This window comes from Megalobrama amblycephala, linkage group LG6 (genome assembly GCF_018812025.1).
Source record: "Megalobrama amblycephala isolate DHTTF-2021 linkage group LG6, ASM1881202v1, whole genome shotgun sequence".
Classification (NCBI taxonomy): domain Eukaryota; kingdom Metazoa; phylum Chordata; class Actinopteri; order Cypriniformes; family Xenocyprididae; genus Megalobrama; species Megalobrama amblycephala.
The window spans coordinates 6,484,107-6,556,195 of record NC_063049.1 but is presented as its reverse complement, the minus strand read 5'-3'; the positions used below and the strand labels follow the sequence as shown (position 1 = coordinate 6,556,195).

The 72,089-nt window shown below is 39.0% G+C and overlaps 2 protein-coding genes and 3 long non-coding RNA genes across 7 annotated transcripts in view; 2 read left to right on the top strand and 3 right to left on the bottom strand.

The window, feature by feature from the left end:
* The first annotated feature begins 14,633 nt into the window (after positions 1 to 14,633).
* LOC125269478 (membrane-spanning 4-domains subfamily A member 15-like) lies at positions 14,634 to 16,818 on the top strand. The gene is made up of 5 exons (XM_048192378.1): positions 14,634 to 14,816; positions 15,057 to 15,167; positions 15,254 to 15,310; positions 15,467 to 15,577; positions 16,172 to 16,818. Exons 1-5 carry the CDS (start codon positions 14,658 to 14,660, stop codon positions 16,313 to 16,315), a joined length of 582 nt encoding a protein of 193 aa, XP_048048335.1. The 5' UTR covers positions 14,634 to 14,657; the 3' UTR covers positions 16,316 to 16,818.
* Positions 16,819 to 35,793: 18,975 nt separating this feature from the next.
* On the bottom strand, positions 35,794 to 36,618 carry LOC125269476. Its single transcript, XR_007185115.1, has 3 exons — positions 36,588 to 36,618; positions 36,399 to 36,481; positions 35,794 to 36,302 (listed from the first exon to the last, which is right to left on the bottom strand). It is a non-coding gene; the product is annotated as an uncharacterized LOC125269476 (long non-coding RNA).
* A 257-nt stretch (positions 36,619 to 36,875) lies between these two features.
* On the bottom strand, positions 36,876 to 37,795 carry LOC125269475. The gene is made up of 3 exons (XR_007185114.1): positions 37,317 to 37,795; positions 37,161 to 37,221; positions 36,876 to 36,952 (listed from the first exon to the last, which is right to left on the bottom strand). It is a non-coding gene; the product is annotated as an uncharacterized LOC125269475 (long non-coding RNA).
* Positions 37,796 to 41,826: 4,031 nt separating this feature from the next.
* On the top strand, positions 41,827 to 46,665 carry LOC125269773. 2 transcript variants are annotated; one of them, XR_007185193.1, is made up of 4 exons: positions 41,827 to 41,905; positions 42,476 to 42,558; positions 42,697 to 42,817; positions 43,883 to 46,665. It is a non-coding gene; the product is annotated as an uncharacterized LOC125269773 (long non-coding RNA). The 2 variants fall into 2 exon arrangements; XR_007185192.1 differs by having other exon boundaries at positions 42,476 to 42,817.
* A 21,622-nt stretch (positions 46,666 to 68,287) lies between these two features.
* The window catches only part of LOC125269474 (membrane-spanning 4-domains subfamily A member 4A-like), a 5,939-nt gene continuing 2,137 nt past the window's right edge, over positions 68,288 to 72,089 (bottom strand). The window contains exons 3-6 of one of the 2 annotated variants that reach the window (XM_048192377.1): positions 72,070 to 72,089; positions 70,868 to 71,023; positions 68,892 to 69,029; positions 68,288 to 68,457 (exon numbers count right to left, since the gene is read on the bottom strand). The exon at positions 72,070 to 72,089 is cut by the window's right edge and continues 37 nt beyond it. In XM_048192377.1, the coding sequence (XP_048048334.1) occupies positions 68,449 to 68,457; positions 68,892 to 69,029; positions 70,868 to 71,023; positions 72,070 to 72,089 (323 nt within the window). In that variant the 3' untranslated portion in view covers positions 68,288 to 68,448. Of the gene's footprint in view, positions 68,458 to 68,809; positions 69,030 to 70,867; positions 71,024 to 72,069 lie in introns of those variants that run through there. The other variant, XM_048192376.1, reaches the window with a different exon arrangement.

Genomic DNA, 72,089 nt, shown 5'->3' with positions numbered 1-72,089 from the left:
TACAAAAGCTGCACACCTGGTAAAGTATGTCTTGTGTAAATTAATGGTGAATAAACTAGTGTTTAGTCTAGTTGTGGTTTTTAAAAGGAATATTTATTTTTGAGCTTTCAGGAATTTACAGCGAAGCCATGCATCCAGGATTTTGCAGTGTCCACTGCATGCAGGATTATTGTTCATAATTTGTTTCAGAAATAAAATAATTTACCCACCCTGAGACTGATTTGTTATTTGAGAATACATTTATTTGTGTAATGTTCTGAAGAACATCAGTTGGTCATTTGCTGTAATTTGAGTAAAAACAAATATGAAAAATAAAAAATGTTCAGTACAGGTGAATAGTAAGTAACAGTATTCAACATTTTCTTTATGCATCACACATATGTTCTTTGGTAGGCTACTGTAGAAGAATTGTAAAATACAATATCCAGAAATATGCTTGAATTACATTACAGCTAAAAGGATTTAAAATAGCATCATCACAAAGTATGACAAACGGTGTAAAAACGTGATTCAGTGTTGACAATGAATGGTATTTGGATACAAACAATAATTACAAAAATGTAAGAATTTCAATTCAAACTATGAAAATGCGTTATATATACATTTTTTAAGATACTATGAACTCCAGCCTACTTGCGGTATAAGCTCCACCCACTTTCTGTTGTTGGCATAAGCTCCTCCCACTTGCAGGTCTCCGGGCTGCAGCGATATCTACTTGACCCAGTGCGCAACCGGGTTCGCATGAAAGCTTTCACATTAGCGATTTTCCATGCGAACCGTGCCCCGTTTTGAACTAAACTTCCAGTTTGAAAGCCCCCTAAGTGTTCTCATGCTATTTTCAGACATCATGAATATGAACTAAAATGTGCTTTTAACATACTATCTCTGTATTAAAAAAAACATAACATATTAAGATAGTATGTTAGAAACACATTTTAGTTGGTCCCCACAATGTAGGGTTTACCAGGAACACACACACACACACACACACACACACACACACACACCTGTCATTGGTAGGTGTTTGTGGTTTGTGCTAAGTTTCATCTTCTACACCTGTTCTCAGCATTTCTGACCAATGTTTCAGTAAACAGAGTAAGTGGTTTTGATACCTCAAATGTATAGATATTTATCAAAATATGATACAGTGTGGTGCTCACGTCTTATGTTTGTTTTCAATGGGAATCCAATTTGGTCAATGCTAAAAAAATGTTGATGTTGTAAAGTTAAAAGTCTGAAGTTAAAGTTTTATAGATAAATATCTCTCATTACCTAAAACATCAAAGGTACAGCTAGCAGGCTGATAAGGAATTATAAGGCAACCACAAATGTGTCATTATAAACCACCTTTAAACTGATTGGTTTGAATCTAGGGCAGTCTGCTGCAGTTGAGCAGAAGCAATGGTAGATTTCTGATCAGTTCAGCTCTAGCAACCTTTCCGTAGAGCTTTTGTCCCATTTTGTTTTCTGTAATATTTTCTATTAAATATTGTGTATTGCTGTTGTTGATAAAATAAAAGTGTGTAATGAGTCTAATGTGGACTAAGTAACTCTTAGGGCCTAAATTCTAAACAGAGTAACCAATGTGACAGAGCAAATAATGTCTTGTATTGTAACTATGGCTGTCAACCATTATATATATATATATATATATATATATATATATATATATATATATATATATATATATATATATATATATATATATATATATATATATATATATTATAAATAATGGATTAATTGCTATTTGTCATGTCTTTTGTGAGGACTTTTGAAATATTTCCTGTCTTGTGTAATGTTTTGTAGCCCTTTGTAGTTTTTCTTGTTGATTAGTTCCTGATTGTTCCCAGGTGTGTCTTGTTTGCCAATCACCCCTTGTGTATAATTACCTCAGTCTTTCTCATGTTCCTTGACTAGCGTTGCCATTATATGGTTGTATCGTGTGCGTTTGTTGCATCTACATGTTCATGAGCCTGGGATTATCTTGTTCCTTGTCTACAGTTATTTTAGTTGTTCTGTTTTAATAAATTTCTACTGCATTTGGATCCAATGTCTCTTGTCTGCAGCAACAGTGTTGCACTATTAAATATAATAATATATAAACAATAATAATAATAATAATAATGAGTGCCAGATTTACTAAACAGGGCAAATTAGAGTGAGAGCGCAACTCCAAGAAAGTGCAGATGGTAGTGGAAAGTTCAGAACGTCATCAGTAGATCATACGCAGAACTTTCCACTCACATTTGCACTCTCACACTATAACAGCCTCAACCACTTTAAGCACAAAACTGCTATAGGTCTGATTTTTAGGGAAGGGAACCACCAACTTACATACACCTAATCTAAACCAGGTATAAATCACATAGAACAGTCATGCAATGAAAATGTGTTTTTGCAATTTTATATAAGAAAACCAACCCATAAACAAACAAAAAACAATATATAGACAATAAACCCAGCAATGGATATTGAAAGAAAAAAAACAATGAGTATGTGAAAAAAACAGACTGTATGAATGTAGGCAGGCTCGGCTTTAAATAGGTTTCACAGTCCTTGAAACCAGTAAAGATGGCAATTGTAGTCTTGAAACATAGAATACTCCACTTCACAATGAATAAATCCAACGTGCAGTCAATCCCAAAAAGAACAGTCAAATTTTCATAATCCTTGTGCATGAGATCCAAAAGATCCACAAGGTGAAGTAAAGACATAGTTCATGAATGGACATCATCTTTTGAACTCCCAGCAATGAATGGTAGTCATAAAAACTGCCAGTAGCAATAAAGAGTCCTTCTACAATATAAGACATAAACTTAACATTAGCAAGGAGGCCACTTAGCAAATAATCTCAAATTGTACAGAAAACCTAGAATTAGCATGTACATTGATTACAAACCCATACAAAGCCACACCAAAAAATATATAGTATAAATAAAGAGAAAGAAAAGAAAAGATTTCTTACTTTGATTGAGCTCAAAACCTAAGTTTCCTAAGTTGGTTTGTGGTAACACAGAAGGTAGGCCATGCTTCCTCTGCCCAACAAATCTAACTTGCTCTACTACACACCTGGGTATAAACCATACACCCGGGTCTCCTGGCGCCTCCGGTGGTGTGTAGTAATATTACACTCAGTCAGAAAGGACATGTCAACAGGCCTTTGCCTGATTCCGGTTGACTCGTTCCGTCAGGTTCGTTTGGGGATTATAGGCCGTTGTCAATTTTTGTATATCACCCCACTGCTTGCATACTAGGTTGATGAGGTGTGAGGTAAATTGTGCTCCACGAACCAGAATCTTTGTTATCTGAGGTGCTCTTACTGCTCTTAGAGGAAATAACTCTACCCATTTCAGTGTTTCCCACAGGATTTTGTGAGACTGTGGTGGGTGGACACCGGTTCCTCTAGGGGGTCTGGGGGCATGCCCCCCCAGAGGGAAATTTTGTACATTTTAAATTTAAATGCAGAAATCTGGTGCATTCTGAGACCAAAATTTAAGTGATTAGATCAATGAAGAAATTTGTTATCTTGTAAACAATTTTGTGCTCCAATAGTAATTTATTTATTGGTGATGGTAGGGCACATTAGTCACGTACACAACATATAGTAGGCTAAATGATAGGTCATATATGGTCAAACATGTAGAGTATACATTTAAACCATTAAAAAAATAATAAAAAATAAAATGGCCACTCTTTGATTTGTTAAACACAATCCAGAATGCACTAAACACACTACTTCATTATAGAGAAAAATAACAAATGAATAAAAATATATAATCATAAGCTTACCAAAAAAAAATAAATAAATAAATAAATAAATAATCTAGGTGACTATATAATTCAGCAGCAAAAAGTATGCTAGCCTAATTCTTGAAAAAAAAAAACTTTGCACAGTAATTTTATACAATCTAAATATGTTAATAAAGTTTAAAATTACTATATGCATTCTTATGAAATGAAAAAAAAAACTATTTATATTTGATTTACATATTAATGTAAAGACATATGTATTTATAATAATCTAAGATTACAATACGTTTATTTTAAATGTATTGAGCAGCTGTTTAATGGGGCAACAAGATATAGATACGAAAGAACAAAATAGGCTATTAATAATTTTTCAGTGTTCAAACCCATTATAATATGAAACGCTTCAAAACAGCAGCAAAAAAAACGCTAATGCACATCCCGGGTGCAGAATGATGTGCTTGAAACAATATCGAGTCAGAGCGCGCAGTTGCGCAGCGCATTGAAAAGTTCACGGCACAAAGATAACCCCTGTGTATATCTGCAACTAACAGTTTATTGATCGTATGTTTCTTTTCAGTTTTAAATACCAGTTATTGTGCTTGTGACACCAATTCATAGTCCTTGTGTTGTGCGATCTAACTGTAGCCAGTATGACATTGTTCAGAAACGGCAATAAACTCCAGCAAGATAAAGTCATTTTATGCAAATCCACAGCCCTTTATCTGCATATCAAGTAACGTTATTATAATGGGAATATATTATATTGGAGAGTTTTACCCAGAGCCATATAGCACCTTCATATCTCTATGGCTCTGGTTTTACCGTGCTGACTGTCGTTACCGAACGTGATGCGCTGTTTGAGTGCTGAACAGAGAATGATTGACAAGCTGCAGCGGAGGGAAGACGAGTTTCCTTCCTAACAATGTACATATTCTTCTGTCCTCACATGAAGCTATGGAATGGCTTCAGATGAGTTTAAATATAGTGCACGAAAACTTAATTGGTGCAAGTCTATTTCTGTTGCCCTATGACTCAATTATCAATCGATTATTTAAATATTGCGACAGGCGTACTTTGAGACTGTGGCGGGACAAATTAGAATATGGCGGGCCGCCACAGTCTAGTCAACGTATGGGAAACACTGCATTTGGAGCAATAATCAACGATGACAAGAAGGTGTTCATTTTGCTTTGTACTCCTGGGAAATGGTCCCATCAAGTCAATCCCAAGCATATGTCCTGGTTCGACCACAGGAGTAGATTGCAAATGACCAGAGAGTTTTGAGAGAGAAGGCTTGTACTTTTGGCAGGTAGGACATTCTTTACTCTCCACACGTCCACTCTCAAGCTAGGCCAATACACTACCTCTAGGAGTCTGAGAAGTGTCTTTAACCTCCCCAGATGGCCGCTGAGTGGATGGTTGTGTGCGTAGCATAAGAATTCTTCACGATGCCTTGTTGGAATGACTAACTGCAACTTTTGCCCCTTCTGACCATCAGGTACACTGCGAAATAGAAATACATTTTGGAGAACATAGTGAACTCGTGATGTGTCTTGAACTGTCTGTGACTGTGCCTTACTAATTAACTCCTGAAGTTCTGTATCGGTCTGCTGAGAGGTGCCAATTTGCGTGAGATCTACCGGAATGTCAGTGGAAAGTGCTGTGATCTTAGTGGCCTTCACTACTGCGATTATATCAGGTGAAGTGGGGTTATCTTGGGTTCTAGATAATACATCCGGTACTACATTACACTGTCCTTTTCGATACTTGGCGGTAAAGTGAAACCCTTGCAAACGTATAGTCCAGCGTGTAAGTAGTGAAGATGGCTTTGGATGTTGGAAAACCCAGGTCAGGGCTGCATGATCTGTAACCACTTCAAAGGGATGACCCTCGAGATACGGCCTCCACTTCTCGACGGCCCAGACAACGGCCAAACACTCCTGTTCAGAAACTGAGTAAGCCTTCTCTGGTTTTCGTAACAGTCTGGAAGCATATGCTATCACATGCTCTTCTCCTTCTGATTCTTGCGTAAGTACTGCTCCCAAACCAAGCTCACTTGCGTCTGTTTGAACTTTGAAAGGTTTGTCAAAATCAGGTGGTATCAAGACTGGTGCTTGTGTCAGAGCCTGCTTGATGGTGTCAAATGAATGTTGGCATTGCTCAGTCCAAGACCAGGTGGAGTTTTTCTGTTTCAATGCATGTAAGGGGGCAGCCTTATCAGAGAAATGTGGTATAAAACGATGATACCATCCGGCTAACCCTAAGAAACGTTGCACATCTTTAAGTGACTGGGGTGTTGGAAATGAATTGACTGCAGCTACTTTAGCTGGATCCGTTTTTACTCCCTCACTTGAAACAATGTGTCCTAAAAAAGTGATCTTTGGATGAGATTACATTTTTTTAGGTTGAGGGTGAGGCCTGCTTCATGAAAGCAATGGAAAACTTGGCTGAGATGTTGAAGATGTTCCTTCTCATTCTGGGAAAACACCACCACATCGTCAATGTATATGAGACAGCACTTGCCTTTGAGCTCTCTTATTACATGCTCCATTAATCGCTGAAAGGATGCAGCAGCATTCTTCAGCCCAAAAGGAAGACGTAAAAATTCATATAGCCCTGCTGATGTGACAAATGCGGTTTTCTGGATACTGTCCTTCTCCATTTCCACCTGCCAATATCCACTTTTCAAATCAAGCGTGCTGAACACAGTTGTTCCATGTAGGGACTCTAAAATATCCTGGATCTGTGGCATGGGGTACGCATCCAGGTACGTCTTGGCATTAAGACCTCGATAGTCCACACAAAGTCTTGAACTTCCATCTTTTTTGGGGACTACCACCACTGGTGAAGCCCAAGGGGAAATAGAGGGTTGAATGATCTCTTTGGCTAACAAGTCCTTGACTTCTGAATCAATAAACCTTTGCTTGTCTGCTGAAACCTTGTAAGCACGTTTTCTTACAGGAACCTCATTAGTAGTGATGATGCAATGTTTTACTAGACTTGATTGTCCAATCTCGTGTGTGCAAACGGATGGCCATTCTAACATTAAATCCTCCAGCTGTCCCTTAAACTGTTCACTGGTGTCAACTTGTTGTGTGAGTTGGCGGATAGAATGAAGCGTTTCATCCAATATCGTCGTAGTGGGTAGCGCAAGATAAAAGTTCACTGTTGAATGGCATTTGTTAATTAGAAATGGATACGTGATCTCTTCAGTATTTTCTTTTGAAGGTAAACTATACTGTATTCTTTGAAAATCTAAACTTTATGCCAGAAGTGAGCAGAAAATCCATACCTAGGATGATCAGGAGAGTTAAATCCTCATCATTCAGGATAAACAGTGTCAGTTTCATCTGTTGTCCCTGAATCTCACAATTCCATTCCACCTTACCAATGGCTGTTTGTCGCTGTCCGTTAGCAAGCAGGAATGACTGTCTGTTACTCGACTGGGATTTTTCCTCTTTGCATAGCTGTTTCCAGAAGGATTTTTGGATAAGTGACAAAGTGCTACCAGTATCAACCATAGCTTTGAAGTATCTGTCTTGTAGGATGATGGGAATGGTGACTGTCTTTAAATCAGTTTGCACAGAGTTATTATGGGATTGGACTACTCTGGTATTAGCATGCGGAGGTTTGCATTGAAAATCTTGAAAAGATTGTGGTTTCTTCTTTTGTTCCTCAACGTTGACCTGGTTCCAGTATCTCTTGGACTCACCAAAATCTCTTTCTATCTGTGTCCCTATTCTAACCAACTCTCCAACCTCTTTAACTCCCTGAGGTCTGAAAACGCGCTGGCGCGTTTTGCAGGATTTTTTTCACATTGCAGCAAAACAGACTTAAAATACTCCGTCATTTCTTGTCATAGAGACATAAGTAATATATCAATTGAAACTATAGAATATCTTCTTTTATTTGTGTACACTCAGAGTAAAAACACAATGTTGTGCTTTTTGTAAAATAAAGAAAACTAACATGATGCGTGATCTCTCCTCTCCCTCTGAACGAAGTCCAATCTGATAGTTCTCAGAAAATGAATTGTAACTTATGAATACTAATGACAAAAAAATGACACTTATGTCTAAAGAAACGTTGAAATGTCAGGTTTTAAATCGTGCAAGTCAAATCGAAAACAAACATTGTGTTTATGTAATCTGTATGAAAAGAGAGCCATGTCAGAAGTCCGAGATTCAGCTCATTACCCGCTAATGCGGCCACGCCCACGGAGCCAGCGCTATTCAGACGCAAATTCAGAGGCAATACATGCATACATCGTCTCAATCGTGTATTTATTGTCTTGAAAAGTGTTTATTTGGATGTTAAAGCTATGGTTAGCGATCTCTAGAAGACATGCCGTTAGTTCCTAGTTCCTTTTCTTCTTTATATGAATTTGTGGCCTGAAGGTGTACAGAGAGCGCCCTCCGGCTGCAAGTATGAATTGAAAACACCATTCCTGAAATGTGGGGACCATGACGCCGTGTAATGCCTCACGGACCTTGGACTCCACTACCCAGGTAACCACCGCGACCACCCGGGTGGGAGGCACGATGGTCCCTGGCAAGATGGGTCTAGCCTCAGCCTCAAAAATCAGTGAGACCGCATGGGGTTTCCCGTTCTTACTACTCGGACGAGACAAGATGTGAAAGTTAAACCGACTGAAGAACAGTGCCCAGCGAGCCTGGGGTGGGTCAATCAGCAACCGCTTTTACCTTGGCAGGATCCATTCGGATGCCTTCGGGCGACAGAACCCAGGAACAGAACCGACCATGCGTGAAACTCACACTTCTCCACCTTAGTGAACAAATGATTCTCGAGTAGCCGCTGCAACACTCGCCTGACGTGCTGGACATGGTCACGCTCATTCTGGGAGAAGATCAGGATGTTGTCGAGGTAAACAAATACAAACCTGTTGACCATGTCTCTGAGCACGTCGTTGACGATTGCCTGGAAGTCCGGTGGGGAGTTAGAGAGTCCAAAGGGCAAAACCAAATATTCTAAGTGACCTGTGGGGGTTTTAAATGCGGTCTTCCATTCGTCCCCCTCCCTAATCCGAACCAGGTGATAAGCATTGTGTGAGTCCAACTTTGTAAAGATGGTCACTCCCTGCAGGAGTTCGAACGCTGAAGACATCAACGGCAAAGGGTGGCTATTATTTATCGTGATGTCATTCAGCCCCCGATAATCTATACAGGGACATAACGACCTATCCTTCTACCCCACAAAGAGAGGAAGACGCCAGCTGGAGAGGAAGACGGACCTTAGTAGAATTCATAGTAGAATGAGTAATCCTGGCGAGAGGAGTACCACAAAGGGGTTTTGCTGAAACGGGTTCTGCCAGGAGAGAGCATAAATTGTCCAAGTGTTCAACCAGCCCAATGTTCATAAAATCACTCTCCGCTCCAGAATGAACCAAAGCCTACACCCGATGAGTAGCCCCACCCGGTTGCAGAGGAGCCAGGAATACAGCACGGCCACCAGATGACAGCAGCATATTAGTAACGGTCACTGTGTTCTGTCCCCTGAAAGGTGAGCGCCGATTCTTTACATGACAAGCAGCTGGCATGTGCCCCGCCTCCCCACAGTAGAGGCACAAGTTATTGGCGAGACAATGACGACGCTTCATGATAGTCAGATGGGCTCTCCCGACCTGCATGGGTTCCTCCTCAGGCAAGTTGAAATGCTGTGACGTAGCGCCTCCCGCACCCAATGTATTGATGAACTCGGAAAAATGCCCGCCCATCCGATGCTGGGAACAGATAGAAATCTGATTGTCGACCCGAATAGCAAGGTCGACCAATCCGTTGAGAAAAGAGGGTAATTCCAAGGAGTAAATCTCATCCGTTATGTGTTCTGCGAGTCCATGGAGAAAGTGGTCCCATTGTGCTTTGGGATTCCACCCACAGGATGGTGTGAGTGTATGGAACTCGATAGAATATTCCGACATGGAACGAACTCCCTGATGTAAAAGCGACAATGCTCGTGCTGCCTCGGTGCCCAACGCTGAATGGTCAAAAACTTTACGAAGCTCCAGTGGGAAATCCTTGTATGATCTGATTGTCCCACATGGCCGTTCCCCACTCTCTCGCGATCCCTGCAAGGTGCATGATGACGAAAGCCACCCCGGACATCTCCGTCAAAAAACAGGAAGGCTGTAGTGAGAAAGTCAATGAGCACTGTGACAGAAATAAGCGACATGAATTAGGCTCACCGGAGTACGAAGCAGGTGGGTTTAGGTGAGGTTCAGAACGGTGGGGGACGGCCACTTCAGAATCAAGTTGATGGGAAACAGTAGGCATCACGGGAGGGTTGGTCTGAAGCTGTTCCAGTCGCTGAGTAATCACGGCTATTTGACGTGACATCTCCATCATGGCCTGAAGAGAAGCCATCAACAACTCCTGCTGCTGTCCTAAAAGAATGCCCTGCTGAACAATGGCTCGACACAACTCAACTTCATCCGCTATGAGTCTATCGTGGTCAGTTGATTCTGTCAGGCTTCTGATAAATGGATGACTCAATTGCAGTGAACAAGTGAAGAAAGTTTATTTAGAACACTGAATACACGTGAAACAGAGAACATGACAATGAGGTGAAGTCACTCTGTAAGGTGGTTCACGTGCTCACCGCACACACACACACCAGCGAACACACGGGCTGGTGAGACCACCCAGAGGATGCAATCCTAGGAAGACCACTGACGACGAGCTTGAGTCCAGTAAGGGAAAACAGTCTTACTGCAAACTCCTCGTCTTTGGGTCCTGAGCACAATGTCACAAGCAGGTAAGACAAAGAAGCACAACACATGAAACATAAAGCATCCACGCAACACAAATAGTGATCAACTGACAACATGAGGTAGACACAGCTAGGAATAAATAGGGTGAGGGGAAAAGAGTGACAGGTGTGGGAGATCAGTTTGTGATTGTGTGCACAGCGCTACCAGGCAACGATGGTTGCACAAATCACGAGCTGCAGGAAAATGAGAGGACAATAACAAACATCAGAGACAAACTGGTGACACACCCTGACCCGTGACAGCCGCTGCGCCTCGGGCGGCCCGAGTTCGAGTCCCAGCTCTCTGACCTTTCCCAATCCCATCCCCCTTTCTCTCTCTTACTTTGCTTCCTGTCTGCTTACTGTCCTGTCATAAGAAAGGCAAAAATGCTGTCTGGCTATCACCAGACCAAGCTCAATTTAAAATTGAACATTGGTCTGGGGAGTCTGCCATGTATTTTCTACTGCACAAGAGGCGTGATCAACGAGCATTATTCACGCAATTGGATAGGCAAGGCAAGGCAATTTTATTTGTATAGCACATTTCATACACAATGGTAATTCAAAGTGCTTTACATAAAGAGGAATAATAAAAATAGAACATAAATAGAACAAACTGCGCCACACAGCCCTAATCCCCCTTCTGGAGATATCTCATCTATGCAACGCAGTTCAAATTTCCCCTTTGGAAATTTCCCCCTTTGGAAAGTGTCCTGACTGTAATCCAGAGATATCTTAACCATGCACCACAGCTCAAATTTCCCCATGGTTTGTCCCCTTATCCAAATTTACCAAATTTTAACCTAATCACAAATGCTTTCTTCCTAATTCCTTCAACCAATCAGATCAATGATCCGGGTGACAAACTTTGCAGCGGGGCTAGCTGGTAAATTAAGCTTTTACCAAAGCCGGTCGTTAGTAAGGCAAACACATCCTTTTATGAATTGTTCCAGGGCAAGTCTCTGTTCCATTTTCAAAGAAAACTTGCCTTTGAAATCTTTTAAAACAGCATCGACAGCGGCATCAACTGGTTGCTGCGCTTCGGTGGCTGCCATGTTCAATGTAAACAAAAAGCTGCTTGCCATCACTTCTCTATCGTCATCGTGTTATACCCGCCAATAGCGAGCAAGGTGGATAAGCCAGTCTGTGATTGGTTCCTGCAAAAGTGTAACAGAAGCTGTAGAAATTAATGTACAGGTTTCCAGACTTAGTTGCCGGGCAAAATCAAATTGCCGGCAGATCAGGCTGGGTTTACCCAGTCTAGCAAAAATGCCAAAAATAAATGTAATTAAGTTAATTAAACTAGACTTGATAAGATTAAAAAGACTGGTGTCAGTACTGACACTAGTATCATTATTACTCACCAGTTGAAGCAACTAAACTATCATGACTATCATGTACGGTAGCTGTCCACAGCAAGCACAAGCTAGTGATGGGGAGTCGACTCCAAAAGGAATCGACTCTGTCGCTGTGTCCGAAATCACTCACTTGTCTACTGATTCTCTTAACTGCCATGCATTATGTTGGCTATGGATAAGTGCATAATATCTATGGTTAAGTGCACTAAGCAAGGAGTAAACGAAATGAAGCAAGGAATTCGGACAGTAACGAATTGCCTCAGAGAGCTGTCGCAAAAACTTTCACATACATTTATGTAGCTTACTTTAGAAATAGATAACAGCTATAGTGAGTTTGTAATTATACATACCTCCGTGTCAGCTTTAGTAGGCTTATTGGTGGTAGCTTATATTATTGCAATAAATAAAGATTTGATTTTCCATAGTTAACCGTGTTCATTAAACTAACCATACATAAAAAATAATAAACTCACATCAATAATTAATACATTAATAAGTGTACAATATTGTATGCATTTTATATGTATTGTATTATTTTAGTATCTTTCGTGTCCAAGCACTTTTAAGACAATGATCATGTGCGTTTAGCACCATCCCCTGACCATTATAATGAGATGAATTCATTAAAGAATCCCTGCTTTCTTGTTTATGTAATTCTGACATCATATTTGACCACAGAAGTTTTTTGTGACTTTTCTGTCTGTAAAATTAGGTATCGGCAATTAGCAACATTGATAGGCTACTCATCAAGTCATCTCTAAATTGGACTAATTTGGACAATCTCGCTAAACGTGTGTTGTATTAATGAGGGGATTTTAAGGCTTTGAATCGGAGAAAAATAAATTAAGTGTGTAAGGACTGCCATCTCGGCGTATTTATGACCGTTTTGATGTACAGTAAATGGAGGGAATCGAAATAAAAAACTGGAATCGAACACCCCTAGCACAAGCCACTCAAAGAAACCCACTCTTTAGCACTCTTAACAGCAAAATTCAAAAACATTACAGAAACTCTTCTAAATGTCCAACATACCTGAACAGTAAACTTGTCTTTCTATTTTTATTAAAAACAACACTCTTGTAGATTTGCTTCAGTCCAAATCCGAGTGTGAATTTTTTTTTCTTTTTTTTTTTTCCCAGTGCCCCCCACAGAGTTGGTCTGGTTCATTCATCTCCATTCATGGGGCATTCATTTGCAGTTTGGTTCAACAAATTTACTGTGTGTGTGTGTGTGTGTGTGTGTGTGTGTATGTATACAGATAGTAGGTTAATACTATCATTAAAGTGGAACTCAGTAAGATTTGCGAAGCTCCCCCTACAGGTTCCTTCAGTGAATCACACTGTCGTAAATACTCCAAGCGCAGCTCTGGACTACAACGACTACAACACTCACCAGCTCAGTAGTTTTGCAAATACAGTACAAGAAATCTCGATGGAGGTGGGTAATTTTCGAAATTGTCTTATAAAGTCATAATATATATATTGTTTTTGAATTACCGTAAAGCATTTTGTCACTCTCGTGTGAACGTGAACATAAGGCGAGATTGTGTCGGGTCGGTGAAGCTCAACTCGCAAGTGCTGTTTTCTGGCGTAGACGTGCCAGAGGGGGTTAGTGCACGCCTCAAACACACCATTACAAGTCAATTAACCATCATAAGGACTTAGAAAACTATTTATGAAGGTAAAAAAATTAACTTAGTTCTGCTTTAAACCTCTAGACTTATGGTTCTTGTAACTATTTATTATTATTACTATTATTTAGCCAAGAGAGATATAAATATTCTTGTCCTTTATCAATGACCATAAGTTATTCTGCCTTGTAGTTTATTTTCATCTATATTTAAAGCACTTTTTTTAAGAGGAAGGTGGCCATCAACAGAAACTTTTAGCCCCTCCTTAACTGTTCTTCAAAGAGACCAGACACACACAACGATGCATCGAAAGAGGTACTAGACATCAGAAAAAAAGAAAAAAAAAAAAATCTAATTTCAGGTAATATATATACATATACGTTAATAACCTAAAATATTTATATAAAATTATGACATTTAGCATCTATGTTCTTTCTTTAGATTGTGTCTGTGTTTATATACCATTTCTTATACATTAATTGAATTAATGTTTGGTTACACTATTTCGCTGATCCACTTTAGACACTCTGAAGTGTAACTTTGCAACTACATGTCAACTAACTCTCATTAGAGTATTAGTAGACTGTAGTAGACTAGTAGTCTTTTAGGTTAGAGTTAAGCGCAGTGTTCGCATTAGTAGAATAAGTTGACAGTAGTTGCAAAGTTACGCAGTTGAATGTCTATTGAAAAGCAATTCGTCTATTGAAATACAGTGTTACCCAATGTTTTGACTAATATATTCTTTTTATTTACTCCATTTAAATGTTTTGTAATTTGTTTGGATATTAGTCTACAAAAAACATAATAATATAGTCTATTTCAAAATCAAATCAAATTAAATACAGTGTAAATTTTGATCTCTGACCTTTAAGAAAAGTTCATTCCAAAGGCATCCTTGTCAAAAAGAATGCATACATGTATGAACTATTTATCTTTAACAATCAAATGATTATGATATGAATATGAATCTGAAAGCCAATGTTTTAATTTTTTCATATATCAGGAACAGAAAAAAATAATCTATGATAAGCACAGATCATTTTGTCCTCTTTAAATAGCCATAATTTCTTCTGTTCATATATTTCTTAATGAACATCAATAAGTTTATATGAACATGCTTATTACAGGTGGAATACAAAACTGTTCTTAGAATGGAAACTATCGAGGTCATCTCAACTGACACTACAGCTGTCATCCAAGTGAATCCACAGGCGCATCAAGACAGCACTATTTTTGTTGATGGACAGAAGGCCACAAGTCACAATGCAGCTCTTAAAGTATTTTTCAAAGCACAACCAAAGGCATTAGGGGTAATGCATTTAATGATAAATTACAATTATATTGTTTTAATAATATTCTTAATATTTAATTTCTTCTAGATAATTTAAAATGAAGGAAAACTCTTGTCATATGCCTCCAAGTGCAAAGATATGTTTTTAAAGTTTTGACTCTAGTACATTAAACATCAATAGCTTCTATTTTTGTGTATCCATTCCATATGCATATTATGCCATCATTAATAAAACTCCTGACCTTTATCTGCCATCTAGACTGTCCAGATATTGATTGGAGTGATGATCTTCTTTATTGGTTTTCTACTCACCATCATTTACCCTAATATTGTAATCATAAGTGGAATAACCTACTGGGGATCTTTCATTGTAAGTTTCAAATAATGGTTTTGCTTTACTTCCCTTTTAATTATAATTTCCAGAATGAACTTTATCATGTCCTGTGTTTCTTTCAGTACATCAGTGCTGGATCTCTGTCTGTTGCTGCACAGAATAAACTAAATCTGTGTCTGGTACATGCATTTCACCTAATGATTTTAGCACATTATAATTTTTCTTTTGTCACATAGTTTCTGATGTATTTCCACACTGTTATTAGTTATGAATGCACACTTTAAATCAGCTGTTTTCAAGTAATTTACTGAAACTAACATATTCTTTTATTGTAGGTGAAAGCCTCTCGTGTAATGAATGTGATCAGTGCTATAACTGCAGGACTCACCATTTTTCTGATGTCCGTAGAAATAACAGCATTAGTGGGGGATCCATTATATCCTGAGGTATTCCATGCACAATGTGCAAAATAAAAATTCTGTCATTTACACTCCTTCATATATTTTCAAACCTGCATGAATTTATTTCTTCCATATAACACAAATACAGAACAAAAACACTGAAGTTTGTACTGGTTACTCTTTTACATACAATTATAATGGCTTTAAAAGTATCATAAAAGCAGTACATATGATTTGTGTGAGAAAGACTGAAATTTAAGTCATTCACTGAAAATTATGACATCCGCTCTAGCTTTTCTTGCCATGTTCATGAGAGCTCATGACAGATGTAGCGATTTCCTATTTATGAAGCTCATGAATTGGATTGATCAGTTTCTTTAAGACTCAGTCCAAGGAAAACAGTCATTTAACTATTGTATCATTTCAAAAGAAATGTTTTGGTTTGTGTCTTTGATGTGTGAATACTCCAGTTCCATTCACTGCAATTGCATGGAAAACAAAAAGAAAAGCATACATGCTTAAATATATATCCTGATTATTGACATGCATAATTAGCTCAAAATGATCCTTGTATATTTAATATATTTTTAAGAAACTCACTCACTACTTTCATAAATGGGCATGTTGAATGTTTTGCAGGGTTTGCGGATCATTGTAATATTGCTGGTGTTCACCATTCCTCAGTTCATCATCTCCATCTGTATCTCAGGATTTGCCTGCAAAGCAACAGAAATGAATGATCTGTTAACCATTATATATGTAAAGAATGTAAAGGAAATATAAAGCAACCATAATATTTCATAGTAAGCTGACTTTAATCTTAGTGCACATCATAGTGTGTGAAATAGATATAGGAACTATAAGCCAATCACAACATGCTTCATTATAAACTACAGCCTTTATCTTAAATCTAGATTACTTTTTCATTTATAAATGACAGTACAGCCTATAAAATATGGTGTTTATTGTCTGTGGTTCTTGTAAGCACAAATAAAGCTGATAACGAATCTGAGACTTTTGTGTACTAACATGTCTTATCTGTTAATTTCATTTCAAGGGATTTTGTGAAGAATATTATTTGTGCATATTTTATAATTATTGGAAAAGTGAACTAATTGTGCTTCTGCATCAGTCAAGACCCAATGTTTTGTTCATTTCATGTTTGACCTGGACAAAGATTGTATTTGTTAACCAAGAGTCTGAATGATTATATCCTAGAGTCATCAGAGAGACCAGCACAGTGATTGACATACTGTGAGAATTGAAATAAAAATATTTTTATTGTTGTCACAAAAAACATGCACTTCTGTGTCTTTTTTGTATTTTACTGTCAGTTACTGGCTACTGCAGTCTGCTCGTGTCAGATAAAGCAATCCATCCTCAGTACGGCTGATGAGCAAAACCATAGCTAGCAGAATGGAAAGGAAATGAAGAAACCACAAACTGCCTTTCAGCTCATTGGTGTGAAACTAAGAAATTCAACTATAGTTGTCTGACACTGACATTATTCATCATTACATTACATCTAAATTATCATTCATTAAGCCTAGCTTATAATTTTTAAAGGAAAAGCTTAAACTAAAAACACTTTTTTTTTTTTTTTGTGCTCCATTGACCCTTTCATATTATTCTTATCGCTCATAAATGACATTTCATTTGAGTTGATAATAAATAAATTCAAATCCCCTCCAATCTGGATTAAATGTATAAATTTAAGATGTTTCTTCATCATTTATTGATAGCCCAAATAAAAGATTATTGTGTGTGTGACCATGTAGTATAACACAAGCTCCTCCTCAGTGGTTTTTCTCAGTCCACACACATAAAGATACACCATAAGAGCGATCAGACTTCCACATCAACAACTCATTTCATTTCAGGTAAAATATTGCATGTATCAATTAACATTTTGTCATGAATATGGCTCCCTCGACTCCCCCTTTGGACCGCCGGAGGGAGCCATCACTGGAATATTGATCAGTTACCATTCGGACTACATTACCCAAAGGCCCGCATTCCTGGGACTGATTGCACACTGATTACACACACACCTGCACTGCATTACATCCACACTATTTAAGACACACACACACACACACACACTCTCTATTACATCGCAAAGCCTTGATCTGCCACAGTAATCATTTCTGAGCGTTTTTCTGTGTACTGTTTCTCGTTATCGACTGGATTGTTTATACTCTTTGACCCTTTGCCGCCTACCCTGAACTCTGCCTGTTTACTGGACTGTGATTGTGTTGCCGCCTGTCTTGACCCTCGCCTGTATCCTGATTCTGTCTGTCTGCTGCCTGCCACGACCATTGCCTGTCCCTGTTTATGCCTCTGCCTTTGCCCTGTCTGCACTGTAAGTCATTTCTACAGTAAATAAAAGCTGCAAATGGATCCATATTCTGTCGACCCATCATTACAGAAGACTTCACCACACAGCGATCCAGCAGCTCTCCTGCAGATCTCCTCTGAATTATCGGCTCAGGCCAATCAGCTGGCGGTTCATCACCACCAACTTAACCGTTTAACTTCCCTTACCGAAGAACTGGTGAAAACACTACAAGGCCTCCAGCTCAGCCCCGCTGAGGCCGCCACATTGCCCGCTGCTTCTGCCAATCCAAGCTTCACAACCGCTCCTGCGGTCAACCCACGCCTAGCGCTCCCAGAGAAATTTGACGGTACACGCGCTAGATGTAAGGGGTTTCTTCTCCAATGCTCCCTGTTTATCACTCAGCAGCCGTCTCTATATCCTATTGAATCCAGTCGAATCTCGTTTGTGTGTTCCCTGCTCACTGGTAAAGCTCTGGATTGGGCCACCGCGGTGTGGAGAAATGACAGCTCCACGTTTCCCACCTTTCATGACTTCTTGCGAAACTTTAAAGAAGTCTTCGAACATCCCACGGGAGGCAAGAGTGCTGGCGATCAGTTACTGTCTTTCAGCCAAGGTAAACAAACAGCGGCCGAGTACGCACTACAATTTCGTACTCTGGCCGCCCAAACTAACTGGGTTGAAGACACACTCAAACTGTTATTCCAAAGGGGCCTAACACTGGAGTTACAAGCCGAGCTTGCATGCCGGGATGAGGGAAGTTCGCTTAGCACTTTCATTGAGCTTGCCATTCACATTGACAATTTTCTACGCTCCCGACGCCCTGTTCGGCTGTCAGCCACGCCAAGTCCCGTACGACCTCAATCTTCCTATGCCAAAGCAGTGAGGTCTCCACACCATTCTACCCATTCTGCCAACTGCTTCAAAATTCCTATTCAAATTACTGTTAATGGTCAAAGTTTATCCACCCACGCACTACTGGATTCTGGTGCGGCAGGGATTTCATGTCAGACACATTCATCAAAGCCCATAACATCTCGCTAACAGACTAATTCCCTGTTGAAAGTGGAGGCGCTAGATGGGAAGCCCATCGGTGGAGGCAGGGTGGTCCATATCACCGTTGAACTCGCCCTGCAAGTAGGAGCTCTTCACCATGAACAAATTCAATTCTACGTCATCCACTCACCCAACAATCCTGTGATCCTTGCCATACAAACTTCCTGAGACAAATCACTCCTTTGCTGGTCCAGACAGTTTCACTCCAAGATACTGATACTGAAAAGCTCATCATACCCGAGGAATATGCTGATCTGGTCGTGGCATTCAGTAAGAGCAAGTCCACCGAACTCCCTCCTCATCGTCCCGGGGACTGTGCCATCGAACTACCGCCAGGTACCACGCCTCCCAAAGGCAGGATCTTTCCCTTATCACAACCTGAGTCAGAAGCAATGAAAGCCTACATTGAGGAAGAGCTAGCTAAAGGAGTGGGACGAATGGAAGACCGCCTTTTCAACAGCCACTGGTCACTATGTGTGTTTTTGCTGTTTGTTTTACTTTTTGTCCGAGATGTCGACTCCTTGCTGGTGTATGATCGCCAAACACTGCTGAATCTGCGATTTACTGCTGAAAATATAGTAAAATTGGATGGTGGCGGATGGGAAACTTTGCCACCGCTCCTTGCGAGGCTCCCGGCTCATCTTTGGCGCGCCCCGGCTCTTTCATCCCGGCGTGGGCACCGACGAAGACGCACGTGCCGCCGGGGAAAACGTAGCGGCCGGTTGGTGAGGTTGAAGGCCTGTCTTGCATGCTGTTCTACGACTCTTCGGATTGAGCATGGAGTCGTGCCTGGTCTCGTTATTCCTCGACGCCTGCTGGACCCTGCCGACGCCTGGTTGACACCTGTTGTCGGCTTGGAACAGGTGTTCCAGCCCCGCGGCCTCTGTTCTCCTCGTCCCCGCTTCCGTGGAGTGAACCACAGCAACTTGCAGTCTCTGTGTCAGGTTTCACGAACATTCAGCGCTGCGGACTTGCCGGTTCCTGTCAGGTTTGGGCTGGTAAATGCTAGATCTCTAGCAAACAAGACATTTGTATTAAAGGACTTTTTTATGTCGCAAGGATTGGAGTTCCTCTGCGTAACTGAGACATGGCTGAGTGATGGTGAGTCTAGCGCTTTCACTGAATTTTTACACCATGATTGTTACTATTTTAACTCCCCGTGAAAAACGGGCCGAGGAGGAGGAATAGCGACTGTATATAAGAGTCATTATAAATGCAAGCAGTTATTGCTGTCATCTGCTTTCAGCAGCTTTGAACTGAGTTTATTTGAGATGGGTCGCTCTCACACAGTGTTGTGTGCTGTGGTTTATCGGCCTCCCAAGTACAATAAGGACTTTTTAAATGATTTTGCTGATTTTTTGGCAGAAATTATGCCTAAATATGATCGTGTTCTTATTGTTGGGGATTTTAATATTCATGTGTGTTGCCTTGATAAACCAATGGCAAAGGTTTTTTTTAAACCTTATAGATTCTTTTAATCTTGTGCAATCTGTGTCTGGACCCACACAAGAACATGGACATACGCTTGATCTTGTTTTATCATATGGTTTGCCTGTTCTTAACCTAGAGATTTGTGATGCCGTGTTTTCTGATCGTATGCCTGTATTATTTGAGACTGTTCTTGCCTGTCATACAGTTAAACCTTGTGCTCCTTCACGGCGCTGTCGTATGGTTAACCCCTCCACTGCTGTTCAGTTCTCGGCTGCTTTCCATCAGAGCTGTACTATTCCTGAGTCTGTACTGCATACAGATGAGCTTAGCTCATGGTTTCACTCCGCCTGCCGAACTGTTTTAGATACTGTAGCTCCATTGAAAACCAGGCAGCCTAAAACTAAATCTGAGCCCTGGTTAAATGAAATGACTCGTGCTACCAGACGTGAGTGCCGCAGAGCTGAGCGCAAGTGGAAGAAGGACAAACTGCAGGTGTCTCTTCAAATGTTAAGGGATTGCTGGCGTCATTGCCAGGAAACTGTGAAAGATGCAAAAAGAAAACATTTCTCAGATATTATTATGGCAAATTCTCACAAGCCTCGTGTTCTCTTTAATACTATTGGCTCACTTTTAAATGCTCCGCAGAATGCTTGTAGGGAGGCTTCTCCTGCTATGTGTGAAAAATTCCTTAGCTTTTTTATTGATAAGGTCACTTCTATTAGGTCTCAAATTGTACCTTCAGCTTCAGACCCTTCAATTTTTGTCCCCTGCTCAGCTGTCTTTGATCATTTTGAGCCGGTGACTTTTTCCTCTTTACAGGAGGTTGTTGGTCATTTGAAGCCTTTGGGTTCTCCAAATGATGTTGTCCCACCTCGACTATTTAAGGAGGTTTTTCCCACTATAGGACCATCTGTTGTTGCAGTTATTAATAGTAGTCTGACCTCGGGTGTGGTTCCTGAAATCTTAAAACATGCAGTAGTTCAACCTCTGCTTAAAAAACCTGCTCTAGATCCGTCAGTTCTTGCTAATTTCAGGCCTATTTATAAATTGCCTTTCCTTTCAAAAATCCTGGAGAAGATTGTGTACAGTCAATTATTGGCTTTTCTGGAAGAACATAAGATATTAGAGGTTTTTCAATCGGGCTTTAAAACCTTGCACAGCACCGAAACTGCTCTTTTAAGAGTTTTTAACGACATCTTTTTAGCTACTGACTCTGGTGACTGTGTTATCCTTGTGCTTTTAGATCTAACCGCTGCATTTGACACAGTTGATCATGAAATATTGATTTCACGTTTAAGGCAGTGGGTGGGCATCAGTGGTATAGCACTGGAGTGGTTTAGGTCATATTTAGCAGATAGAACTTTTTGTGTTAGTTTCGGTGACTCTGTTTCCTCCTCTGCTCCTCTTTTGTGTGGGGTCCCATAGGGCTCAGTCCTTGGCCCCCTGCTTTTTTCTTTGTATTTGCTTCCACTTGGTTCCATACTTAGAAAGTATGGTATTTCGTTCCACTGTTATGCTGACGACAGTCAGATTTATGTACCTCTGAGAAAGAAATCTGAAAACCCTGTTGGACAACTACTCAATTGTCTCGACGATATAAAGGCCTGGATGGCTCTGAACTTCTTAAATTTTAATGATAAAAAAACAGAAGTGATGGTTTTTGGAGGCACCTCTGGGACCCCGCCTGTAGAGTTGGGCACTTTGGATCCTTATATTAAATCTAGTGTCACAAATCTAGGAGTTAAAGTGGACCCTGAGCTTAAATTTAACAGTCAGATCACAGCTGTTGTCAAATCAAGCTTCTTTCATTTGAGGCAGCTTGCCAAAATAAAGCCAATCTTGTCAAGACAACACTTTGAAACTGTAGTCCATGCCTTTGTAACTACACGGCTGGACTACTGTAATTCTCTTTATGTGGGGGATTGTGGGTCCTCCATCACTCGTCTCCAGAGGATACAAAATGCAGCAGCACGTCTTTTAACAGGCACACGTAAACATGAGCACATTTCTCCTATTTTAGCTTCTCTGCATTGGTTGCCCATTCATTTTAGGATTCATTTTAAAATCCTGCTATTTGCTTTTAAATCACTACATGGTCTTGCACCGCCATACCTTGCTGAGCTTCTTCGCCCTTATAAACCTGCTCGCTCTCTCAGATCAGATGAACAGCTGTTTCTGACTGTGCCGAAAACGAAGCGTAAGCACAGAGGGGACCGTGCCTTTGCTGTGTGTGCCCCTAAATTATGGAATGCTCTGCCTTTGTATATTAGGCAGGCCACCTCTTTACCTGTTTTTAAAACCCTTCTCAAAACCCATCTGTTTTCTTTGGCTTTTGATACCTAGCAAGTTGTCGATTTTTATGTATTTATTTGACTTATTTTGTTATTTAAATGCTTTTATTATATGGTTATTACTTATGTTGTTTTTCTGTACAGCACTTTGGTCAACCTTGGTTGTTGTAAAGTGCTTAATAAATAAAGTTGGTATGGTATGGTATGGTACTATGAAACCTTTGTCATGCCCTTCGGGCTGTCCAACAGTCCCTCTGTCTTCCAATCCTTCATTAATGACCTGTTCCGTGACATGCTCAATCGCTGGGTCATTGTCTACATTGATGACATCCTCATTTATTCCAACTCCTTTGAAGAACACGTTCAACACGTACGGGCAGTATTACAGAGACTAATTCAACAAACTGTATGTAAAAGCTGAGAAGTGCGAATTTCATCAGACCTCGACCTCCATGGCGTCGCCATGGATGACAGTAAGGTAAAGGCAGTGCTGGACTGGCCACAACCTCACACACTGAAAGAGTTACAACGATTCCTGGGCTTTGCCAACTTCTACAGGCGATTTATACAGAACTTCAGTGGTGTCGAAGCTCCATTAATGTCCATGACCAAGCGGCAATCTTCATGTCTTACCTGGTCCCCTGAAGCAGAACGAGCCTTTCAAGATTTAAAGGAACGTTTCACCACTGCGCCCATTCTCCGCCACCCAGAGCCATTGTGGAGGTGGACGCCTCCAGCACAGGAATAGAGGCCGTCCTTTCTCAACGTCAAGGTAACCCAGAGAAAACGTATCCTTGTGCCTTCTACTCCAGAAAACTGTCGTCGGCAGAGGGATCTGGCTGGAGGGATCAAAACACCTGTTCACCATCCTTACTGACCATGAGAATCTGGAATATCTGCGCTCTGCTAAACGTCTAAATCCACGACAAGCCAGATGGGCCCTCTTCTTCACACGCTTGCAGTTCACAATAACTTACCGACCGGGCTCAAAAAACATCAAGGCGGACGTGCTGTCTCGGCAGAATGAGTAAGTGAGAACAGAGAACATAATTTCTGTTACTTACAGAAATTTCTGTTAATTCATGTTACTGCTCGCCCCAGTCCAATGGGACATCATCACAGAGATTACCCACGCAAACGAACAATCCACGCCTCCTCTGACATGCCACCCAGGACCCATCATTACACATTTATGATTTTTTATTTATTTATTTATTTTTACACACATTGATGTACATCAATTATCATTATTATTTTTCATTTATTGTTATTCTTTGGTGCATAAAATTCCATTTGAATGTTTTGAGATTTGTTTGGAAATTAGGCTACAGAACACTATTATTATAGACCATAACTTTTACAAAACATACATTTTGATCTTTCAGAAGAGAGGACAAACTCCAAAGGCATCAAAAAGACTGTACACATTCACAACTGTTTATCTCAGACAATTAAAATGGGAACAATTTGCATTAAGGTCCCAAACAATCATTAACAATGAGCAAAACATTTGTTACCATATTTATTAATATTAATGTGGCAGCAGCAGAGGCAGTCTCATATTTAAATATATGTAAAGTAGCGACTACGCCACCCCAAACTCAACCAACTGGGGAAAATATCAACTAGGGGCACACAAGTTCGATATTCTTCCCACAAATCACCAAACAATGAGACGTGGATATGTACAAAAAAAAAAAAACACTTTATTGAATCATAATAAATAGGTTTAAAAAGGAATCACAGGTCATACAGCAATGCAATGTTAGTGGCAGCCAACCACTCCAGATTGTTAATATTTTGAAAGAACAAATTACCACACCACAACAATTCTCGCCACTGAGCTGGGGTGCGCCCAGAGGAGGGCAGGCAAAGCAATGGGCTTCCCAACAGCCCCCCTTGAGTTTTCCCTCGGTGCACAAAAATCTCACACACACACACACACTTAGTGTAATACACTGCAAAGAAATCCACACCACACAGTTTTAGGAAAAGGAGGATTTCCACCCTCCAAAAATAGCCAGCCTGCCCACTTCGGGTCACCCCGGCTTCTACACAGAAAAAAAAAATAAAAAAAGGGAAAAGATAAAGCAAATTAGTAACAAGAAGAAAGAAAAAAAAAAGCAGAACAGTATTGATAATGAGTCTCGTCACAACAAACAAACAAAATCCAAAAAGCAATAGCCAAAAGATTCTACTGATCTTTACAAAAGGGGAAAAAAAATAAAAAATATAATAAAGGGCTCCACCATACATACATATACACAAATAAACATTCTTGGCTATCAAAACACAAAAGTAACGCTAAGCAAAGAACAGAGCCATACAAATACCATGTTATAAAAAAAGAGAATCACAAAAAAAAAACAGATTGAACTAAATCAACACAAACATACAATGACAACAAAGAACAAACTAAATTAAATATAGCAACCCCCCAAAAAAACAAATAAATGAAAAAAAACAAAATAAAGCAAAACAGCAGCGTTGAAACTAGGCCATGTAGAGATAGATCCCGCCCAATTTACCACCAGCCTAAAATACATTAAACAATTTCATTAAAATAACATACCTTCGGGACGATCATAGGGACATAAGTGGGTTTACATACCAACAAGCAGGACTTCCGGTTAAATATCTGGCAAACCAATTCCTTAATTCACTGAACGGAAAAATGACACATTACACATACACCCAATAAACTCATTTTTATAGCGTTTTCTTTTCATACAGGAACTATAGCTGTAACGCAGGGGAGCCAACCCTCTTAAGCAGTCTTAATAAAGTAACCACAAACAGACACCAGCTGCACAGAAAAGTCAGTCAACAAACAATATGGGTGCTTCGCAATTCTTATTTGTGCATCCTCGTTTCCTTTCCTTGCTTCCTTTCCTCGCGTCTTAGCTCCACCCCTCCAGAATGCGAGGGAAGTACACAAGGAAAAGACGAGAGGACGGAGGAATTGAATCAAGTGAAATGATAAATCCTCGCTCCCTTTAGCGTCACTTCAAAGCGTCATCAGCTGCGCTCGAGGGAGCTACCCACATGTTGTTAAAGTTTGGTTATTTAAAAAAATATAATAAATATTAATAAAGCAAGATGCCTAGTTGAAATATATGAGATATAAAGTTTATTTAATCTGTAAAAGTAAAGCATACATTTAAATTATTGTGACAGATAAGAAGGGGGAGGAGAATTTATGCGTGCGTCACGTTTCTCAATGAGAAAGACTTCCGCAAAGGATGCACCTGTGTATCCTCGCTCATAACTCCTCAGGAAGCCTCCTCACTCCTCGTTCCTCGCCTCCACGCAGTGCAATTAGAGAATTGAGATGTTCTTCAAGATGGCTGAGCTCGATTGTTTTCCGGGTCATAGGATGGAGGACGGAGGAGCGAGGAAACGAGGAGGGATATTGAGAAGCACCCTTTGAATACTAAACCATAGCCATACTTCTTCTTACTTTTTCTTCTTACACGTTTTTTATTGGCGGTTCGCATTCTTAAATAGAGCATTACCGCCATCTACTGTGGATGATGGATCAGAGACACGGAATAGCAATAATTAAATAAATAAATAAATAAATATATAAACCACATAATTGTATATTTATAAATAAATCAATAAATCAACAAATGACCTAAATAAATTAATTATCTCTAAATTCTCTGAAATAACTGAGTTCTCTTTAGAAATAATATTAACAAACTATCACGTCCTTCTAAATTTAAAAGTTTCTTTAATGTTAACTGCTGTTCTCCACTTTTCTGAAGTTCTTCACTTATTTTTCTTCTTTCCTCTTTATATCTATTACACTGAATGAGAACATGTTCTACTGTTTCTCTGACACCAATCACACAGACCTGTGGGATGTTTTCCTATTATGTGCATAGTTGAATTCAGACCTGTATGTCCCAACCTTAGTCTTCAAAGAACACAATCTTCCTTTCTTCTCCCTCTTGAATTCCTACCATTAATTGTATCAAGTGTAAATGCCTGCCCTTTTGCTCATTGTCCCAAAAGACCTGCCAGATTCTATTTATCTTCTTTTTAATTATTGTCTTAAGTTCAGCTTTACTATACAGAATTTGCATATCTATACCTTCCTTGGCCATACTTTGTTTTGCTAACTGATCTGCTTCTTCATTCCCTGCCACTCCTGAATGCGCCGGCACCCATAAAAACTGAACTGTCTTATTTATCTGTTGCAACATAAATAATATCTGAAGAATCTCCAAGACAATATCTTATCTGGTTTCAGATTGTTGAGTATCCAGGCATTGTAATGCTGAACTTGAATCTGAACATATTAGTACTTTGTCTAGTCCCATATCATATATTATATTTATTGCTATCATAATTGCTAGCAACTCTCCTGTAAAAACTGATACCTGATTTGATATTCTTTTCCCTCCTGACACATTTAATCTTGGGATGGTGTATGCTACTCCCACCTGACCATTCTGTGGATCCTTCGATGCATCAGTATAGACTTGTATAAATTGTTCATACTTAGTCCCCATATACTCTTTTGTCATTTCAGCCTCTAGTAGCTCATGATCTTTCATTTGTCTTTTTTCCAACAAGAAAAAATCTACTTTTGGATGAGGTAAAATCCATAAAGGAATTGTGGGTAAAATTACAGATGGAATAACTCTGAATTCATTTAATTCCATCTCCTGCACAAAATCCATAATAATCCAACTAAAACTATTGACTTTCTTTTTCCCATGTTCCCAACTTGCCTCAAGTAATCCTTTTATTTGATGATTATCCTCTTGACCTATCAGCTCCCCACTCACGCCCCGAAATACACCTCATTACATTCAAAATCCTTTTACATTTTTCCTCCATCTTATTTATATGTGTATTCCAAGTAATCTTTGTATCAAACCACATACCTAAAAATCTGATCACTTTGACTTGTTCTAACTCTTTATCATATAGCTTCAGTTTTAGATCTATTCTTATCTTTTTATTTGTAAAAAAATGTATTTGGTTTTGTCTACAGAAAATTTAAAACCCCATTTATAAGACCATTTCTCAACATTTAATAAAGCAGACTGCATTTTATTAACAATGTATTTGACATTCCTACCTCTAAGACACAAGGCTCCATCATCTGCAAACAATGATTTATTAATATTTCTCTCTATTGTTGCAAATACATAATTTATCATCATTATAAATAACAAAGGACTAATAACACTCCCTTGTGGAGTACCATTCTTAATAATTCCTTTCCTTGATACATACTCCCCAACCTTTACTTTAATATCTCTTTCAATTAAAAACTCTTTAATCCAATTGTATAATCTTCCACCTATTCCATTTTGATATAATTTTATCAACAAACCCTCTTTCCATAACATGTCATAAGCTTTCTCAACATCAAAAAACACAGCTACCACTGTTTCTTTATTGATCAAAGCGATCATAATATCTGATTCTAAATAATTAGGGCCCAAGCGAAAATTCGCGCAGGGCCCTCTTGTTCTTCTAAGGATTATTATTATTTTTTTTTTTTTTTTTTTTTTATTTTTTTTCCGTCTTCCGGGGCTTTTTGGGGGCCTTAACATGCTCAAAAACTCTTGAAAATTGGCACACACATTGGAATCCGCGGCCATTAGGACGCCGGAGAGGCTGGTACCCGGGCGTGGCAGGGGGGCTCGACAGCGCCCCCTTGAAAAAAGTCTGAAAATTTTGTCCATATATTAAACACGCTTGCACGTATTAGTATGAAACTCAGTACACATATAGACCTCATCGGGCCGAACAACTTTCGTGCTCTAAGTTAAACACCACGCCAACAGGAAGTCAGCTATTAAGGGTTGTTTGAAAAACGCATGCTCTGGAATTTGATATACTCCTCCTAGACGATTAATCCGATCGCCACCAAACTCGGTCAGCATGAAGTCAAGACACTGATGATTAAAAATTGCCAGGGGATTTTTGATATCTCGAACGGTTTGGCCGTGGCGAGGCAACGAATTTATGGCGAGAAAAAGGAAACAGGAAATGTGTTATAACGTCTGCATACATATATTGATCTTTATGAAACTTCACGAGTGTGTTCGTTATAGGAGTCTGATCACATGGATGTGACTATTGTGAGTCAAAGTTATAGCGCCACCAACTGGCAGCAGGAAGTGTATCACTTTTTGAAATGTTTTGAGATCACCCTCTTATTTTTACCTGATTTGCTTCAAACTTCATCAGTGTAATGTCAATACACAGCAGATGTAGACCTATGACAGGATTTTTGATATTTGAAATATTGTTGCCATGGCAACAGGTCAAACTGTAATAATATTCTTGAGTGTTTTTGAGGCTCTTAACATGCTTCAAATTGCATGAAACTCGACACACACATCAATATTGTCAACCAGTAGACATGGACAAAGCCATAGAAATGGGCGTGGTGGAGGGGCTCAGTAGCGCCACCTTTTGACAAAAGTGGGGGGGTTAGTTTTTCCTACAATCACCAAACTCGGTACACATATTGTTCTCATCAAGCCGGACAATTTTCTAATTTACATTCATTAGCTCCGACCAACAGGAAGTCAGCTATTTTGGTTTGAATGTTAATTTTTTGAAAAAAACAGGCTATGAATTTTATACTACTGCTCCTACAGGGTTTATCCAATTTACACCAAACTTTTTTTAACTTGTTGCTAACACATTGAAGTTGTTTAATTGCAAACGGATTTTGGATATCTCAAACGGTTTGGCCGTGGCGAGGCAACGAATTTATGGCAAGAAAAGGGAAACAAAGTGTTATAACTTCTGCATACATTAATTGATTTTGATGAAACTTCGGCTTAGTCTTCGTTGTACAAGGCTGATCACATGGATGTGACTATTGTGATTCAAAGTAATAGCGCCACCAACTGGAAGCAGAAAATGTGTCACTTTCAGCATACATTGAGATCACCCTCTTATTTTTACCTGATTTGCTTCAAAATTCATCAGAATAATGTTAAAACTTGGCACATGTAATCCTTTGAAAATGGGCAGGGAGGAGGGGCTCTATAGTGGCACCTTGTAGTGCAGTAAATGTGGAGTGAATTTGACATAGTCCTTTGATGTTTAACCGTTTTAAGTGCCTATTGCCCGCTGTGCACAGTTGCCCTGAAGCCACCGGGGTGGCGGTGCCACCGGGCTTGGGCCCGCCATCGCTGCTCGCAGCTATATTTATTTTTTTTTTTTTTTTTTTTTTTTTTTTTTTTCCGTCTTCCGGGGCTTTTTGGGGGCCTTAACATGCTCAAAAACTCTTGAAAATTGGCACACACATTGGAATCCGCGGCCATTAGGACGCCGGAGAGGCTGGTACCCGGGCGTGGCAGGGGGGCTCGACAGCGCCCCCTTGAAAAAAGTCTGAAAATTTGGTCCATATATTAAACACGCTTGCACGTATTAGTATGAAACTCAGTACACATATAGACCTCATCGGGCCGAACAACTTTCGTGCTCTAAGTTAAACACCACGCCAACAGGAAGTCAGCTATTAAGGGTTGTTTGAAAAACGCATGCTCTGGAATTTGATATACTCCTCCTAGACGATTAATCCGATCGCCACCAAACTCGGTCAGCATGAAGTCAAGACACTGATGATTAAAAATTGCCAGGGGATTTTTGATATCTCGAACGGTTTGGCCGTGGCGAGGCAACGAATTTATGGCGAGAAAAAGGAAACAGGAAATGTGTTATAACGTCTGCATACATATATTGATCTTTATGAAACTTCACGAGTGTGTTCGTTATAGGAGTCTGATCACATGGATGTGACTATTGTGAGTCAAAGTTATAGCGCCACCAACTGGCAGCAGGAAGTGTATCACTTTTTGAAATGTTTTGAGATCACCCTCTTATTTTTACCTGATTTGCTTCAAACTTCATCAGTGTAATGTCAATACACAGCAGATGTAGACCTATGACAGGATTTTTGATATTTGAAATATTGTTGCCATGGCAACAGGTCAAACTGTAATAATATTCTTGAGTGTTTTTGAGGCTCTTAACATGCTTCAAATTGCATGAAACTCGACACACACATCAATATTGTCAACCAGTAGACATGGACAAAGCCATAGAAATGGGCGTGGTGGAGGGGCTCAGTAGCGCCACCTTTTGACAAAAGTGGGGGGGTTAGTTTTTCCTACAATCACCAAACTCGGTACACATATTGTTCTCATCAAGCCGGACAATTTTCTAATTTACATTCATTAGCTCCGACCAACAGGAAGTCAGCTATTTTGGTTTGAATGTTAATTTTTTGAAAAAACAGGCTATGAATTTTATACTACTGCTCCTACAGGGTTTATCCAATTTACACCAAACTTTTTTTAACTTGTTGCTAACACATTGAAGTTGTTTAATTGCAAACGGATTTTGGATATCTCAAACGGTTTGGCCGTGGCGAGGCAACGAATTTATGGCAAGAAAAGGGAAACAAAGTGTTATAACTTCTGCATACATTAATTGATTTTGATGAAACTTCGGCTTAGTCTTCGTTGTACAAGGCTGATCACATGGATGTGACTATTGTGATTCAAAGTAATAGCGCCACCAACTGGAAGCAGAAAATGTGTCACTGAGATCACCCTCTTATTTTTACCTGATTTGCTTCAAAATTCATCAGAATAATGTTAAAACTTGGCACATGTAATCCTTTGAAAATGGGCAGGGAGGAGGGGCTCTATAGTGGCACCTTGTAGTGCAGTAAATGTGGAGTGAATTTGACATAGTCCTTTGATGTTTAACCGTTTTAAGTGCCTATTGCCCGCTGTGCACAGTTGCCCTGAAGCCACCGGGGTGGCGGTGCCACCGGGCTTGGGCCCGCCATCGCTGCTCGCAGCTATATTTGAATCCATTGTTCCTCTCCCACGCCTAAATCCACTTTGATATGGAGAGAAAAAAATATTTTCTCCATATAATACATCAGTCGATCAGTAATCATTTTTTCCATTAATTTACATAAATGAAATGTTAAAGCTATTGGTCTATAATTTAGAGGATTGCTTGGATCCTTACCTGTTTTTTTAATGGGGATAATTAATGCTTCTTTCCATCCCTGGTGTAAAACCCCTTCCTCCCATATTCTGTTATAAAATGCCAGAATTATTCTCAATGATTCATCACTTAATTTTTTTAACATATCATAACTAACTCCATCTTGTCCTGGGGTTGAAGTCTTAGTGTTATTTAATACTCGTTTTAGCTCTGGAAATGAAAATAGAACATCTAATGGACTAGTTGTAGCTCTCTTTTTTTCTCTTATATATGGGTACTCGATTAACAACTTCTCTCTCATATCCTTACTTTCCTTTGTCAAATTACCTGAGCTATTTACTTTTGTAAACCCATTTCTGAACATTTCTGCTTTATCCTTATCACTTACTGAAATTTTCGTCCCAGTACTTAACACTGGGTAGTCATATTCTCTCCTAATTCCACTCATCTTTTTAATCATACTCCATACTTCCTCTATTGGTGTATTTTTCCCCAATTTCTTCACAAAATAATCTCCAATACTCTTTCTTTACTTCCCTTATTATTTTCCTTGTAACTGCCTGAGTTTTCTTATATATCATCATATTTCGCCAATTATGAGTTTTCTTAAAAATTTTGAGTGCTTTCCTTTTCCGTCTTACTGCTTCTGAACATCACTCATTCCACCATGGGATTATTTTCCCCACTCTCTTTCCTTTACTTTTTGGAATACAATCACTTGCAGCATTATGAATTACTGATACTAACTCTGTATGTATCCTTTCAATTCCTATATCTTCATCCATCTTTATCAATTTCAATCCTTCCTCACTCACCTTTTTGAATTTTTCCCAGTCACCTTTCTCATACTTCCATTTTTCCTATATTTCCATGATTTATATTTCTGTTTCCATTATTTACAATTACACTAATTATATGAAAATGATCACTCCCAATTGAGCACTTCTTTAAAACCTTCCAACTTAAAATTCCACCCAAAACATTCGAAACAATTGTAAGATCTATAGCTGATTCCCTACCTGTGTTTACATCCAAACGTGTGCAACTACCATCATTTATACAAACCATATTTTTCCTTTCTATCAACTCTTCAATGATTAGACCATTTATCTGTTGATGACCCTCCCAATAAAGTATTATGGGCGTTAAAATCCCTGCACCATATTACTCTTTCCTCACTTAATCCTTTTATTTCTTCCAGACTGACCTGTGTTAATCTTTTACATGGATTGTAAAAGTTTACTATGACATAATTCTTTATTCCTAACCATATTTCTATAACTATATACTCCATAGATACTCCTTTTTCCAAAACTCTGTAAGATATTCCCTCTTTTATACACAACTATATAACTTATAAACATCCACCCTTACCATCTTCTCTATCTCTTCTCACACTTATATATCCCTTTAAAACAAAATCGAATCTTGAATTCAACCACGTTTCCTGTATGCATATAACATCTGGCTTCTCCTTCATTTGGCTTATATATCCTTTAAACTCTTGACCATTAGCACAAAGGCTTCTTGCATTACATTGCAAGATGATAGCCATATTTCTATCCAACCCATACTTCCTGGCTTGACTGAGACTCGGTACTGAGACTTTTCCTAATATCTTCACATTTCAGACCCTTTATCTCTAGAAATCTTTCTGCTGCTTTGACAATTATTTGTATTTTTTTCTGATCTTCTTTCTGCTTGAGCTGTACAGTTAATTACTTCTACCATAAAGAGCACAAAACTTTTCTTATTTACTAACAATGTGTCTTCTGTTACCCCTCTCTCATTAGTTCTTCCTGTTCCTTCATTTCTTTTTTCATACACCACTCTTTCCATCCTACTCGGATTACTCCTATCATTCACTACCTTCGCAGCCTCAGCATATGTAAGGTTATTCTTTACCTTTTCCTGTTGCACCTGTACTGCCCTTTTCCTCATCTCACATCCTCCATATGCCACATTATGTCTGCCTCCACAATTACAACACTTCAATTCTACTCCTTCACCACACTTCCCAAATTCATGCTCCCCTCCACATTGCGCACACCTTGTTTTAGATTTACAAACTGTTGCTGTATGCCCATATCTCTGGCAATTGTAACACATCAACGGAGGAACTATATTCTCCCTAATCGGGTAGCTGATAAAGCCCATCTTAACTTGTTCTGGCAGTACTTTTCCTTCAAACTTTAGACGCACTGACATGCTATCCAATCTTCTCCCTTCCCTATCTGTAAATGGACTGCATCAATGACCTTTCCTCCATCTAGATTCTTTTTTAAATCCTCCATAGTAACTCCAACAGAAACTCCATTTATCACACCATACACCCACGACTTCTGTCCTACAATCTTAAAGCTCAACACCGCCTGTTTTCCCACTGTTTTTAGTTGTATGGCTTTATTTTTCTGCTCTTCGTTCTTGCAGGCTATCAATAAAGCACCATCTTGTAACACTTTTGCAAAATCTATCTCGCCGACAAGTTTCCTCAGCTCATATGTCAAAGTCATCGGATTTACTCCTGAGATTCCTACCTCTTCTTTAAATTTTAATATTATCCTAAATCTATTCATGTCCTTATTTCTTCGATCCCCTTCTTCCTCGCTAGTTATCAAACTACTATCTGAGCCCTCCACCTTACCTTTTTTCCTCTTTTTAGATCCCTTCCTTCCTGGTCTTCCCTCTATCTTTGTCCATCCCACCTCCATATCATCCTCCTCTTCACCAGTTTCCTCCATTCCTAAAGTCTCTGATCCATTCCCAGATTTATTTCCACGAGATTTTTCCTTCGTATTTCTTGGATTTTTTGAATTCGCCGCCATAGTCACCCGGCCAAAACCGTCGGACACAACGGCGTGCTGCAACCGTCGACGCGTGATGACGTCACGAGCCCGATTCCCCTCCGTCACCATAACCATAACAAGCGAACACCTACTGTCGGTACACGATCCGTTCCACCTGCACAATCCGTTCTACGCATGCGTAGTAGACTCTTTAGAAAACGCACATGTGCAAATGATAATTCTGTTTTGCAACGACCTGCACGATCCGTTCTGTGTGTGTGTGTGTGTGTGAGGGAGAGAGAAAGAGTGTGTGTGTGTGAGAGAGAGAGAATTTTTACTCTTAAATAAAACTTGTGTGCGCACACATGCTTCTTTCAAGTCATTTCCATTGTCAGTTTGAAATACTCTATAACGTTTCCCCACACTTGTTTGTAGTTCTTTCTTCATGTAAGTGCAGATAGTCTTGGCAGAAATGCATATTATGTTCCTTATTGTCTTCTGTAAACAACATTGAAGGGGTTAGTTTATGGGGGTAAATTGATGCCAAAACCATTGAAAATGGACAGACTAAAATTCACAAATAGATATTACAACTTGTAAACACAAAACACAATCTACAAATAGATAAAAAATCCGCAAACAAAGTCCTCATGATCCGCAAATGTAAAACAAGATCTACAAATAGATACAAAGTCCTCAAACAAACTCTTTGTGATCCACAAATATAAAGCATGATCTACAAAAAGATTAAAAATCCACAAATAAACAAATCCTGATTCACAAATAGAAATCAGTGACTTGTACTTGAAAACCAGAATTTGAATGAATGTAAAGTGACTTGTTTGCAGGTGAAGATCATGTTCTGTTTGTAGATTGTGTCACATTTGTTTTCAGAATTCTGACACTATTGTTTCGCTGTTGTGACAAAATAATGCCATAATCTTTGAAAATGAAGAGACTATCAGTCAAAAATGCATATTACAATTTGTAAACACAAAACAAGATCTACAAATAAATTTAAAATCTGCAAATGTAAAACACAGTCTGTAAATAGATTCCAAATCTGCAAACAAACTCCTCATGATCCACACATGTAAAACAAAATCTACAAATAGATAAAAAATCCACAAACAGACTCTTCATGATTCACAAATAGAAATCAGTGACTTGTACTTGACAACCAGAATTTGAATGAATGCAAAGTGATTTGTCTGCGCATGAGGGTCATTTTTTATTTGTAGATTGTGTTGCATTTGTTTTCAGAATTTTGCCACAGCTGTTTCGCTGTTTTTTCCATTAAAAAAATCTACAAATGCCCTCCTTACAATTTGCAAACAAACACAGTCTAACTTGTATTTTCAAACCACTGTAAAAAGACATTCGTACACATTCTGTGCAAAGCTCAGCATGCAAGTGTTGAATCTGTGTTTGCAGATCACAGGGCATTCACAGATCCCTCTCCACACGTCTACAGATCTTTTTGGCACTATCTTTCCGCAGAGTGTGTGACTACGATCCACACGTGTAGTCAGCCAATCAGGGGTATTGCTTCAATGTGATGTCACGCCCCCTCAATAAGCCCTTTTCAAAATAAGAGCTGACACTTCTCTGATGTGTGGGCTGGGCTCACTGCCATTTACCGTTGCCGGTGTCACATAACTCAAAAGGTTATGCTGTACAAAATAAGTAACTATATTAGTTCTGCAAAGTGACTTTTTAGACTGTATTATACAACAAATTTGATAAAGATAACAGGGAAGGGGGCACAGAGAAAAGTCCAGACAGTAGCACAATGTGTGGTGCAGCAACAGGAGGCATCCCTTTGTCATCAAAACCATTCAGGATCAGAATCTGTGGATGCTCTGTAAAATTGAGTATAATTATTTAAGGGTTTAAGGCTAGACTGAATATTAAAATCGGGAAAAGGGAATTTAAAAATGCCATTTTAACACACTTACCCCAAATGTCCCTTTGTTTGCAAAGCCGTTTCTGCCTGGAACCTGTGGAAGCCCTCTGTCTTTTTTAGGATTAATAGGGTTACCTTTGAAAGACCAAGAGAGGACAACCATTTACAATGCATTTAATTTGATTGTTCTATATGCATCACCCATGCATTTTTAAGCAAACAAAATTATCCAAAAATTTACCTCAGGAGTAAGTACTTCCAAAATGTAGGATATATTACTTAATTCTGTCATGTCAATCTGTGTGACTCTTTTAATTCTATCAATGATCCCCTCTGTCTGTTGCAATAGGCATTGCATTCAACATTGTTACAGTATATTGGTTATATGTTAAGTGTAGCTCAAAATGCTAGGAAATAATTGTTTATATTTGTTGTTTTTCTACAAAAGTTACATGTTTGTTTATTACAAAATTGTTTTACCTGTTGTTCATCAAAAAAAAGAAATCCTTCCATTAAGTTTCATCTTCAGCTTTGGGGAAAATTTTGGCTTTTTATGCAAAAACTGTTTGATCTAATTGTGCCATTTGTCAAGCCGTTGTGTAGCTCCTACAATGTGAAGAAATGCATCATGCGGTATTTCTTTTTGAAATAAGTGTAACAAATATATAATATTTTTCTAATTGTTCACTTCCAAAAACTTCCAACAGATATGCATGTATATGTCACAAGAGAATGGATATGCAGATGAGAACCTTACAAAAGGTAAGGCACATTTATTCAGTTATTGGTGTGATGAAGTATTCATGTTGTTTACCATAATGTCCTGATCTGCCATTATGTTCACCACCAATCCCTGCTTCAACACTGATAGTGTTCTGTTAAAAGAAATGGGAGGGTTACAGAAGCATTCAATGTATTTGTAATGTTGTGATTAGAGAATGAAATTTGTTTGAAAATGTAAACCGCATACTTCTCGTAAGGATATGACTTTTCAATGTCACATCCACATCTGAATGCCATGTCCTTTGTGACCATTGCTGGATTTATGCCAGCACAGTCACAGTGCAGCCATTTATTACAAATGTTACACTGAATCCATTGCAGTGTCTTGACCTCTGCATGCATGGTTCTGCAGAGGAAATATGTACATTTATATAACTGCTCAATCAATATAGTACAACATATTAAAATGCAGTATTATCACTTATTTGGTCCAGATTTGTTGAAATATGCAAACATCAATCTCCTGGGCCAAACATCTGTTTTTAGCCTCACGAGCTGTCATCTCAGGTGGGAAGTCCTAAGAACAGAAGATGAGCAAACCAGTACATAATTTTAAGCAAAATAGTATTTATAATATTTATTTTATATTTGCTCAAATATTAGACAGATTATACATACATCCAGATTAGAGAAAACGCCCCCAGATAGCAAACGGATGTGGGCCACTTTAGGCAATGATGTGGCACTACAGGCCTTCTTATGGCCCGGACAAAATGTATGTGAGCCTTAAGTGGCCCACATGTAACATGGCAAATATGGCCCAAATATTTCAAATCACATGTGGGCCTTTTTAGGCAAAGATGCGGCACTTACGGCAATGTGTAATCTGAATGTGAGCCTGAAGTGGCCCGTGTGATAAATAATGAATATGGGCCAAATATTGCAAACCAAATGTGGGCCATCTTTGGCAAAAATGTGGCACAATCAATAATGGCTAATCTGGCTTTAAACCAAATATGGCCCACATATGCTGCAGCAAATGTGGCCCATTTATCTTAAAACACAACTGGGCCAGTTTTGGCAAAGATGTGGAAAGTAAACACTGGCAATTCTGAATGTGAACCTTAAGCGGCCCAGACATGGCATAACAAATATGGCCCAGATACATTACACCAACTTTGGACCACATTTGGCTAATGTACGGCACAGTCAGCACTGGCTAGCAGAGTGTAAGCCTAAACTGGCCCACATATAATGCAGCAAATGTGGCCCAGTTATCTTAAAACATATCTGGGCCAGTTTTGGCAAAGATGACAGAGTGTAATCACTGGCGATTCTGAATGTGAACCTAAAGTGGCCCACAAATGGCATAACAAATATGGCCCAGATACATTACTTCAACTTTGGACCACATTTGTTTAATGTACGGCACAGTCAGCACTGGCTAACCAGAGTGTAAGCCTAAACTGGCCCACATATAGGCCCGGTTTCACAGACAGGGTTTAGATTAAGCCAGGATTAGGCCTTAGTTCAATTAGGACATTTAAGTGGCTTTTATAAACGTACCTTAGAAAAAAACATTACTGGTGTGAATCTTGAGACAAAACAATGGCTCTGACATATTTCAAGATATGTCAGTACAAGTGGCTTTCAGTTAAAATTGTTCAAACATGAGTTTTAGTCTGGGACTATCTTAAGCCTTGTCTGTGAAACTGGGGGTATATGCAGCAAATGTGGCCCAGTTATCTTAAAACATATCTGGGCCAGTTTTGGCTAAATTGTGGGACAGTAATAACTGGCAAATCTGAATGTGAACCTTAAGTGGCCCAGACATGGCATAACAAATATGGCCCAGATACATTACACCAACTTTGGACCACATTTGGCTAATGTACGGCACAGTCAGCACTGGCTAGCAGAGTGTAAGCCTAAACTGGCCCACATATAATGCAGCAAATGTGGCCCAGTTATCTTAAAACATATCTGGGCCAGTTTTGGCAAAGATTACGGAGTGTAATCACTGACGATTCTGAATGTGAACCTAAAGTGGCCCACAAATGGCATAACAACTATGGGCCAGATACATTATTTCAACTTTGGACCACATTTGGCTAATGTACGGCACAGTCAGCACTGGCTAACCAGGATGTAAGCCTAAACTGGCCCCCATATAATGCAGCAAATGTGGCCCAGTTAGCTTAAAACATATCTGGGCCAGTTTTGGCAAAGATGACGGAGTGTAATCACTGGCGATTCTGAATGTGAACCTAAAGTGGCCCACAAATGGCATAACAAATATGGCCCAGATACATTACTTCAACTTTGGACCACATTTGGTTAATGTACGGCACAGTCAGCACTGGCTAGCAGGGTGTAAGCCTAAACTGGCCCACATATAATGCAGCAAATGTGGCCCAGTTATTCTTAAAACATATCTGGGCCAGTTTTGGCAAAGATTATGGAGTGTAATCACTGACGATTCTGAATGTGAACCTAAAGTGGCCCACAAATGGCATAACAACTATGGGCCAGATACATTATTTCAACTTTGGACCACATTTGGCTAATGTACGGCACAGTCAGCACTGGCTAACCAGGATGTAAGCCTAAACTGGCCCACATATAATGCAGCAAATGTGGCCCAGTTATCTTAAAACATATCTGGGCCAGTTTTGGCTAAATTGTGGGACAGTAATAACTGGCAAATCTGAATGTGAACCTTAAGTGGCCCACAAATGGCATAATAAATATGGCCCAGATACATTATTTCAACTTTGGACCACATTTGGCTAATGTACGGCACAGTCAGCACTGGCTAACCAGGATGTAAGCCTAAACTGGCCCACATATAATGCAGCAAATGTGGCCCAGTTATCTTTAATCTTATCTGGGCCAGTTTTGGCAAAATTGTGGGACAGTAGTCACTGGCAATTCTGAATGTGAACCTAAAGTGGCCCACAGATGGCATAACAAATATGGCCCAGATACATTATTTCAACTTTGGACCACATTTGGCTAATGTACGGCACAGTCAGCACTGGCTAACCAGGATGTAAGCCTAAACTGGCCCACATATAATGCAGCAAATGTGGCCCAGATATCTTAAAACATATCTGGACCAGTTTTGGCAAAGATGACAGAGTGTAATCACTGGCGATTCTGAATGTGAACTCCAACTGTACTCCATTACTCCAACTTTGGACCATATTTGGCATATGTATGGCACAGTCAGCACTGGCCAACCAGGGTGTAAGCTCAAAATGGAACAGTAAGCATGTTAATAGTTCATAACAATTAGGTCCAATGTTGGTAAATATTTGGTACAGTTGACACAGCAAATATGCTCTAAATATCATAAAAAACTAGGCTACTTCTGGCTTTGTATGGAGCACCTTTTAAAACTGGTTAATTTAAATGTATAGCTAAAAATGGAGCTGAAAATATATCATTAATACTTTTCAGGGATATTTGATGTAGGATGCAACACTTAATTGTACAGGCTAATCTGGAGAAGGCAGATATTTCAGGTTTTTTTAACATAACTTTATTGGTGTGTTTGTGTGTACAGGTATATGTGGTTTGTGAGGACACAAATATCTATAATGACATTTGCATTACAACCAAATGGCTTAAAAACATACAAAACTTTTTTCTTTTTTTAATTCAAAACATGCAGAAAGTTGTGTGTGGTGGGTAGGTTTAGGGCTAGGGGAGGGGGATGTACAATAAATGGGGAAGGGGGGTAATAATAAATGATGTTTTTGGAAAATGTAAATTGTAGAATGTTTTCTGTGATGGGTAGGTTTAATGTAGAGGGATAGGTTATGCAGTTTGTACAGTATAAAAACCATTATGTCTCTGCATGGTCCCCATAAAACATGAAAACACAGCATGTATGTGTGTCTGTACTGTAGAGCAGAAACACAGATGTGCACTATTACAGCTCTTACAGTCAGTTATGCTGTACATGTAAGTAAAGTGTCTGATTGAGAAATGTGTACAACATAGTTAAAATTAGTGAACTATGGTCTTGGAACATATATTTAGTAGAGTGACATTTTGAGCTGCTGTATGTTAAAATCTTTGCCATGGTTTCAAGCAGAACATATTCCACTGTCCATGTTTTGTTGAACTTGTAACAATATCCCAAGGACAAGTTAGTCCTAATGCTACCCTAAACCTAACCCAACCCATTATCCTTAAAGTAAATGATAACCGGCACAAAACCCTGGTTGTATGCATAAACTTGACATAAACTGTAAACTTGTCACTCAAATATGATTGGTTGAATGAAATGCAGGATTAACAATGTAAGCAGGCAGTGTCATTTTATAAACTGCTTCAAGTGACCCTGATATTGTAATAAGTACATAAATGAATGAATGAATAAACTAATAAATAAAACATTACAAAACAAACATTAATAAAAATATTTATTTTGTCTTACATTTTAACTGAATATTGACATTTACATTTATAAATGACTTTTTTATTAATAAAAATAGCCTGTCATATTATTAATTGATAAATTAAATTATGAATGGGTAAATCAGCACAGCATAAAACTGCAATGAGAACATTGCTTTTTGATATTATTTGATTTGATATTAGGCTATTAACTTTTCAAACATTTTGTATTTTTATTTTATTATTATTATCATGTTATAGGCTTCAGCTAACTTTATTAGAGATCATTATTTAATAGAATTCAAACTGGTTCGAATTCCTATTTCCGGCCCTTTAAATTTAAAAGTAGGCGTGCGGAAAAGGCGCCTAAACAGCAGAGAGGATCGGCTGGAGAATTGACGGTTGAAAACTGCACAAAGTAAAGTCAAGGTAAGACTTCATAAAAAATAATGGATTTAAACAATGTTTTTATGTTGTTGGCGATTGCTTCGTTATATTTGATTGGAGTATTTATGTGATATTAAAGTTAGCTAATGATTACTTTAATCGTTAGCAAGCAAACACATAGGTAAGGCTATTTGAATTTAAGTTACTTAGTCATTTCAACTTTTGCTATCTCTGGATTTTCAGGATTTTATTTTAAAAAAAATATGAATGTTTATGTAGAAGATTTGTAGTTTGTGTAGGCTACAATGATTAAGTGACCGGACATAGTAACTTGCTATGTTCGCGCTGTTTACATTTTTCTTATGATACGGCCAGTAGATCAAGACTGATTAGTTCATTGTTTTTAACTATTTTATGTAATATCTCGTGAATAACGTTGATTAGTTCACCTCCGAGTCTTTTGGACCGAGTCTGACGGCATACATTCAGTTAACGTTAGTTTGGTTTTACTTAAGTAACATGATATACAGTTAAGTCCATGTAGCCCAGTTAAACTGTAAATCCAGTGGTCAATAATACTGAAGTGATACATTGTCTGTCTCCTCAATGTAGATCCTCCTGCTGTAAAAACCAGCATTGACCAGCATGAATTCCCTTTCAGTCACTGTCTACCAACCTGCAGTCGGTTCAGCACGGTACTGTAGACAATTGTTTTTACTTATGCTTTATTATGGCATAACAGTAAAATAAAATTATGACTATAATTCAATTGGACATTCATCTATGTATTCATTGTACATTATACTGCACTAACTAGTTTTATTACTTGTCAGAAACATCAGGCTCACAGCAACAGATTAAGAAGAATCCTGCATCAAAAGATGACTTCAACTTGCATGTGAGACAGAGTGAGAAGAGGAAAAGAGGAATGAAGATGGACTGTCTAAGAAACCTGTAAGTCAGTTACACTGTCTATTTTGCTATATGTGTGTATTAATTTGTATTATACTACGAGGATGTTGAATGCTTGAATTAGAGCTACGATAACCGCAATACCGCAGTAATGAGATGCCTACCGCGATGTTGAGGCCATCACCGCCATCACCGCACCGTTTCTATGGTAACCAAGAGCTCCTGAACTCATCAGATTCATGCGGCTGCGGCTTGTTTGTAGTATCGGCGAAAAGAATTTTTTGAACATCTGTGAAAATGTTAAAGTATGTAAAATAGTGGCTGAACTTAAACATATGCTTTTATTAAAACTGGTGCTCTGATGTGCCAAGGGACATTTCGAAACATTTCACCAGTTACTTTCGTTTACTGCATAGACCTTTATGTCCTATAAATGTGTCATATTCGTATTTGTGTGACAGTCCACGCAGCTTTCAGTGGGCAGGGCTATTGGCATTATTAATAAAGAAACATGAATGAATGAGAAAGTAAAGAGCAGGACGTGGTTGATATTAAAAATAAAATTAAATACTGGCAGGATGTTTCTATGCGCATACTCTGAGTGTAAGACGGACAAGCATTGAAGCCTCTGTTTGCGCGTCTAATTGGTCAAATACACCGTGTGAGCCAGAAAGTGAGCTAATGTGTATCACACAAAAAGCAAAGTGCAAACTATTCTCAAGAGACAAATTTCAGCATAACATGCTGATAACGGTAGGCTATCCTAACTGTCTTAATTTATTCCTTTATTTATTTTGTGGACCATAAATATAGTAAAACAAATGAGAAGAATAGTATTTCGTGTTAAACAGGTTGGTTTTTAAAATGCATCTAAGGGTGCTTTCACACTTGGTTCGATTGCCTGGACCGAATGCGAGTTCAATTGCTCTCCCCTCTCCCTGCGCCCACTGGACTGTGTTCACATTATATTATTTGGGTCCGAACCGCGGTTCGTTTTCGTCATCAAACCAGCAGCTGTTGACTACGTTGCTTAATAACGATGGCACAGGAGAAGTCGGCAAAATGCATAACGTTGCTCTCCTCACTATTTTTGTTTTTGAACCGTAGGTTTTGTTCATAACGGAACTTGCATCTATCTCCCACGAATGTAGAATGCTGAAGGCGAGCAGAAATGAGAAAAGTTATGCTACAGCTCTCTGTTTGCAGCACGTCAGTCACGCTCGTCGGGAAAGTGAGTGAAACACACACACAAACACACATTTTTATCAAATAATACGGCATTAATAGCGGTTCACTTCCACAACTTGGTGCGTTTGCATTTATATCAGAAGCGAACTGTACCTGAGTTCACTTGAACCGCACCCCAGACCACCCTTTTTAAGTGGACTCGGGTACGGTTCGTGGGTGTCCGCAGTTACACACAGCACACAGTTACTCCTCGTGTTTGCTGGATAATGATATAATGATATTATATTTAATCCTCCAAAATCACTGTGCAATAATGAGTGTGTTAAGTGAATAAATGTAAACTCTATGAATGAAATGAGCGCAAATCAAATAGCTGTATTGCTGTTGCCTCTCCATGTGCCACAAATCAGCTTGGAAAGAATAAATCAACTGAAATACTTAGTGCTTTTTCCAGTTTAACACATTAAAATATTTAACACAGTTAATGCAGCATACGTTTTTTTTGTTTTGTTTGTTTCATCCTTTGGCTAGCATTACAATATATGATTACGCTCTTATTTCTGCGAATGCTTTTAAACCATTTAAGCGCACCAAAAGAAAAAAGAGAACGCACTGTCTGTGAATGTCCTGTCACACACACGACGCACAGAAAGACATGCACCAGTATAGTGAGCATGGACGGCCCACCAGTATCGAGTTCTCTGTCATGCTTGAAGAAACAATAACACACACGATAATGTCAAAAATGTCAGTTTTGTTAACTATCACCAATGGAGCAGCCTTAAATGAGTTAAAGTCCCCGTGAACCGGAAGTGCAAACGTCTTTTCTCCAGTGTTGTGACATATTTCCAAGCGAAACAGAATATTGAATAGAGGGCAGAGTTTTAATTTAACGCTCCTCCTCTCCGTCTCTTGCTCATAGCAGACTAAGGGTTGGGGGGGGGAGTGGTTTTATTTTATCAGAGAAGGAACACCATTTCAGACCAGAAGTAACATTTCAGATTTTGATTAAAGATTACCACGACAAACAATTTTTTTCGGTGTATTAACTTGCACGGATTAATTGTTCACCACAAGACTAGTAATATGCACTAACAAAGTAAGTAAGGTCAATTTTGATTTTATGACGTCTTGAAATGAAGTCTTAATTGAAAAGTAAATGAGTTGTGAGAAAGTGGACATCAGTAGCTGTATTAAGACCCGGGTATACTTCACTTTCCGCGGCCAGACGCATCTCACGTGCAGTCTTGTCTGCGCATCTTTCAAAGTATACTCAACTACAGATGTGCGTGGATGACCGAGTTCAACACATGCAGTACAATTTAATTCACGAATCGTGCCATCAACGGGACTTCGCTGGGTAGGATCAGAGAATAAAAATAGTGCATCCACCATCCACCACACAGTCTTGAAATTTGGCCTGCACACGGACGAGGTATGCAGACGTCCGTGAGCCCTCCAGATGACGAACATTACGTCATGCAGACGGTGCACGAACGTGGCTTTAGTTTCAGTGAGACTGTCCTTATTTCATAAAAACATGCCATTAAAAAGTATTTAAAATATACTCTTTATGTTGTTTCTTTATGTTGTTTTTATTTTAGAGATTAACTGTGACATTATTACATAATAATATGTATTATTAAAAACTTGACTATAACATTACATTTAGATCTATTGCATTATATTTAGATAGTGGCATGAAAGGTTGCAACTTTGAATGAGCATTGTAGCTGATCACAGTCATGTTGAGTGTATGTAAGCAGTGATCTCATCATTGAAACTCGAATTCTGCTCACTAACAAATACGTTCATCGTAACTAACAGTGCAAACACAATGTAAATAAGAGGTTTGTTGATTATAATGGGAGTTTTGGTGTGAGTCTTTTCCTTATCCCGAGGTTACCATACTCAGCTGGATCCCCTCCAAATCCAGATCAGATGGTGGACCTGCATCTTGGCATGACCACGACGCAAGCCTAAATGTCAACGAAGACCATGTCAACTAGACAAGCCAGACAGATCCCCTGTGAGAACTTCGTTGACAGCCATCGGCAAAGATCCTCAGCAAAGACCACAAGAACCAGACAAGTCCTCTGCACAGACCCCTACGGCTAGCTTCAACTCTATGCCGGCGTGTTGTATCTTGATCTTCAAACTGATGGAACCATATGAAATATTCTAGATTATACCAATCCACAATCTGACTTGTGTTGCTGCCTGAATCACATCACACCATATTCGTTCATTGGCCAGAGGAGAACTGGTCCCTGACTGAGCCTGGTTTCTCCCAAGGTTTTTTTTTCTTCTCCATTTTTGTAACCTGATGGATTTTGGGTTCCTTACCCCTGTTGCCTTTGGCTTGCTAAGTTTGGGACACTTAATATTCAGCAATAATATTGATTTGATTGCACTGACACTATCATATGAGAACTGAACTGAGCTGGACGATGACTGTTTTTTGCAGAGCTGCTTTATAACAAATTGAACTGATTTCATAATTGATTAACTTTATACAGCTATTGAACAGAACTGAATTAAAACATACTGACTTCAGCTGAACAATGACACTATTTCTTTTAGAGCTGCTTTACAGCAGAATTGAACTGGAATAATTGAATCATTCTCCTGTTTATACCTGTAAAGCTGCTTTGAAACAGTCTATAAAGTGTTAAATTAAAGGTGACTTGACTTTTGAAATAGCCTGATCTGGTAAACAGTAATGCGTTGTCAAAATGTCACCATTCTAGGCAGCATGTGGGCCACATGAGGATTTTTATTTTAATCCACTAGGGTTAAAATAAAAATATACTGTGGCCCACATTAGGGTCAGTTCTGGTTTATTATTTGGTTTGTTATTGGCTTACGTGTGGCATGATTGTGGCTTTATTGTGGCCCAGATCTTTCAAACAGGAGTGGACCGCTCATCATGCCATCATTCAACGCAGTATGTGGGCCAGAGCGAGGTGTTGGATCTGGGCCAGAATTAAAATGAACTGTTGCCCAGATTAGGGCCAGTTATGTTTTATTTGTATTGCTTATGGCTGACATGCGGCATTGGTATGGCTTGCTTGTGGCCCAAATCTGGCCAACAGGAGTGGTCCGCCTAAGTGCCATCATTCCATGTGGTATGTGGGCCAGAGCAAAGGGGTTGGATCTGTTGCACACTTGACACTTTCATGTGGCCCACATTTGGCAGGAATAATGGCACTTGGGCGGTCCGCTCCTGTTTGCCAGATTAGGGCCACAAGCAAGCCACAGTTATGCCGCATGTCAGCCATGAACAAAACAAATGAAGCAGAACTGGCGCACATCTGGGCAACAGTTCATTTTAATTCTGGCCCAGATCCAACACCTCGCTCTGGCCCACATACCGCATGGAATGATGGCACTTGGGCGGTCCACTCCTGTTGGCCAGATTTGGGCCACAAGCAATCCATACCAATGCCGCTTGTCAGCCATAAACAAATCGAATAAAGCAGAATTGGCCCACATCTGGGTAACAGCAAGGTGATGGATCTGGGCCAGAATTCAAATGAACTGTTGCCCAGATGTGGGCCAGTTCTGCTTCATTCGTTTTGTTTATGGCTAACATGCGGCATTACTGTGGCTTGCTTGTGGCCCTAATCTGGAAAACGGGAGCGGACCGCCCAAGTGCCATCATTCCTGCCAAAAGTCAGCCATATGAAAAGTGTCAAACTTGCGCCAGATCTGGGCCACAAGCAAGCCATACCAATGCCGCATGTCAGCCATAACCAAAACGAATATAGCAGAACTGGCTCACATCTGGGCAACAGCAAGGTTGTTGGATCTGGGCCAGAATCAAAATGAACTGTTGCCCAGATGTGGGCCAGTTCTGCTTCATTCGTTTTGTTTATGGCTGACATGCGGCATTATTGTGGCTTGCTTGTGGTCCAAATCTGGAAAACAGGAGCGGACTGCCCAAGTGCCATCATTCCTGCCAAAAGTCAGCCAAAAGAAAAGTGTCAAACTTGCGCCAGATCTGGGCCACAAGCAAGCCATACCAATGCCGCATGTCAGCCATAACCAAAACGAATATAGCAGAACTGGCCCACATCTGGGCAACAGCAAGGTTGTTGGATCTGGGCCAGAATCAAAATGAACTGTTGCCCAGATGTGGGCCAGTTCTGCTTCATTCGTTTTGTTCATGGCTGACATGCGGCATTATTGTGGCTTGCTTGTGGTCCAAATCTGGAAAACAGGAGCGGACCGCCCAAGTGCCATCATTCCTGCCAAAAGTGGGCCAAAGGAAAGTGTCAAATTTGCGCCAGATCTGGGCCATATCAATTTTGCTATCTGGGCCACCATTATTTAAGTTAGAGCTTGACACTGCTTTACCTTAGTTTGTATATTTTTAACCAAACAGGAGGCATGGTACATCCAACGGTGGATCAACTGTTCTGTGTGGAGCAACTCGGAAGACATGCTGAGCCCTTTTGCTTCCATCTCTGCAATCTAAAAAAATGTAAAGGGCTTTGTACAATGCACTGTATTTACTTAAAGTCTCCATAGTATTTATTATATACTGTAAATGTTAATGAATGTACAAAGTAGCAAACATAAATCTCTGTCCACTCACTGTGCAAACAAAAACACCACAGTTTCTTCGATCTTTTTTGTGCCATTGTTGTGGTTTTCGCTCAGTCCACCCTTCCAGGGAGTCTAGATGTCTAAATGCATCTCTGAAAAAAAAAATGGATGTAAAGCAGACTGTACCCAAGTCATGGAATATTTTAATACATAATACTTCAGGGTGCTTCTGTTTATTTTTTTGATGAAATCTATCATATAACGAATACTGGTCTGATGTGCTGGTATCAGGGTGTGGACATGAGAAGTCGTCCATTTCTCTGGGTTTTGCTGCAAGTCTTGGATTACTTCTGAAGTTTTTCATCCACTCAAGGTTGACTGTTAGTTTTCCTTCAGCTGCAAGTGTTATGTTTGCACCTGTTGGTGCACATATCCTTCCATCGTTGGGTTGGAAGAATCTCTGCTGTGTTCTATTGTTCACGTGTCTGGCACAAATGGCACAATTAGATCAAACAGTTTTTGCATAAAAATCCAAAATTTTCCCCAAAGCTAAAGATGAAACTTAATGGAAGGATTTCTTTTTTTGATGAACAACAGGTAAACCAATTTTGTAATAAACAAACATGTAACTTTTGTAGAAAAACAACAAATATAAACAATTATTTCCTAGCATTTTGAGCTACACTTAATATATAACCAATATACTGTAACAATGTTGAATGCAATGCCTATTGCAACAGACAGAGGGGATCATTGATAGAATTAAAAGAGTCACACAGATTGACATGACAGAATTAAGTAATATATCCTACATTTTGGAAGTACTTACTCCTGAGGTAAATTTTTGGATAATTTTGTTTGCTTAAAAATGCATGGGTGATGCATATAGAACAATCAAATTAAATGCATTGTAAATGGTTGTCCTCTCTTGGTCTTTCAAAGGTAACCCTATTAATCCTAAAAAAGACAGAGGGCTTCCACAGGTTCCAGGCAGAAACGGCTTTGCAAACAAAGGGACATTTGGGGTAAGTGTGTTAAAATGGCATTTTTAAATTCCCTTTTCCCGATTTTAATATTCAGTCTAGCCTTAAACCCTTAAATAATTATACTCAATTTTACAGAGCATCCACAGATTCTGATCCTGAATGGTTTTGATGACAAAGGGATGCCTCCTGTTACTGTACCACACATTGTGCTACTGTCTGGACTTTTCTCTGTGCCCCCTTCCCTGTTATCTTTATCAAATTTGTTGAATAATACAGTCTAAAAAGTCACTTTGCAGAACTAATATAGTTACTTATTTTGTACAGCATAACCTTTTGAGTTTACCTTAATGCCACAATGTGTAGCCCATTTTTTACAATCATATTTTTTTTTATACATTTTTTTCTCTTAAGGTGTCTGAGCCCATATTACAATAAATAAATAAAAATAAAAACTAATGCTGTTTCAGTGTTGTTGAATGACACAAACATTTAAAGAAATGTTTTATAAAGACTGTAAAAATCTTATTAACTTACTAAACTAGTACTTAAAAAGATCCTTAAACAATATTTCACAGACCACAATGTGATTTTACCTGTTCAATTTACTCACCTTGGCTGTGGCATGTTTTGTTCTGTGCTCTCCTGCATCAGTCCTGGGTGTCTGGTAGCTGTAAACAGTGAGAGATCTTGAGGCAGACGCGACGCTAGTAGGAGCTAAGAGACGCGCTCCATTATGGGCAATAAGAGCGAATAAAATATAAGATGACAAATTGTGCAGTCCTGCTCTTATTTATGTATCCGTTTGCTCTCATGTGTCACTCAGAGTGTCTGGTACCTGTAAACAGTGAGAGATCTTGAGGCAGGCGCGACGCGAGTAGGAGCCACGAGACGCGCTCTATTATGGGCAATAAGAGCGAATAAAATATTAAGTTAAGATGATAAATAGGTACATAAGAACAGGATTGCACTGTTTGCACGCATTCATCAATCGGCATATATCATATATGCATTATATATCCGTGGCAGGTCCCGAGGCAGGCGCGCATAGCCGTGGCAGGTCCCGAGGCAGGCGCGTATAACCCTGGCAGGTCCCGAGGCAGGCGCGCATAGCCGTGGCAGGTCCCGAGGCAGGCGCGTATAACCCTGGCAGGTCCCGAGGCAGGCGCGCATAGCCGTGGCAGGTCCCGAGGCAGGCGCGTATAACCCTGGCAGGTCCCGAGGCAGGCGCGCATAACCCTGGCAGGTCCCGAGGCAGGCGCGCATAACCCTGGCAGGTCCCGAGGCAGGCGCGCATAACCGTGGCAGGTCCCGAGGCAGGCGCGTATAACCCTGGCAGGTCCCGAGGCAGGCGCGCATAACCGTGGCAGGTCCCGAGGCAGCTCCCCCTTCCACGTATTAAAGATTTTACTCCTACGGCAGCGCTGCCCAGGCTCTGTCCGCCTGTCAGGGCTGTGACACCGGCAACGGTAAATGGCAGTGAGCCCAGCCCACACATCAGAGAAGTGTCAGCTCTTATTTTGAAAAGGGCTTATTGAGGGGGCGTGACATCACATTGAAGCAATACCCCTGATTGGCTGACTACACGTGTGGATCGTAGTCACACACTCTGCGGAAAGATAGTGCCAAAAAGATCTGTAGACGTGTGGAGAGGGATCTGTGAATGCCCTGTGATCTGCAAACACAGATTCAACACTTGCATGCTGAGCTTTGCACAGAATGTGTACGAATGTCTTTTTACAGTGGTTTGAAAATACAAGTTAGACCGTGTTTGTTTGCAAATTGTAAGGAGGGCATTTGTAGATTTTTTTAATGGAAAAAACAGCGAAACAGCTGTGGCAAAATTCTGAAAACAAATGCAACACAATCTACAAATAAAAAATGACCCTCATGCGCAGACAAATCACTTTGCATTCATTCAAATTCTGGTTGTCAAGTACAAGTCACTGATTTCTATTTGTGAATCATGAAGAGTCTGTTTGTGGATTTTTTATCTATTTGTAGATTTTGTTTTACATTTGCGGATCATGAGGAGTTTGTTTGCAGATTTGGAATCTATTTACAGACTGTGTTTTACATTTGCAGATTTTAAATTTATTTGTAGCTCTTGTTTTGTGTTTACAAATTGTAATATGCATTTTTGACTGATAGTCTCTTCATTTTCAAAGATTATGGCATTATTTTGTCACAACAGCGAAACAATAGTGTCAGAATTCTGAAAACAAATGTGACACAATCTACAAACAGAACATGATCTTCACCTGCAAACAAGTCACTTTACATTCATTCAAATTCTGGTTTTCAAGTACAAGTCACTGATTTCTATTTGTGAATCAGGATTTGTTTATTTGTGGATTTTTAATCTTTTTGTAGATCATGCTTTATATTTGTGGATCACAAAGAGTTTGTTTGAGGACTTTGTATCTATTTGTAGATCTTGTTTTACATTTGCGGATCATGAGGACTTTGTTTGCGGATTTTTTATCTATTTGTAGATTGTGTTTTGTGTTTACAAGTTGTAATATCTATTTGTGAATTTTAGTCTGTCCATTTTCAATGGTTTTGGCATCAATTTACCCCCATATAATTCTCTTAAGATTTGGCGCGATGTCTGCAATTTTAGGGGAAGTTCTATTAAGTTTACAACTGAAACTCCGATTTGGCATAATCATCACTTACAATCTGGTAACAAACCTTTTGTTTTTAAGCCATGGTCTGACCAAGGTGTACATGTTCTGGGTGATTTATTCAACAATCACGGATTAAGGTCCTTTCAAGATCTGAAAGACTGCTATAATCTTCGTGGTCACTCCTATTTTCTGTATTTATGATTGAGAAGTGCAATGCGTGCATATGGCGTACCATGGAACTGTAACCATGACTCTCATCCTCTGCTGGACTGTGTGAATTTTTCTCAGGCACGAGGGGCGGTGTCATTCATTTATAACAGATTACTCAAGCAGTACTGTGGCACACTCCCTATCACTACTATATGGGAAAAGGAACTTGCCCATTACAAACCAAACTGGAATTGGATCTGGGAAAGTATTCCAACAATGTCCAAAAATCTCGCCCACCAATTAATACACTACAAACTCATCCACAAGGCTTACGCTACTCCATATGTCCTGTACAAAATGAAGCGCCTGCCTACCCCTTTTTGCTCACTTTGTAATTCTAATACCGTGGGGACCTATATGCACATGTTTTATGAGTGTCAACATATTGGTAAATTTTGGGATAAGGTTTTTCAAGTCTTGACAGAGCTGTGTGACATGGTTGTCTTTAAACATCCCAGTCTTTGTCTGTTGAATGATGATAGTGAGCTCAATCTGAATGTTAACCAGCGAAAGATCCTCCACACTGCTCTAACTGCGGCCAAAAAGATAATTTTTAAAATCTGGCATGAACCCACATCCCCAGCATTTAAAATGTGGCTTATAGAACTCAAAAATATTGCATTGTTAGAATGCACAACAGCGAGAATTAATAAAGCCAAACCAAAAACACTTAAGGCATGGGCAGAATTTATTAGGAAAATTTCCCATTTAATCTCTCATTAAAGCAGCTGTACTGTTCGCTCTATAAGTCCAGGAAGAAGGAGCAGTTGTAATCTTAGATTCGTGTTGGTGTTATTTACTCAACCCCTCTCCCCTCTTTTCCTCCTTATTTTATTTATTTTTACCCATCTATTATTTATTATTTATTATTATTTATTTTATTTTTCACATATGCAAACCCTGGTTTTGTATATAGTTAAGCTGTGTCACATATGTTTACCATGTTCTATTCTGCAATAAAAAAAAAATAATCACAAGAAACGTCCTGTTGCATTCTACATGTTGTAACTTCTTCTTGAGTATCTCCATCAATGCATTTACATGCCATGCAAAATTGGTGTAAGAGCCAAAAAAAAACTACCTGTTCCTACCGGCTTATGCTTAAGCCGTTTATGCCCTTACTCCGATAAAAGAAAACAGGTTACCGCGAACGGGTAAACACACTCACTATGTGCTAACACAAGCTCTTGAAACTGCGCCCTCTGCTTAGGAGCAGCAGCTTAATTGCATTTAAAGGGACACACAAAATAGGACACACAAAAAAAAAGAAGCATTTTTGCTCACCCTCAAAAACATGCTATCAAAAATTATCTGTGGGGTATTTTGAGCTAAAACTTCACATAAACACTCTAGGGTCATCAGAGACTTTTACAAAATGTAAAATTAAATGACCCCTTTAACATCCAGCCAGACAACACCGTGACGTCTTAATTTGTAGCACCTGCTATCAGTGATAATGCCATGGTACAGTATTTTATCAAGACTTGTGCTATTTTGTGCCTTATCATGTTAGCAATTTAATGTTTTAATAATAACTATTACACTACATTCTTTGGGTATCAAAGGAAAACTCAAGACCTTATTCACTGGATCTTGTGATGAACATCAAGCCTTGGCTCATGCCTCAAGATGGTTTTTTTTAGTAGCAATTAAGGACATCTACAGGGTTTGCCAGTGTTTGTTGGGACTGTCTTCTTTGAACATGCTATGGAAGATGACTGATGATGTAAGTGTTGATAAATTGAAAAGTTTTGGTTTTTAACATCTGAAATTAAGGAGATGATATTTGAGCTAACTTCCAGTTGAGTGGGTACGCTGGCGTGTTTTGGCTGCCACTCCTTTCACCGTCTGTTTGTTTTTATGTTGGTGCGAGGTTTTTTAAACCTACTGTTTTTAGCTGGCTTTATTTCAGCAATGTCGCGGGACTATTTCACACTCTTTGGATTATTGCTTTTATCTGCCTGCATTCTCTGGAGGACTCTGGAGCTAAATCGGAGGAGTCTACCCTGTTGCCTTACGGTAAACAAGGTACACCGCACACCAGTTGCTCAACTTAAAACAGAACTACAGGTTACAAAAAGATGCTTATGAACTCTGTCGTAACGCTGGCCTGCTGAAGCAAAGACGGTACATACATCGCAGTTTAGGACACAGTTACTGCCTTTCGTCAAACAACAACATCAGCGTGCCTATGAGTCGGCGACAGACTAAAAGAGCATATCATCCTACATGTGCGGTCTTAAGAAATTTATCTTCGCTCGTTCGATCGGAGTTGCCTTCTGCGATATCCCAGATCCCCGTAAATGCTGCGTTGTTCAATTTACGCTCAGTAAATAATAAAGCCCTGCTCTTATCGGACATCATTGGAGATCGAAAACTGGACTTATTGTTTTTAACTGAAACATGGCATAAACAAAATGACGGACTCCTCTTTAACCAGCTTACTCCTGAGGGGTACGGACTGTTTGATCTCCCGCGACTTACTGGTTGAGGTGGGGGAATTATTGTGGCTCACAATCTGCAATTTAACATCAGCACTGTGCGTGTACCACAGTTTTCATCATTTGAATGCCTTGTTCTGAGTATTTCTGCTCCTAACCATCGCTACTGTCTATCGACCTCCAAAGGCAAATGATGCTTTTATGTCTGAGTTTTCTGACTTGTTGTCAATGTTGAGTTTTAAATTCAAGAACGTACTCATTTTAGGGGACTTCAATATACACATTGACAAAAATGACTGTATGATGGCAAAGGATTTTCTATTTTTATTAGCGGGACAATGCACAATAAAGATCACACATTAGACCTTGTGATGGCAAACAATGCAATTGTGTCACAGCTGTTTTCTGTCGACAATGGTCTTTCTGATCACCTAGCAATTTTCTTTAACCTGGAACTGCCTCTTCCATGTATGCCATCTTCACACACTGTTAATTTCCGTAAATGGAAATGAATTAATCCGTCAGATTTGTCAAATCTGTTGTTCCCTCTCTTAGTGATCTCCAGTCAGCTTCTCTTGAAGATAAGATTTTACAGCTGAATACTGTTCTTGCATCTAATTTGGATTCTTTTGCTCCCTTGAAGTCTTGCAGTGTCTCTTTTGCTCATTCTGCCCCTTGGTATAATGACGACCTGCTTTCTAAGAAAGCAGCCTGCCATAAATTGGAGCGCAAGTGGCGTGACTCAGGTCTGAATGTATTTTATCAGTCCTGGAAAGACCACTTGGGGGTATATAAAGCTGAAATTGAGTCTGCAAGATCTGTTTATTTTTCTCAGATTATAGATAGCAATCAAAGTAATCCTAGACATCTCTTTCACACTATAAACAGACTTCTCAAAGTTAATGTTGGCACTTCTCTCCCTGTCTCAAATCAGTTGTGTAATGATTTTCTTCATTTCTTTAGTTCTAAAATTGATAATGTTTATAAACTTATTCATGCTGCACCTGTTTCCACATCTACATTGTGCTTGCCTAGTTTCTCTGGCATATCCTTCTCTACCTTTTCTCAAATTGACTCTGAGCTGCTCACTAGAGAGGTGTCACGTATGAAAGTCACCACTTGCTTACTTGACCCCCTCCCTACAAGCTTGTTTAAATCTTGTTTGGATTCATTGTGCCCTGCTGTTCTCGGCATTGTTAATGATTCCCTGTGTACTGGTGTCGTACCAGCAGCAGCATTGAAAACTGCTGCTGTAACACCTGTTCCAATAAAGCATAATGTGGATTTGGATAACTTAAATAATTATCGTGCTATATCAAATTTTCCTTTTCTTGCAAAAATTCTTGAACGTGTCATGGCTCTGCAGCTACACACTCATCTTACAGTAAATAATCTTTTTTAGCCCCTTCAGTTTGGCTTTCGAAAATTTCATAGTACCGAGACAGCTTTGGTCAAGGTCACCAATGATCTGTTAATAGCCTCAGGCTCTGGTTCTCTTTCTATTCTGATCCTTCTGGATCTCAGTGCCGCTTTTGATACTGTCAATTACAATCTGTTACTCAAGCGTCTGGAAACTGTCTTTGGTGTTTCTGGGAATGTTTTAACATGGTTTAGATCTTACCTTTCTGATTGTCAACAGTTTGTATGTATGAGTGGATTCTGGTCTGTGACCAGTGGTGTTCCTCAAGGTTCAATCTTAAGCCCCTTACTTTTTAGCATTTACATATTTCCACTTGGATTGCTTTTAAGATCACTCGAGCTTAATAATAATAATAATAATAATAATAATAATAATAATAATAATAATAATAATAAGTTTAATTTATATAGCGCTTTTCCAGAGCTCAAAGCGCTTTACAAACAAAACACAGACGCAAGAAAAGCACAGTAAACAATACAAAGAAACAATACAGTGTACATAAACATCACAGATAATCATGGTATTGAAATAAAATGCATAATCCGGAGTGAGACAATACAGTTGTCTGACTAGATGGTCTGTGCAACAAAAACAGTAACGTAAGAGTAAAAATGCAGCAAACAGTCCCTCGTGCAAGCAAACTGCACCTCGAAGTTTGGGCGCAACAAAGTCCAAAAAGTGCAAATTTCAGGACCTCAAGCGGCAAACAGGAACACTCGATGATGACTTGATGTTCACCACAGAGCCCAATCGAGTGCACAGCAGACCACAAACGACAAGCGGGAAAAACTCGACATAGCGACGCGGACATTCCGTCTGCATTCCGTCCGCAGCATCCACACCGCAAACAACGCCAGGCAGGCCGGCCGGCGGGTTCAGGTAGGCCAGATGAAACACGAAAACAAGCGGCATAGTGGAGCACACCACCTCTGCACATCAGCGGGAAACATAAAATTAATTGTCCAGTTAAAGTCCAAGTGAAGTGTGTAAGACATAAAAACACAATTTAACAGGACAAAACAGACAAACAGCCCGTTGTGAAGCGGCAGCCAAAATACAGCGCACTCACACCGGAAACACGTAACAATTATCACTTTTATGCAGATGATACTCAGGTTTACATTCACTCTAAGCCTAGTCAAAACCTGGACCTTACATTTTTAACACATTGTTTTAACACATTTTTAAACACATCCATGTTTTATTCTAAGATAAAAACATGGATGTCCCAAAACTTTTTGTGTCTCAATAGTGATAAGACAGAGGTCTTGCTTATTGGCACCTTGCATCACCTTCGTAAAGCTGGTTCACTATTTTTAAATGTAGATGGCTCTGTTTTGGAAACACAAACCAAATAAAAAAAAATCTAGGAGTAATATTTGATTCATGACTCTCATGTTCAGTACACTGTAAAGAACTCCTTTTTTCATCTCAGAATTATTGCTAGGCTCTGCTCTGTTATCGCTCTCTGTGACTGAAAGACTTAATTCTTTTGTGTTTTCCCGCATTGACTATTGCAACACACTGCTGGCTGGGGTTCCTAAATGCACCCTTAACAAACTACAATGTGTGCAAAATTCAGCTGCTAAGATCCTGACAGGAGTCAGGAGAAATGAGCACATTACACCAATTCTCCAGTCCTTGCACTAGCTTCCGGTCAAGTTCTGAGTTGATTTTAAAGTCCTCATGCTCACATATAAGGCATGGTCTGGCACCCCAGTATCTGTCTGCACTTTTAACCTTATACACACCCAAGCGTCACTTACGCTCCTCACAAGCTGGTATTTTGGCAGTCCCACAGACACAGTTGCGTTCTGTAAGGGATAGGGCCTTCTCATCCTAAGCTTTGGAATGCATTCCCTCCTCACATCAGAGATGCACAGAATTTAAGTATTTTTAAATCATATTTAAAAACTAATTTTTTTAGGGTAGCTTTTTCTTGATTGTCTTGTTTTTTATCTTTCATATGTATATCTATAACTTGTTTTACTTTGTGTGTGTGTTGTATTCTCATTTGCTTGTTTTATGTAAAGCGCCTTGAGAAGCTACTTTAAAGGCGCTATATAAAAATAGTTATTATTATTATTATTATATAACTTATATTTAATGGCTATGACTGCAATGTTTGTAAAGCAGAAATGTATACCTTTTCATCAGTACATATTCAAAGTTATATTCCCAAGAAGTAACAGTACTGTATTGCAGGCAGTGAACTATCGACTAGCACAACTTTCTCAAGACAACATGGTAATAAGTTTTAATTTCCTCCCCCTATAGGATTTTCTCACTTAGATGTAGTGAAATAGTCCAAGGTCAAACACAAGAATACAGAATCCGGGGGAAACACTCAGAAATGTCAGACAGGGCTAAACAAGACTTTGCATGGAGGTGTGGGTGCAAGTGTCTTTTATTTGTGAGTGAGTGATTGTATAATGGGTAGCAGGTGCAGGGTGATCAGTCCAGGGTATGAGGCTAGATGGGAAATGGAGTCCGAATGATGTGTGTAGTCCAGGGTGGAGTGCCCTCTGGTTGCAATGATGGGCACTCTCACTGGTGATCGTGAAAATTATATTACATATTATATATATAATTATCTTGTGGCACTGTACACTATACATGCATGTAAGGGCACTTTACAACATTAACTGCAGAGACACAACATTCCCTTATTAGCAAACGCTTGATGTCTGTGGCAAGAAAAAAAGTAGGTTAAAAAAAAAACATGGCACATATCATTGTATTGATGATGTTCTCTGTCTGCATGGTATATAGAACAATTTTTCCATGTTTCTTCTTTGCATATTACCCTAGACCAGTGGTTCCCAACACAACCAAACACATGTTTCCGCAGCTCACTGCAAAAAAAATTAAAAATTACTCCGAAGTAGTGATGTCCGGTTCGCGAACGAATCGTTCTTTTTAACCGGTTCTTTTCAGTGAACCGGTCGAACCAGTTCACCAAATCGGTCTGAATCGTTCCAAATAGTTCGCATATCCAGTTAGCAAACACGAATCCACAAATTACTAAAGTTACTCACTTTTTGACGTGCCTGACACTACCTCTCGAAATAAACCAACATCCCAGAGTTATTCGGTTACTCCAACAGTACAGTGACTTAACCTGCTGTAAAGAGAGAACTGATGATGATGAGCACGAGCAGCAGAGCAGCTGATATGAGTGCGCGTACGCGGCGTACACGAACGAACATACACGGCCTGTCACCGTTCTCGTTCTCGAGTCAAGAACCGGTTGCAGCGGTTTTCAAATCATCAGTACACAACCGAGAACCGCTTCTTTCGGACATGTCCGATTTGAGAACCGGTGAGCTGATGATACTGCGCATGCGTGCAATTTTTCAAGAGCACGAAAAGTACGTTAGTCAAGTTTTGTTGAACATCGGACAGTGTGATAATATAAAACATACTGGAAATATGTTTATGACTTAATTTTGAAAAAACTAATGACTTAGTTTATGACTCGAAGGGGCCAATCTGGCGAAACGTACGTTTATTTAATTACAAATAAATCGTAATGTAAGAGGATCATGGTTTCTGCTCTGATGAAGACTAATAATTTATTCACTTTATAACTGTAAAACTTTGTTTGCACATCACTGCCTGTATATGTCATGTGTTTGGATGCTTTGCAGAACTAAATTGTAAGAAACGCTTCAGATTATAGTTGACTGATGTTATGATTACTGACTTTATATATTTGAATGTGTTACGTTTTTTTTCATCCCGGCCTGCGATCATAGACTGTAAAAAAAGACGTCGGAGCGTAAAAGAACCGGTGAACCGTTTTTTTCAACCGGTTTATTGAATCGAACTATCTGAAAGAACCGGTTCGCGGAAAAGAACCGAACTTCCCATCACTACTCAAAAGCTAGATTGTTAACTGTCTTTATTGAGTGAACTAGCAATGAAAAGAAAATAACTCAGGCTGGCACCGCTCAGCAAAACGGGAAAACCAGATCCAGGCAGAGGTCGACAGCGGGTAGAAAGTCAGTGGAGCAATCAGTCAGGAGGGAATGTGCAGAGCAATGTTGAGTCGAGCAGTCAAAACCGGCAGAGAACTGGAGCACTGGACAAAGCAAGACTAGAGTCAGACTCGAGTGACAAGTGCAAATTGAGAGCAGATATTGAGTGAAAAATCAAGAGAGAAAACCGGCGAGAAACCAATGAGCAGCTGCGCTGCATGCAGCCATGAAACAAACTTAGGTAAAATGGATAACATGCAAGAAAATAAATAAAATAAAAAGTAAATAATAATAATAAAAAAAACTTCTGGCCTCATAAACTACAATCTTTGTCACTCACCTAATGCGAATGTTGGTGTTGTTTAACATTTATTAACTGCTGTATGTCGGGTTGAAGTGGCTTGACATTAAGCTTGTTCTGATATTTTGTCTTGAGTGCCACCAATGCGGAAAATCCAGCTTTGCATAGGTATGTTGTTGGAAATGGCATCAGAAACCTCATAGCTTTGTCAGAAAGATCTGGATACTCGGAGAGAGTATGAATGCAAAAATCTGTCAAAGATTTTTGAGAAAACGTTAATTTTAAAGCAAATAAAAGTCAGTAAGGCTGTTGTGCTCTTTTGCACTTAAACTTGTGATGGCTTCATCACACAAGTTTACAAGAAATGTTCAATCCAGGTAACCTGAACCTGAACTAACCGAGGCAGGTAGGCTCATGGCTTCTTCTGTCAAAAAACGGCAAATTCTCAAATGATTCTGAGTTTGATTTGCAAATTCACTTGGTCCACAAGTCCAGTTTCTTTATTGTGGCTTCGATTTTATTTTGGACTTGAAACGCAGTCACTGATTTGCCTTGAAGAAGTTCACTCAAGTTCACTCCATTTAGGAGATTGAAAATATCAGAGAGGTTGGACAATTTTACAAGTCACTCAAAATCACTGAGGTGGTCAGAAAGGGGAAATTTTGAATCGGATAAAAAAAAAAATCTGTGCTTCGTTACGTAATTCGAAGAGACGAGTAAGCACCCTGCCTCGTGAAAGCCATCGTACCTCAGTGTGTAAAAGAAGCTGAACATGATCACTTCCCATTTCTTCACAGAGAAGTCAAAACAAACGTGACTGAAGGGACATAGTCTTTATGAAATTGTCTTTTTTAAAAGCCTCATCCAAGACACATCTGAGATCCGTGGGCATCTTCTTGGTAGCTAGTGCTTCCCAATGTAAACTGCAGTGGTCGGAGCTCATGAGCGGTGCAACTGATCTCACACGTGCAACGACTCTGTTACGATGCCCAACCATCGCTCTTGCTCCGTCTGTGCTCAGACCCACACATTTAGACCAATCGATTCCATTTGAAACAATAAAAGCATTCAAAAATATCAAATATGGCTTCTGCAGTTGATTGAGTCGGGCACGTCCTGATATTGCTGAGCTAGATGCGTTCCTGGGTCAACATATTTTGTTGATCCTGGAACAACATTCTAGTCTGAAAATTTAGTCTTAACCCTATTCCTACCCCTAAACCTAACCCTACCCATAAGATATCCCAAAAATCAGAGGGAAATGATAGATGAATAACACTGATGTAGAAGCACCAATTCATGATTTTAAGCCTAAACTTGACATAATCTGTAAACTTGTCCCTCAAATCTGATTGGTTGATTTGAATGTTGTTCCAGGATCAACAAAAATGTTGACCCAGGAACATGTTGAACTCAGCAATATCAGGTTATGCTTGAGTCGGCAGAAACTTACAGAAAAGGAAATCCTCTTGTAATTCTCCGTTACATACCGTACATAAGCAAGGAGGTTGGAAAGGTTTGCTATATCGGTCGATTCATCCAACTGTAGGGCATAAAAGGGACTCTCTTGAATGTTTTTAACCAACTTCTGAGTTATGTCATCTGCCATTTCATTTATTCTTCTCTCAACTGTATTATCTGAAAGTGAAATCCGATTTAACTGCTTGCGGGCCTTTTCTCCACACATCAAGCCAACCATTTCTTTCACGGCAGGTAAAATCAAATTTTCACCAATTGTGTGAGGTTTCCCAGCCTTTGTGATGAGCTGGGACGAGCTACACGATATGCCTCCACTGCTTTACTGTTATCGTTGCCAGAAAACACGGTTTCAATAGTTTTTTTTCCTGCTTTGGTTTAAGTTTGTTCTCAAAAAACTCAGTTGCACACATATTCACTGTGTTTTGTCTCCAAATGCCGTCATAGTTTGCTCAGTTTCAAAGCTTCATTTGATAAGACTTCTAAGCAAACAACACAAAGCGGTAGCTGCTCATTCTCCTCACCCACACATGCGAAGCCTAGTGCTAGATAGTTACAACTGTATTTTCTTTTAGATTTATCTTTTCAGTGTCAGGCTTACTTGTAGATGGAGAAACATCTGCATTCTTTTCAGCGACCCTGTTGACAGCCATTTATCCATGTTTGAATCTGTTTTTCTGTAGCATATGCAGCAAAAATAGATACATTTGCGATTTATTCTTAAACCAATCAGCGAGTTTGAATAGTGGAATTATAGTAACAGTACATTTATTTTTCATTATTTAATTATATATATGAAATTATGATATTATGTTATGACTTGAAAATTTTTAAATATATTAACAATATTACACTGCAAAGAATGCTGTTCTTACTTAGAGTTTTTGTCTTGTTTCTAGTCAAAATATCTTAAAGTTCTTAAATCAAAAGCATTTTCTTGACAAGTAAAAATTATTTTCTTGTTTTCAGGAAAAATAAGGCAAAATTAAGTGAGTTTTTCCTTAAAACAAGCAAAATAATCTGCCAATGGGGTAAGCAAAATATCTCTAAGCAAGATATTAGCAATCTCTTCATTTAGAATCACTTGGATCCTTCTAATTTAGTCCAATTTAGCAATTGTGAATGAAAGTTTTGTGTGCTGGTGAGCAATTTTTTATTTAGTGTTTTCATAAAAGCCTTGTTTTTATGCAGTTTTTTCCAAAAAGTACAAAGTTATATTATCTAACATTTTAATAAAGCTTTAATTGAACAGTTGAACACAGAACCACAGCAAACAAATCAAATAAATAAAGGCAAATAAATACAGCCAGATGGCAGATGCTGCTGCGTTTTCGGTTTTCACCAATTTCTTCACTTTCTCCCAACGTACTTGTATTTAAATCTAGCTCCCCCACCTCTCTCTGTAGCTCTGTGTACCTGGCCTGTACCACACGCTATCTTTTGGAGCGTGTGTCCCCCGTCCTTCTTTCACATGATCCTATGACATGATCCTAGTCTGTCCTCCCATGTGATTGGCCACATGGTGTGCCCATCTACATAAAATCCCACCCCTGCCTGCAACTGAAGATTTGGCTCTAGAGTCGACGGGAATCGGCTCTTCTCGTTCACTACGTTTGTGCTTTGATCTGCCTGCATTGACACTATTCTTTAAGAGCTGCTGTGCAGCCAAAATTATATACCAGTTATCACTGTAAAGCTGCTTTACAGACTAAGTTTGTCTTATGATAGACCAGGTCGGCCTCCCTGGTGGTATTGGGGGTGACTTCGTTCCCCTCTAGTGACTGGTCGGGGTTCCCTTCGGTTCCCTGGCCTCATTCCCTAGAAGAGACCACTTTGTCTGTGGAAAAGTTGGTCTCAGATGCTCTAGCGGCCTTATTAGGCCTTCTCTCTCTATAGAGGAAGGCCTTCTGTAGGCTCAGCTTGGGCTGTTGGCCATAGGGAATGCTGTCACTGACAGCCTGGTGTGACCCGAGGGTGAGTTGCTAAGCGTTTCCTTCGAAACTGCTCAAAGTTTGTCAGCCATGTTTTTTTGGCATGCACTCTCCTCAAGCATAGCAGCGTGGGTATATCGTTCCCCAAAGCGTTAATCAACGCAGAGCGAGTTCCCTTTCGAAAGGGAACGTCTCAGGTTACGTATGTAACCATAGTTCCCTGAGAACCAGGGAACGAGACTCTGCGTTTCCTTGCCATGCTTCGGGCTGCCTGCCTGCAGAACAGTCCCTCAAGACGATAGATGTCTTCTGTTTCTCCAGGCGCTTCTTTTATATGTCCAGGTCGCACCATATTACGTCATAGGCTGTCGCTGGCCAATAGGGATTGGAGTTGTTGGATAGTTGCTTTCAGACACCTGGGTCACGTGATGTTCCCCATTGTGTAATCAAACGCAGAGTCTCGTTCCCTGGTTCTCAGGGAACTATGGTTACATACGTAACCTGAGACGTTTCATGTCATTATTACTTTTAGTTTTGTTGGTTTTATGGAACCAACACTTTCTGGCACTTTCTGCTCTGCAAGGGTACAGTTCCTGAACAAACTCTTGCTGGGAATGTTGAAATTTTGGTGAGATCATCTTTGGAATTAAACAAATATTAGCATGTTAAAATGTTTATTAATCAAAGGGATTGTTAAATTTAGCTGTTGAAATGTGAATATAATGTCTTAAAATGTCATTTTTATTTATTTTTTGTTGTTGTTATTGGTATCTTTTCAGATTCTTTATTGTGCCATTTTTATTTGAATTTCATTTGTATTTGTACTATATATATATATATATTTTTTTTTTTTAGTTCAAAGCCTTTACGTGTTAAAAGGTTAAAAGTGAATCTTCATTTATCTTCAGTTTGTTTTTTGTTTTTATTGATTTTGTCATTTTTTCAGTATTTTGTATTTTGTTTTTATTTTATTGACTCTCATTTTTTTTTTTTTTTCTGTTAGGAAGTATGGCTATTATTTCACCTTGTTTGTATTTGTATTTGTTTGTATAATAAAACTTGAAACAGTTATAGTTTTGTTTTATAACATTGTGTAAATGCTAACTAGAACAAAACATCTTTGTCCCTAAAACTCACAGAAAAAAGTTCACATAACATATTTTTTTTAGATAAATTGGAAAAGAATTACAAGTCTTTTTAACTAGAAAACTTGTGTTAGCTGAACAAAAAGAGACCTGTAACTTTACTCAGTGATTTGGGTTGAATGAACAACTTGGTCCAAAGTTGAGTAAACTCAAAAAAGCTGTGCAGCAAGTTGCCTTGAAATTTTAAGTTGTCAACTTTTCATTTTTTACAGTTGAGAGATAATTTTTTATTTTAGGAAATTTGCTATGTGCCTGATAGGACCGAAATTAATCAATATTGAATTGAAGGTCATCAAATCGCAAGCTTCTAAGTCAAAATCTAATCCAATTGTGAAATTTGTGTCAATTCCAGCCCTAGTGTCAATTACAAAACAAATTTTGTTTTGTTTTTCCATTTATTTTCTTGTCAGAGTGCACTAGAATGCTTCATTTACATGTTAAAATCACAAAAATGTTTTCATGAGGGAGGATGCTCCCAAATCCCCTACAACAATTTAGTTCGTACATGACACCTTTTTTACCACATTGAGTTTGCATGTATGGTGTTTGTGACTTGAAAATACACATATGCACGTTCATTGCAGACTGCGATTTATCATTCATGATCTCTCAACTGCTAATAAATCTGTGTAAAATAGCTAGTATTTACAATTTCCTAGTATTTAATTTACCATTATTTCTTTTCAACAAAACAATTTCAGTAATTTCATGTTTTAGATCAGTGGTTCCCAACCACATTCCTGGAGTACCCCCAACACTGCACATTTTGCATGTCTCCTTGATCAAGCACACCTGAATCAAGTCATTAATTCATTAGCAGAGACTCCAAGACCAGAAATGGGTGTGTCAGACAAAGGAGACATGGAAAATGTGCAGTGTTGGGGGTACTCCAGGAATGTGGTTGGGAACCACTGTTTTAGATTGTAGGTTATCTTGTACACTGTCAAGGACAAAGCTAACCAGCGTCCTCAACCCCCTGAAAAAAAGTTCAGTCTCAGGATTTTTTTTTTTTTTTTTTTTTTTTAATTTATTTAATTTTTTTTTTATTTAATTGGATAACAACTGTTGATTTGTCAGTTGAGATGACCCTGCTGGTTTCCATTCTAGGTAAAGTTTTCACCTGTAATTAAGCATTCAAATTCTGTAGTTCATAACTTGGTTAAGATTGCTTCTGTCTGCTTTTCATGTACAATACAGTAAATACATGTGCTGGTCATATAATTAGAATATTGTAATATTACTGGATTTTGGACTTTCATGAGCTGTACGCCCTAATCAACAAATTTAAAAAACAAAAAAACTTTTGAAATGTTTTACTTTACATGTAGGGAATCTAGTATAAATGAAAGTTTCATTTTTAAAAATAATTTACAATAAAAAAATGAACTTTTTCACGATATTCTAATTATATGACCAGCACCTGTATATTTGGTTACTCTTTATTTCGATGGTCTGCTTTAGACACTCTACTAACTATAAGTAACTTTGCAACTACATGTCAACTAACTCTCATTAGAGTATTAGTAGACTGTTAGGGCTCGGGTTTGTAGAATAAGTTGATGTGTAGTTGCAAAGTCACTTGTAGTCAGTAGAATGTCTGCTGGGAACCATCAAAATAAAATGTTAGAAGATATTAAGCAGACAATCTACTAATACTCAGAGTTAGTTGACATGTAGTGCAAAATTATGTAGTCTAAAGTGGACCAAATAAAGTGTCACCTTATATCTAAAGCATTAGCTGATGCCCTTGTCCAGAGTGACAAACTGACATTGCTAGGGTTTCTCAAACAATAAAATGACTAATGCTTACATTAGCTTACACTAAAGTAAAAGTAAAAAGGACTGCTCAACTAAAAATAATATAATACTCTGATATACTTATGTCATAATTTGATATTCTGAGATAAACAGTTAAGATAAATGTATTTTAATAACCATGCCTTTGGAGTTCCTCCTCTCTTTTGAAAAATCAGAGGATAATATTGACATTTTTGCAAAGATTTTGCACGATTATATTTTTTTGTAGCACAATATCCAAACAAATCACAAAACTTTTAAATGGAATTTTATCTGCCAAAGTATATTAATAAATGAGCAACAATTAAAACAATCCCTGGTGTGAAAGATCACAAAAGTCAAAAAGATTGATAGATATTTTAATTAATGTATAAAAGTGTGTAAATAACAATCATAATAATAATAATAATAATAATAATAAAACATTAGGAATGTTAATTGATGCATGCAATATTTTACCTGAAATGAAATGAGCTGTGGTGTGGATGTCTGATTGCTGTCTTATATGTGAGCTTGCTGCATATGAACTTGCTTTAACTTGCTTTACATATAAATAAAAAAAAAAAAAATATCTGTCATTAAAAGTACCAGCAGACATGTCTTTGTTCAAATCAGACACACACATACGCACAAACTAGTTTTTATATTATTATGTACACTTTCCACAGACAATGATTTTTATATGTACAAACACCATATTATATACCCTAACCCTAAACACAACCCTCACTGAAAACATTCTGCATTTTGTTAGACAAATGAACATCCTAGTTTCACACCAATGAGGTGCCAGGCAGTTTACCATTGTGGTTGCTTTATATATCCTTTCCATTCTGCATCTCCAACTGTACCTTTACTCAATAGTGCATATAGATTGATTTATCTTAAACATAAGCAGACTGTATGTAATACTTGTACACTCTAGAGGTTTTAGTTTGCACTGCACGAGTATACTATAACATATATAACATCTCCTTCTATAGTTATGATTGTCACAACAGAGCAAAACCATTGAATTGGTTTAGTGAAGCATTGCTCAGTAGAAGCAGGTGGTTTTACAGAAACTGAGACCAGATGCAGAGAATGAACTGACCACAAACATTTACCAACATCATGCACAGGGACAGCTTCTTGTTCATTAAAAAAAAAAGTGCATGTCTTTGTATCAAATAGTTTAATTTCTCAAATTACATCACTCAGTATTATCTCTCTGCATAGAACAGAACTCTCTCTCTCTGTGTGTGTGTGTGTGTGTGTGTGTGTGTGTGTGTGCGTGTGTGTGTGCGTGTGTGTGTGCGTGTGCGTGTGTGTGTGCGTGTGTGTGTGCGTGTGTGTGTGCGTGTGCGTGTGTGTGTGCGTGTGTGTGTGCGTGTGTGTGTGCGTGTGTGTATTTTCTCCACTGTATCACAACAGACTAAACATACAAGTCAAGATTATATTTATTCAATATCTTGGTTGATAATTACAAACTTTGGCCAATGTCAAATATGAAATGAAAATACAGGAGTATATTATGAATACAGAAGTATACTATGAGGCCAATTTTTTTTTTTTTTTTTTTTTTTTTACATGATATTAATTTCTTGCAACCTTTAAACAGTAAGATCTTCTCACTGTGATTCAGTATCGCTGTGAAGAAACAGACAAGATATATTAGTACACTAGAGATTAACAAGATCCACACACCATGAAGACTGTTTTATAGGCTATACTGTGATGAACAATAGGAGAAATGCCTACCCACCCACTTCAACAGTTCAGCAGAAGGAAGAGTTTACTGTAGTTTACAATGAAGCATGTTGATTTTTATACATTAGTTTTTATCTATGTAGCATAACTACATCTCAACATTATAAGGCTAGAGACAGTTTACTGTAAACTGAACAGTTTAAATTTGTAATAGACTGTCTTAGATCCAGGACTACTAAGGTTGCACTAATGTTCTCTAAAAACCTTGACTCCAGCAGAAATGTATATCTAGATAAAAGATAAGTATTTGTTGGGATAAAACTGACTGACACCAGCTGGTTAAAGCAATTACATCATCACCACTAAATCATTACCTGGTTTAGTGCCACATTGACCACTGTAGAGTCTCTGTTGCAGGTGGCTTTGCAGGCAAAGCCTGAGATACAGATGGAGATGATGAACTGAAGGATGGATAACACCATCATTATTCCAATGATCCCCCAACCATATCTCTAAAAAGACAGAGCCATATATGAAAGCAGTTCCACAAACAACATCCCAGCAATTGTATTAAGTGAGTTAAAGTTCTAAAACCTGCATGACATTTTTAAAGATATTTTGAAGACTGCTTTAATGCAATCACAATAAATGATAACTGGAGCTTTCACACTTCAAAAAGACACAAAAGCACAATAAAACCATAAACTGGTACATACAACTAGTTCACTATCCTCCAAGTCTTCTGAAATCATCCAATTGTCAGGGTTCATCTGTAGTTGTTTTGGTTTTGGGTGGATTGTGTTTAGTTCAGTTTCCTTGGTTTCTGTTAGGTATCTTGGTTATTCATTGTTGGATCATCATTTGTACGGGATGTTGATTTGGTTAAGTTTGTATTTAAGGCCTGTGTTTCTTAATGTTCACAGTCAGTTCTCATCGTGTGTATAGCGGTTGTCACATCTCCTCAGTTCTGGGAGTTGTGAGGTTTTTTTTTTGTTTGTTTTTTTTAATAAAGGTCCACACTGCTGCGAATAGGTCCTTTCTCACGTCTAATTCAACTGAACGTGACACCGATAGCTTTGTGTGGGGAACAAACTGAAGTTTATGGATGTCACGATTTTCAGTGATTAGATTTGAAATAGCCTGACGTGGTCATACTCAATTCTAGTTCGAATATGAGTCTGATACTGCTCCATTGGGCTTTGATTATGGGGGCGTATTTCAACCGATCCAGGAAAGACCTCAATTGGATAGACCTACAACCAATCAGAGCTACAGAGTAAGTGACGTATGTTGAGCGACGCATAGTTGTCAACAGAACTCTTCTTAGCGACCATCGGGGCCAGCTGATAAATCAAACTTTTGCCGAATCCCGTAGGAAGGACGGCAAAGACATCTTTCCCATCGACAAATGCCTTGATCGCGGTCCTCTGTTCCTTTTTTAAAGTTAATGCGCTGTCGATATCTTCTATAACGGACGCGATGGCGGAATCTACACATCTCAGTTCTTCAACAGCCATCATTGTTGTAAACTAATTGACCTTTCGCAAAGACCCGCCCCCCTTAGTTACTGTTGCTTTGTCCGACAAGCCGTGGCGCTGTCACGCCACACAGAGTGGAAAATACATCGCGGAGCAAAGAGGAAACTGACAACACATCGACAGACGAGACAGAGCAGGTTACTTATGATATTAAACAAAGTCCCAGCTTTCAAACTGTGTAGTTATTAAAAAAATCAAACAATAAAAACCGTTTTGTGGCTCTTTAATGGGTTGTGACCATGATCGTGACAGATTGCTGTAGCGCCTCAGCTCAAGAGGCTCGTGAAGCGATCATCTCTTCCTACTAGTCCATTTATAGCATCAAATAAACATGAATGAACATGAGAATGAATGTTGTTTCAAACTCGGAAAGACGTCAATATGCACAATTTTTCAAGTTTAACTCCACCGAGGTTAATCTTCTAACTCCTGACTGCTTTGTCGGACAAAATGGCGGATGCGGCGTTCTGATTGGTTAGATCGCTTGTCAATCAAACTCCCCAAGCGCTCTTTGATGACGTGGCTGATTACGTTTCTGGTGATAATCTGTCAATCATCGCCCTGACAATGTGATTGGTCCGAACAGTTTCTGTTCGGCATAATTACTCCTCTACGGATCGAGTCCAGACCGAACTCCCCGACCTCAAAATGTTGTGGGCGGGGCTAAGTTCGGCTGGCATCCAGGCTAGATTTGAAAGTAAATTATGACAGAATTTTCATTTTTTTTGGGTGAACTTTTAAGTACAGCAATTAATAGCTTAAACTAATTAATGCACATTAAAACAAGATATCAGACATTGTACATTTAGTACCTCAAAATATATACAGATGTCATTTTCAGAGTAACTATATGAATAGTAGCAACTTGGATATCCCATTGAATCGATTCTTATCTGTATGCCCATCAGAAGAACGGCTATCGCTGAAGTTATGGCACTGATCACATTCATTCCAAGAGAGGCTTTCACCTACAGGGAGAAAAACTTTTAAATGAAAGGAATAGTAATGATGAACACTAGTCCTAAACTCTGTTTTTAACTATCTAATGAGTCAGATATCTTGATCTGTGATTGGTAAAAGGACAAATGTCTCAGTTTGTTGATAACTGGCTGTAATTGTACTAGCATGTCTTTCAGTCCCATTTTATATTAAGTGTCAAACTACTATGTACTAACACATAACAGGATCAGGTGTGTTCAACACCCCACAGGGGTGTCCAATCCTGCTCCTGCAGGGCCACTATCCAGCAGAATTTAGCTCCAATCCTAATTAAACGCACCTGAACCAGCTAATAAAGGTCTTCAGGGTTACTATAAACTTCCAGGCGTGTGTTGGGAAAGGCTGGAGCTAAACTCAGCAGGACATTGGCCTTCGAGGAGCAGGACTAGGGCTGGGCAATATATCGCATGCGATTGTCAGGCCGGTTCCCTGATTACCGCTAAATCGCCATCACCTGCTTTCAAATGGAGCGGCATTTAATAGACAGAGCCGTAGTTCACTGACAGATGAATCGCCTTCGATAATGAACGCGATATTGCGTAGCTTGTCAGTGAACTACGGCTCTGTCTATTAAATGCCTCTCCATTTGAAAGCAGGTGATGGCGATTTAGCGGTAATCAAGGAACCGGCTTTACTGACGAAATGCGCCTGACAATCGCATGCGATATATCGCCCAGCCCTAAGCAGGACTGGACTCCCCTGTACTAACATTTAAATTAATCATTTGATATATTGCACTTGTTATGTATACAGTAAGTCTGTTTTTATATTGTACTCATATTTACAAAAATACCTGCATGTAATTACAGCTGTAACTAAACTGTTAAACTCTCACTTAACCCACTCTTAAACCTATAACCACACCACCAAACCTGTCCATAATCTTACCCGTATCCCACCTCTATGAACACGTACATTACTTGTAAATAATGTTGTACAAATAATTAACAATGTGACAAAAGAAGAGTTATCACCAACATATTTCAGCACATTATAGGCTACTGTATGTACATACCACACAGGGATGAAGTTTAT

Bases quoted from the DNA above. Each gene is read 5' to 3' on its own strand.
- LOC125269478 (XM_048192378.1), top strand. From the start codon at position 14,658: ATGGAAACTATCGAGGTCATCTCAACTGACACTACAGCTGTCATCCAA. The intron at 15,311-15,466 runs GTACATGCATTT...CTTTTATTGTAG, and splicing joins ATAAACTAAATCTGTGTCTG to GTGAAAGCCTCTCGTGTAAT. The intron at 15,578-16,171 runs GTATTCCATGCA...AATGTTTTGCAG, and splicing joins GGGATCCATTATATCCTGAG to GGTTTGCGGATCATTGTAAT.